The sequence below is a fragment of the Phoenix dactylifera genome, chromosome 11 (assembly GCF_009389715.1).
Source record: "Phoenix dactylifera cultivar Barhee BC4 chromosome 11, palm_55x_up_171113_PBpolish2nd_filt_p, whole genome shotgun sequence".
NCBI classification, from domain to species: domain Eukaryota; kingdom Viridiplantae; phylum Streptophyta; class Magnoliopsida; order Arecales; family Arecaceae; genus Phoenix; species Phoenix dactylifera.
Genome location: NC_052402.1, coordinates 21,229,966 through 21,302,054, shown reverse-complemented (window position 1 = coordinate 21,302,054; position 72,089 = coordinate 21,229,966). Strand labels below are relative to the sequence as shown.

The window sequence follows — 72,089 nt, the reverse complement described above, 5'->3', positions numbered from 1 at the left end:
GCTACCAGCCTATTGATTTAAATTAAGTTGCTACCAATTGCTATTCACCGTCGTGTCCTTTCATTTCCAGGACATTTTTATTTCATTAAACCTACACACAGGTTTTTTATCTTATATACCCAACTTTTATAATATTTATATACTATCACTTAGATTATATGTTAACTATAGTATAATCTTGCATCATACAACTAAATGACATACATATTTAGTATATATATGTCAACGGAATCCCTCAAAATGTCCCCTCTATTCCATGCTATATTGTGTAACTCAAGTAATATTTTAGCAAGGGAGAAGTTTCGCAACCATCTAGTGATCTACAACTAGGCCTTAGACTCTCAATGCAGCCCTTTCTGGCAAATCAGTGCCCTTCTAAGGTCACTGCACCAAAACGAGAAAATTTGTGCCAACCGATTTAGTCGAAATGACTATTTATCATAGTCCCATATCCACTAATAAAAAGGATGGCCGGACTAGTCCATCCTCTAAGAACTTAAGCTTTTAGACAGCAAATGATATAGGGTTAGGCCCAGTTTGTTTAATTCCAATGATTCATCGCTGGAGTACTGATTTTTTTTTTTTAAAAAAAAAGGAAAGAAAAGAAAGGAGTAACCCAGGCTTTCCTATTTTGCCAGAAGAAAGAAACAAAGTGCCCGACTATTTACGATGTTCCCCAATCCGCCCATGATCTTAGATTAACTAAAGTCAACCCAAGGAAAAAAATAAATAAAAATTAGGATCTTGTGGGACCATTCTAAAATGATTGCTTGTGGAATAAAAAATTATTTGCCATTCTTCCCCGGGAAAGAGGAGTCCCTCTCCCCCGGGAAAGAGGAGTCCTTCTACCTTCTGCCAGAGATTCTATAAGAGAACAAATTTCTTTGGCAGCATGCATGTCGGCAACGCACCATTGATATAGGAGAGAGAGGTCGGCATGGCACAGCGGAAAGGTGAGTGGAGTTGATTCAGCTTTCTCTGAACCTGAATTAAGGCATCTCCCCGTGGTCCGATGCCTCTTGATCAGGCTAAATGAGCTCTCATGTTCTCAGTTCTTATAAGTTCCTTGCAACCATATATTCCAAGAATCAATACTGCACAATATATCAAGTATCCTCGTTCATTTTATCATTTCATATCCCTGCACCATTAAATTCATATTAAGATATGTATTGCTGCTATATATATCAGAAAAATCCAATCTTCGAGGAGAATCTGCTAAAGAAACCCCTAGCAAGCGTGAAGCAAGCCAGTCGCATGTTCCTGAAGTGGAACCTGCAGCACATAAAGTGCCCAAATTAGATGCAGAATCCATCCACAAAGGTGGAAGCTCGACTGCGACAGGGGAGCTTCATCTTGTCGACGAATCAGATGGAACTCGATGGACAATTCAAGACAAGACGGTAATCGATCTGCTTAAAAGGTACAAGTCTGCCCCTGATCAGAAGACGAAGGATGAAATAGCAAAACTTCTTGAGGTGAGCAAGAAAGAGAAATCAGTTTGGTTGGCTACACAGTCCATAAGACATTTCACATACCTTCTTTTAGATGTACTTCCTTTAAAATCGTTTTCATTTATCTCATTTGTGTGTCTCACCTGCAGTCATATGTTGCTTCGCTGACTGAAAACAGTGGAACATCCCAAGAATCCAAAAACAGTTCAAACAGGTGTTCAAGCCATCAGCCTCGCATGGCAAAGGCCTCGGATTTGGGGAAGATTACTGGGAACCTCCAGAAGTTGAAACTCGGCGAAAATCCTCAGGTGAGAAGCAAAGGAAAATTACTTTGATTTGTTACAAGTCTTATCAGGGATTTTTCGTTCCTTTGAAAACAAATCATATTTTTTTAAAAAAAAATATTTATTGTTTTTTTTTTAAAATTTTTAAAGGTTTTTATGTCAAGCACCAAGATTCAGGCCAGCCAATCGGATAAGCAATTCCAAGACTCAAAGAAAGGTGGCACAAAAGGTGATTTAGATGGGAATCGCATGGACGTGGACAAGAAGTCAAGGCATCAGCCATCCATTCAAGGTTCTGGGCGTTTGCCACGAGACAATAAATGATTGAATGAATAAATCTTTTGATAACCTTAAGACTTTATGGCCAGATACGATCAAGGCTCTACATGAATAAATCTCAGCTGTTTATCTAACTAATGATGGCATGTTTCATGGAACTGGTAGTGCTAGTTGTTCCTCGGGGAGCAGGAGATGATCCTGTGCTTCTTTGTTGGTGATAACCTCTGTGACTGTTTGCCTCTCCAAAGAGGTTCTATGTAGATTATTCTTCGTTTTTCTAATGATTCGGGTGGTTCTATGATTCTATCGATCCCTTGTAATAATCAACAATACTATGTCTAACTTTAAACTATAAGATTTGGGTGTTGTTTTTTTTTTCTTTCGAAAATTAAAAAGTTTTGGCTTGAGATCGGCAAACCAGCTGCTAACTGGTTGCAGAAGCACTGAAATGAACTTTTCTCTTCTGTGGAAGCTGTAAATTAGAACTATTAATGGTGCTGACAGCCGGGTGGGCCGTCACTAGCGCAGACTAGGAAATGCTGAGCCTCTGAATTGTCTAAGTTGGAAGAATTCAGGTTACCAGAGATGCAAAAATAGAGATAAATGCTCAATTGGAATTATGAGGAAAGATCATGATCCATGTGAATTTGTCATCGCTATCTTCTACTATCATATGGATGTGAATTTGTCATCGCTATATTCTACTATCATATGGAAGAATAGAAAGAAATGGAAGAGTTAGTATTGAATCTAGAAAAGGGTAGATGAGGTAGGGGAAGTGCTTTTGTGATGTTCACTGCAACATGTGTTGGAATTGCAAATAGTTTAATGAAAATTGCAACTTCACCTGGATTACAACATTAACAAAGAAAGCCAGTCACATAAGATCCACTTTCAAAGTTCCACAATAACAAGGGTTAGAGAAGTGTTATGGATATACATTGCAAGCCAAACTAAGTCGAAGATTTAAGGAGACAAATCATTGACAGTACATGAAGCAAAAGCCTTCGCAAGATTCACCGAGGGATCAGGCTTATTATAATGATTCCAGTAATAAGGAGCAACGTGATTGTCACGACCACATATTTGGCAAAGGGGCTTGCTAGAATCAGAAGGTTGTGATGCCCGAGTTTGATTGTAGTGCTGATAACCCCCTTGATTACGACCACCACGCCTACCACCACGGTGACCGCGACCACCACGATTATTTGAAGAACCACGATTGCCGTGATTGCCGGAGTTGTGGTTTGGATTTTATTGGCCACGTTGAGCAGCAAAGGCTGAAACAGAACCAACGGGAGGTTCAAGAGATTTAACAAAAATATCGTAACTTTCTGCTTTAGGAACAACATCACGAAAAGTAGGAATTGCAGCCTGAGAAAGCATAGTAGTTGAAAAAGTGGAGAACTCAGGGTCGAGACCTCTAAGGAACCAATGTACCTTACCAGTATCATCTACAGCACGACCCATTGCAGCGAGCTGATCACATAAGGACTTGAATGCACGAGCGTAGTCGCCAACACTCCTGGAACCCTTTTTCATAAGCTGAAGATCATCTTTGAGGCGAATCTCACGAGTTTTGGATTTGTGAGAGAATGAGTGTTCAAGTGCTACCAATGCCTCATGACTTGTAGTGAGACCAAGAACTTCAGACATAGCTTCTTCAGAAAGAGATGAGTAGAGGAGACTAAGGACAACTTAATCGGTTTGCTTCCATTCAACATACCTTGAGTTGGAAACTTGAACAGTGTTTTCAATCACATCCATGGGTGGTTCGGAAAGAGAACCATTGATGTACCCATGTAAGTTTTGACTGGTGAGAAGAGGAACAATTGACTTCGCCACAGAAGATAGTTTGGGGAGGTTAACTTGACAGATAGCATATGGACCATGGTATTGAAGGTGAGAAGATGAGAACAGTAGGTGGAGCTATTTTCGGAATCCATGGATCATGAACAGAGCTTAATCCTTTAGATGCTCTGATACCATAAGAAGGGTTAGAGAAGCTAGTTTAGGTAGTGAAGATATTTGGTATTCCAATGCTCTTTGTATTTATAAAGCTAATCTGTTACAGAGTGGGTATTGTACAGTTGTCCATAACAAACATAGATAAGATTTGTTGTTCATAACAAACATAGATAGGATCAATTCAAATACTTAACAAATGATTCGTCTCCTTAAATCTTGAACTTAGTTTGGCTTGCAATGTATATCCATAACACACAAGAATTTCAATAATCAAGATTCATGAATGAATTCATAAAGAACATTATATGAACATGGCCAGCCGATACTTTAAGGCATCTCCCCCATCAAAGAGAACAGAATCTATTCCTTGAAGCGATTTCAAAACTAGGATGTTATGTGGTGCTGGAGGGCAAGTAAGTTCATTACCTTAAAGGCCACAATAAAACAACTGACACATGCTTTACAAATGATATTGGTCTAATCAAATCATGCCACCCCTGCTGCCTTTCTTAATCCCTTCTCCTCCATCAGCCCTCTAATTCTTTCAGCATCTCCTACAGGTTGAGTTTAGGATACATTTTAGTCAATGTAACATAGCAGCTAGTATTATTTGGATCCAACTGAATTAATTGTTTTGCTGCAGTTTCAGCGACCTCGACATTATTTGTGTTGCTGAACACCAGCTTAACAATGCTAACCAGATAGTCACATCTGGATACATTGGCATCATGTTCACAAATCCTGAGCTTTCTTCATGCTCCCCTGACGCCTAGCTAACCTGTGATACAAGTGTAGTCTGTTAGATTGGGAGCACAACGAGCTTCTCTTCCTTCTAGTGAAACCACTTCCAATATCCACCAAGCCACAACGACTACTAGCAGAAAAGAAGAGAGAGAAACCAACCCAACTAGGCATTACCCAGGCTTCTGCATGCATGCATGCAAAGTGTGGTAAGTTGGATGCTGCAATGGTAGTCTTCAACAGCACCAAAGGGAAGAATAACAATATCATGGAAGAACATAATCTTTGGATGAATAGAAAATGGACATCCATGAAGCACTTCGATTGTTCTGAAAAGGACATGACAGCTTCTTGTATTGAACCTGATGAAATTACTGTCAGGAATGTAATAGGTACATGCTCACAAGTCCCGACATCTGATGTTTATACTAAGACAGCATTGCTATATCATCAAGAAAAGATTAGGTGCTTCAACTTCCATTGGAACTTCACTCCTTAAAGCATATGCAGCACTCAAGGAGGTTGACATGGCGAGGGCATTGTCTAATCAACTCCATCATAAAGATTACATATCATGAAGTGCGATGATCTCGGTGTATGGTCATGCAAGCCATTCTGATCTTGCATTGGCGATGTTCAAACAGATGCAAATAGCAAAGGAGGAAGCTAAACAAATGACATTCGTTAGCTTGCTCTTTGACGGAAGCATTGGAGCTAGGAAGAAGAATACATGTACATGTTACGAGACTGGGTGTGTTCCTAATATGTCTGTAACATGAGCTGTGATTGATTTCTACTGCAAGATCAGAAAGCATAAGGGCATATCTTGTTTGACAAGCTCTAAAGGAGAGACCTTGTGTAGCTGGAGTTCCATGATAAATGGTTATGAGATAAATGGATGTGGAGAAGAGACAAGTCAAGCTTTCTATGAGATGTTAGAGGATGATGCCTAATGAGGTCATTTTCGCCTTTGCTCTTTCTGCCTGCCGTCATTGTGGCCAAGTGGATGAAACGTGCAAGTGGTTTCACTCTACAGAAGAGAAGTTTGGTATTGGCACTACTCTGGCACACTAGCATCAAAGATTTGCTAGGCTGCCAAGGGAGAGTGGAAGAAGATATGGAATTTGTGAACATGATGCTTGTGGAACCCAATGCAACAATCTAGGATGGTTCATTAAGCTGGTATAGGCACTACATGGAAAATATAAATTTCCAACTGTGATCTGCCGACGCTAGATAGAAGCATCGGTAATTTGGCTACCGCGCTAAAATTTGCCGACGCTTTTGACTATCGTCAGTATATTACGACGCTTAAAAGCATCGGAAGTGGAAGAAAGGGCTCTCCTGACGCTTTTTGTTCAACATCATCGGAAGCCAATAATTAGACGACTCGTATATGCGTCGTGGATGATTTACCGACACTTTTTTATAAGCATCATCGGGAGCAAATAATAAGACGACGCAAATAAGCATGGTCGGAAGCCAATATCTAGACGACGCATCGTTGGGTTTCATAAATTTTCCCAAATCGCTTATAAGCGTCGGTAAAGACCTTAAAAAGCATCGCTAATGCCCCTTTTTCTTGCTGCTTGTTGTCAGATCAGGGGCAAAAAAATAAATAAATAAAATGATGATTCTTCCCTTCTCCCTAGGAGAGGGGTAGTCCTCTCTTTCCCTCTCCCTAGGGGGAGGGAACGGTGAAGGGAGAGCAAAGGCCGCAGGGCAGACTCGATGCAATCTCATTATATAAAGGAAGCCATCATGCAATCACCTTTCACACGCACAAGTGTTAAAGATAGCCCGATTAGATGAGTTCTTAGGCAGAAGCTCAGCTTGAGGGAGGTCAGCATGGCTCAGAGGAAAGGTGAGTGGAGTTCATTCCGAAATTTTTGATCCACATTGGAGAGTCCTCATTGTGGTCATATGTATTTTTATCAGGCCATTTGATCTCTTCTTGACTATGAGCATTTGTTAAAGTTCCTTTTAACGTTACCTGTTCATTAGTTGGGCAGTCCGCTAGGCTTGCTAAAGCCCGGAATCCTTAGGACAAGGCTCTAGACTCTATGGGCTGAGCCATGCCCGGAAAACAAACCTGTTTAATAAATAGACCACCCTCGGACATGAGGATTACCCTCGGACATGGGTAATCCTTAGCCTAGCTAACCTGTGATACAAGTGTAGTCTGTTAGATTGGGAGCACAACAAGCTTCTCTTCCTTCTAGTGAAACCACTTCCAATATCCACCAAGCCACAACGACTACTAGCAGAAAAGAAGAGAGAGAAACCAACCCCACTAGGCATTACCCATGCTCCGGCATGCATGCAAAGTGTGGTAAGTTGGATGCTGCAATGGTAGTCTTCAACAGCACCAAAGGGCAGAATAACAATATCATGGAAGAACATAATCTTTGGATGAATAGAAAATGGACATCCATGAAGCACTTCGATTGTTCTGAAAAGGACATGACAGCTTCTTGTATTGAACCTGATGAAATTACTGTCAGGAATGTAGTAGGTGCATGCTCACAAGTCCCGACATCTGATGTTTATACTAAGACAGCATTCCTATATCATCAGGAATGGATTAGGTGCTTCAACTTCCATTGGAACTTCACTCCTTGGAGCATATGCAGCACTCAAGGAGGTTGAAATGGCGAGGGCCACTATAGCAAAAACAATATTTTCTGACGCTTTTTTGGGCTTTTACTGATGTTAAAAAGCGTCTCTAAAATTCTTCTCGACGCACCCTCAAGTGTGGCAACTTTGTCGGCTATGCGAGCATGGAAATGGATTTTTGCGACGCGCAATTTTGCGTCGGCATTAGATGACGCTTTAAAGTGTCACGTATTAGCGACGCTTAAAAGCATCGCGTAGGCAAAGATGTGGATGGTTGGCGGCGAGCTCGGCGATGGCCCAGGCTGCGGCCCAGGCCACGGCCGCGGCCTGGGTGATGGGGGAGCAGCCCATATACACCGATATCACGGTCTACAGGGAGGAGTGTAGACCGCGATATCGCGGTCTACGAAGGGTGGTAGGCCGTCTTCTGCTGAGGGAGGCGGGGTAGTTGGCGGCGAGCTCGGCAACGAGCTAGGCAGCGGCGGTCTGGGCGCGCATGGCGCCCTGTCTTTGAAGAGCGCGGAGCAGACGCTGAAGTCAGCGACATAGGAGCTAGTCTCATATCTTTTGCTCCTGAGTGGCTTCCTTTCTTTCTCCTTTTATTCCGATCGATCCGCCGATGTGGGGCTAACTCGATGGCCGTCTATCCGCGACCTCTTTCTTGACATCTCTCTCCTTCTCCCGCCGGAATCCGACGGTGCAGAAAAGTGGGAGGAGGGAATTTGGCTTCCGACAAAGCTTATAAGCGTCGTAGGAAACCAAATTCACCAAAGGTCCCCTCCACATACCCTCTCTCGAATTACGAAAACACCCCCATCTCTAGGTTTTCTTCTTCTTCCCAGAATCTCATCTCCGTCTATGCCGTCGATGCCTGCCCGCGCCGTCGAGGAGTTGGAGGAGCTGCTCCTCGCCCCGACCGCCGAACGCCTCTCGATGTTCCCAATTCGGTACCTCCAGGTGTGGGAGATGTACAAGAAGGCCGTCGCCTCCTTCTGGACCGCCGAGGAGGTCGACCTCTCCACCGACCTCCCTGCCGACCTCCCCCTCTGGCTCCACACCCTCACTCCCGACGAGCGCCACTTCACCTCTCCCGTCTTTGCCTTCTTCGCCGCCTTCGACAGCATCATCCTCGAGAATCTCGCCTCCCGCTTGATGCCCTCGAGAAGCTCGGAAACGGTTCCAACGATGCTTATAAGCGTCATCAACCTTTTGGGTGAACTTCCGATGCTTATAAGAGTCGTCAACTGAAGGAAAAATTTCCCGAGTTGTCCGATAAAATCGAACGCCAGGCATGAAAAATCAGTTTTAATTTTTTTTATTTTATTTATAACAATTATAAATATTAAATTTAACTTTTGTGTAAAATTACCTCAAGGCCGTAGCGGAAGTTGGTCGAGGTAATTTGAATCTGGATCTGGATCTAGATCCCTGAAGGTAGCTCTACGAGGCCTGGATCTACAAACCCTCTACTTCGCACGCACGTCAAACTTCGCAAGAAGGTTGGATGATGTTTTTACTCGTGCAAAACAATCTTTTGCAAAAGGACCTTTGGAAGAAAAGAAATCCAGAAAAAGGACGTTCCCTTTTCTCTTTCTTTCTTTCTTCTCTTTCTTTCTTTCTTCAGTTTCTTTTCTCCCGTTTCTTCACAGCACGCACAAGCCACAGATGCCCGTCTCTTGATCCCGATCACAGAGGGAATGGAAGGGAGGAGAGGACACCGGATCTGGGCCGAACTCCAAACCACCAGAGAGAAAGGACTCCTTCCTTTCTCTTCTTCTTCTTCTCCACACAATCAAATCTCCTTCTCTGTCTGACGTTTTCTTCCCAAGAAAATTTTTCTCTCTCTCTCTCAATTCGAGAGGAAACGGTGGCCTACAAATAGGCCAACGCTGAGAGGAGTTAAGAGGCATAATGGTCTAGCGTTATTGAATTCATTCATTATCAAATATGAATGAATTTGATAACGGTTGTTTCAAAAACAACCATGGAATAAACCAGCGATTAATGCCTATTATTGCCGGATTTCAAAAATCAAACTGGACTGAAATGTTGGCGGTTCAAAACCGCACATTCCGGTCCAGTCGGCCGTCTGGCCGGAGGCCGGTTGGCCGCACAATCGCCGGTCGGAAAGCTTGGGGACGCGTGAAACAGAGAAGCTCTGTTTCATGCGTCCCAGGTGAGTCGCGGCTCACAAAACAAATGCTAAGGGTCCATGTGAAGGGAGTGGTCCACGGGTCCATGGCATTTATTCACGGTCAGCAACCACACAAAATGGGAAAAGTCAACTTGATACAAATGGGTTAGCCCATTTGATCATAAGTTAGTCTATTTGGTTCTAAACCAAATTTGCAGCCCATTTGAATGAATTTTTGACCCGAAAAAATTCCACATGAGTCTGACTCATAGGAGATTCAATTGGGTCTAGTTTCGGCTCGATCCAAGTCCGACTTAGATCAGAACAAATACGAAATTAAATTCCAATTAAATCATGATCGAGCCCAATTACACTAATTTAGACCCAATCAAATCCAATCTCAACAATTGAGTCCCGATCAAGTTCAATTATATTAATTAAAACTTGATTGACCCGAAATACAGACTTAATTAGTTGTTCATCCATGAAATTTAGCATGTACCTCATGTTCAGTGCTAGCTGAACATAGACAGAGCCAAATTCCAAATGACCCATAATTTAATTCTTAATTAAATTGGGTCAAGACCTTCCTACTCAGCTTGACTAATGTGCGTGACTCCGATAGGTTCGAACACTAAGCCGGTAGTACATGGACTACTCCATGCACTAATCGAGGTGACCATCTAGCAATGATACCCGACGTCCGGATAGGTCAAATATGCAAAGCAACATTCAAGAACCTAGACGTATGGTTGTTGCATAATTCATCCCTATGACCTTCGATGCTCAAGATGACCTCAGAGTGGACTGTCGAACTCTGAATCCGGTCATCCATAGTATATTTCAATTAATCAAATCAAGTGACCATCACTTGGTTTACCCTGGCCAAGGTTTTACTGAATTGAAATACAGCAAGACATCAACTCCTCTAATCTGGAGCGGTCAATCCCATCTTGACTCGTACACAGACTTCGCGAGTACTTGACTGCACCCAGCATCCTTCCGATCCCTGAATTAGAAATTCAGGTCATCCAGTGCCTAAGTACAGTGAGTTGCTTGCAAGTCACTGTGACAGTCTCAGGTCTAAGGGGTACTTATGCCCATACGTTTTACGAGCTAACTCCCGACAGTGGAGTGCTACGCAGGTGAGTCACTATTCAGTGACGATGTACTCCTACATCTCACCTGTATGCCATACAGTGTCTCCACACTCCTTGGTTTAAAAGGACAACCAACTAAATGGCACACAACGACCTATACTTGACATAGCTATCGTCCAATTGACAGCTTGTCATTTGGTCGCGAACTGGTTTAAGGACTAAATGATAAAACCTCTTTTATCCACTAAATTAGTCCTAAGGACTTCATCACAATACACAGGAGTTCAATTTGAAGATGCAACACTTGTGATGAATAGAAAATTACCAGAATAAATTTTTATTCATTTTAATAAAATATATATACATAATCCAATTTCTTACAATTAAAAATTGGCTTTGGGACACAATTTCCAACAACTCCCACTTGGACTAAAGCCAATTTGTACAGTATCTTATACCCATCTTCGATTTGTGATAATCGAACTCCTTTACAGAAAGGGCTTTAGTGAATGGGTCAGCTAGGTTCTCCTTTCCATCGATCTTCTGAAGATTGACGTCACCTCATTCCACGATCTCTCGTACAAGGTGGTAGCGACGCAGAATGTGCTTGGTCCTGTGGTGAGACTTTGGCTCCTTTGCTTGTGCAATGGCTCCAGTATTGTCACAATACAAAAGAACTGGACCGTTGATTGAGGGAGCAACACCAAGTTGATTTACAAATTTCTTGATCCAAACAGCTTCCTTTGCCGCATCTGATGCAGCAACATACTCTGCTTCGCATACGGAATCGGCTACTGAATGCTGCTTGGAACTTTTCCAGCAGACTGCTCCTCCATTCAGGGTAAACACAAATCCTGACATACTCTTACTGTCATCATGGTCTGACTGAAAACTAGAGTCTGTAAACCCCACAAGTTTTAAGTCAGATTCTCCATAGATTAACCATTGGTCCTTAGTATTTCTTAAATACTTAAGGATGGTTTTCACCACCTTCCAATGGTTCTCACCCGGATCAGACTGATACCTACTCGCTACTGCTAGTGAGTAAGCAACATCCGGTCTTGTACATGTCATGGCGTACATAATAGAACCTACTGCAGAAGCATATGGGATTCTACTCATACGCTCTCTCTCTTCGGAAGTTGTCGGACAATCTTTCTTAGAGAGAGAAATTCCTTGGCCTATCGGAAGATAGCCCTTCTTGGAATTCTCCATGTTGAACCGCTTCAACATAGTGTCGATGTACGTGGATTGGGACAATCCAAGCAACCTCTTAGATCTATCTCTATAGATTTTCATCCCTAGGATGTAGGATGCTTCTCCCAGATCCTTCATGGAGAACTGTGATGACAGCCAAAGTTTCACATTTTGTAATGCAGGAATGTCATTCCCAATTAAGAGAATGTCATCCACATACAACACAAGAAATGTGATCACTGAACCGTTAACCCACTTGTAGACACAAGGTTCTTCTTCGTTCTTAACGAAGCCATATGTTTTGATAGTTTTATCGAAACGTATGTTCCAACTTCGAGAAGCTTGCTTAAGTCCATAAATGGACTTTTGTAGCTTGCATACTTTGGACTCGTCTATGGATGTGAAACCCTCAGGTTGTATCATATACACCTCTTCTTCCAGCTCTCCATTTAGAAAAGCTGTTTTCACATCCATTTGCCAGATTTCATAATCCATATATGCTGCTATAGCTAGCATGATCCGAATAGATTTTAGCATTGCCACAGGGGAAAAAGTCTCGTCATAATCGATACCATAACGTTGACGATACCCCTTGGCAACCAGACGGGCTTTATAGGTTTCAACCTTTCCGTCTGCGCCTCTCTTTCTTTTAAAGATCCATTTGCACCCTATGGGTTTTATCCCTTCGGGTGGATCAACTAGTGTCCATACACTATTGATTTCCATGGATTCCATTTCGGATCTCATGGCGTTAAGCCACAACTCAGAGTCGGACCTCTGCATAGCATCCATATAGGTGATCGGATCCTCATTGTTCTCATCGAGCTCAATGTGATCTGCGTCTTGGACCAAGAAACCATAGTATCTATCCACTTGACGCAGTACTCTACCTGATCGCCTTAATGGTGCTTCTACATTGGGCTCCGGGTTTGATCTAATTGAATCCGGTTCTGTGGGTTCAGTAGATTGTGTTAAATCTTTTACCTGTTGAACTTCACTAAGTTCAACCTTAGAGGCAACAATTCCTTCACTAAGGAATTCCCTTTCCAAAAAGGTTGCCTTAAGTCCTACGAACACCTTTTGTTCATTAGGAAGGTAGAAGTAATAACCCCTAGTTTCCTTGGGGTACCCTACAAAATAACACTTATCGGACCTAGGACCAAGTTTGTCAGTTTGAGAACGTTTAACATAAGCCGGACATCCCCAAACCCTAAGGTATCAAAGTGTCGGCTTACGCCCAGTCCATATCTCATATGGAGTCTTCTCAACAGACTTACTTGGAACCTTATTTAGTATTATACACGCAGACTCTAAAGCATAACCCCAAAAAGATACAGGCAGACTAGTAAACCCCATCATGGATCGAACCATGTCTAACAGAGTTCGATTCCTCCTTTCGGATACACCATTGTGCTGAGGTGTTCCTGGAGGGGTCCATTGTGAGAGAATCCCATTCTCCTCTAGATAAGTCAAGAAATCACCGGAAAGGTATTCTCCTCCTCGGTCTGACCGAAGGATCTTAATACTCTTTCCAGTCTGTTTTTCTACTTCATTATGAAATCGTTTGAACATTTCAAATGATTCCGACTTATGCTTCATCAGATAGACATACCCATACCTGGATAGGTCATCTGTGAAGGTTATGAAGTAGGCATAACCACCTTTGGCACTTACGTTCATAGGTCCACATACATCAGTATGTATGAGGCCAAGAACATCGCTAGCTCGTTCACCCTTTCCAGAAAAAGGTGACTTGGTCATCTTACCCAGAAGACAGGATTCATAAGTTGGCAATGATTCACAATCATTGATTTCTAAAATGCCCTGTTGGGCTAACCTGTTTATCCTGTTTTTATTTATGTGACCTAACCGGCAATGCCACAAATAGGCTTCATTGACATTATCTAACTTAGGGCGTTTATTAGAGGTGTACATTACATTCACAGGCAGTGATAGAGTATAAATGCCATATTTCAATTGTCCACGAAAAATTTTAATACCATTCAAAATGATATCACAAAAATGACTACTCTAGATTCAAAAACAAGCTGAATGACTCCTAAAGCTAGGACTGGAACTGATCTTCCATCTCCAACGTTCAGGAATCTCTCGTCATTCTTGAATCTTCTACTAACTTGAAGTCCCTGCAACAAATTGCAAATATTAATTGGACTTCCGGTATCCAATACCCAAGTGGTAGAATCATAAATTGAAAAATTACAAGGTGTTATCATATAATTACCTTGTGCAGCAACTGTTTGCTGCTTTTTCTTCTTAGGCCTGTTTGGATCAAGGGACGCTATGTAAGCCGGACAGTTCCGCTTCCAATGACCCATCTTCTTACAGAAGAAGCACTCTGCCTTGCTCTTATCGGCTTTACGCTTCTTAGTCTGGCTGGGCTTAGAGACCCCAGCACGAGCTTTTTGCACCTTCTTCTTCTTTCCTTTCTTAAAGGAAGAAAGTCCTGCAGAAGTCCCACCTACCACATTCACCGTTTCCTTTTTGAGTTGGTGATCCTTCTCATAGGTCTGCAGTAAACCTAGCAAACCATGATAGGATACTTCAGGTTTAGTCATTCTATAATGACTAAGGAAGGTCAGGTAGGACTTGGGAAGTGAGTTCAAAATGGCGTCCTTGCCTAATTGCTCGTGCAAAGGAAAGCCAAGTTTACTTAGGCGATCGATTTGTTCGACCATATACAATACATGATCGGTGACCGATGCCCCTTCCCTCATGCGGGCATTGAATATAGCGCAGGAGGTCTTATGTCGTTCAACATCATCAGGTGTGCCGAAAGACTCCTTCAACATTTGAAGGATTTCCACTGGCTGCGCTTCCTCGAATTTACGACTAAACTCATCATTCATCGAGGCCCCTCATGATGCAACGCACTGTAGTGCGATCGTTGAGCCACTTCTGATAAGCGTCTCTGATTGCACGTGGTGCATTGGCTGCAGGTTCCTCAGGTGCAGGATCCGATATCACATACAGGATCCGCTCATGCTCTAATACTATTTTCATCTTTCGATACCAGCTATCGAAGTTAGGTCCATTAAACTTATCATTGTCTAATAGTGTTCGGAGGGACAATGAGTTAGCCATATCTGAAAAATAAAGAAAAAATCCAACTAATCAGTATATGATTTATTTAATCCTAAAGACTTGGACTTTAGTCTAAAGTTTTCTCCCACTATTTTAATCGAATTAATAGCCTCTACCTTTAATTCGAGGAATTACTTTAATTCCCTAGTGGGTACTAGAATCCGCATAGACTGCATACGGGCCCGAGGAAGGCTCGGCCAACCCATGTGCATCTAAGGGTAGGTACATTACCAATTATTTCTCTAAACAATTTCTAGCAATCAATTTTGCCCCAAGTGGTAATCAGTAGGCGGAGGCCTCCACTGAAAATCCTGGTTAGGTCCAACCATTAATGAACTAACTCGATGATACTACCTAATGTATGATCAGGCCCGAGGAAGGCTCGGCCAACCTAATCACAATTAGATAGCTCAAAAAGCTATCATATAATGAAGGATAATTCCAGTATTTAGAGGAACACCAGACGGAAGCGTCCTGCATGTTCAACTGTAATATTGGACCTATTATCATTCACCTTAATGGGAGGCTATGATCTAGTTATCTATATAACTTTATCATTTTAAGGACCTAATAATTTAGAGGATTTTAAATGATATGTAACACTGACCGATAATTCTAAATCCTCCCACTGACTTCACCAAATCATATAGAGGACTAGCTCTTATTGGTCTATTAGACACCTAAATCAGTCACACTGATTTTTCTTAATGGCATGGGTGAGTGCCAAGTATCAAGGTACCTTAATCAAAACTTGATCGACCAAATTGACCAGGTAAGAGAGATCATGGGAGGGTTACGCCATTAACCTCTTTCCTAGACACCAACTATGTTGGCCAGGTAAGAGGTAGCCCCAATTAAAAACCATGATCAAATGCCGACTTACCTTAGACACCAATTGGTTTATCAAGTTGATTTAGGTTATCCTTGGGAACTCGGGCTCGACCACTAAGCCACAATCAGATCCAATTGAAATGTTTGGATATGATAAACTACAACTATTGAGTTTGATCATTTTATAAACCTTGATTTAGTCTAGTTCAACTATTGATTAGATTAAATCATGTTTCTTAAGTTAGTCCATTTCAATTTGATTTCATGATTAGGTCTAACCTAGTCAACTAATCTGATTGTGCTAACCCATCCCCAAATCCCATGTTCAAATTTAAATTTTAATTCGAATTTCAAATTTTGAATTTTAAATCTTTATTTGAAATTCAAATTTTAAATTTTAAATTCAACATTTAATTCTTTATTAAATGCATTATGATCATGGATTTAAGGTGTCAATTTATTCCAAATATAAACAATTTATATTTAAATTTTGTGGTCATAATAAATTTAAAACTGAAATTTCATAAACATCAATTATGCATAATTTCACAAAAATAAACTATTTATTTTATAATACAAATTAATCTCAATTTTGTGCTAGGACAACCTTTTCACTATAAGGGGTTAACCTTATAGCAGGACAACCTTATAATTCAGCACAAGATTGATATTTTATCAATAAATCTAGATCTAATCTAAATTTAAAAATTAAATCATGCATAATTCTAGATATTATAGGCCAATTCCATCGGCCAACCTGGCTCTGATACCAGTTGAAGGAAAAATTTTCCGAGTTGTCCGATAAAATCGAACGCCAGGCATGAAAAATCAGTTTTAATTTTTTTTATTTTATTTATAACAATTATAAATATTAAATTTAACTTTTGTGTAAAATTACCTCAAGGCCGTAGCGGAAGTTGGTCGAGGTAATTTGAATCTGGATCTGGATCTAGATCCCTGAAGGTAGCTCTGCGAGGGCCTGGATCTACAAGCCCTCTACTTCGCACGCACGTCAAACTTCGCAAGAAGGTTGGATGATGTTTTTACTCGTGCAAAACAATCTTTTGCAAAAGGACCCTTGGAAGAAAAGAAATCCAGAAAAAGGACGTTCCCTTTTCTCTTTCTTTCTTTCTTCTCTTTCTTTCTTTCTTCAGTTTCTTTTCTCCCGTTTCTTCACAGCACGCACAAGCCACAGATGCCCGTCTCTTGATCCCGATCACAGAGGGAATGGAAGGGAGGAGAGGACACCGGATCTGGGCCGAACTCCAAACCACCAGAGAGAAAGGACTCCTTCCTTTCTCTTCTTCTTCTTCTCCACACAATCAAATCTCCTTCTCTGTCTGACGTTTTCTTCCCAAGAAAATTTTTTTCTCTCTCTCTCAATTCGAGAGGAAACGGTGGCCTACAAATAGGCCAACGCTGAGAGGAGTTAAGAGGCGTAATGGTCCAGCGTTATTGAATTCATTCATTATCAAATATGAATGAATTTGATAACGGTTGTTTCAAAAACAACCATGGAATAAACCAGCGATTAATGCCTATTATTGCCGGATTTCAAAAATCAAACAGGACTGGAATGTTGGCGGTTCAAAACCGCACATTCCGGTCCAGTCGGCCGTCTGGCCGGAGGCCGGTTGGCCGCACAATCGCCGGTCGGAAAGCTTGCGGACGCGTGAAACAGAGAAGCTCTGTTTCATGCGTCCCAGGTGAGTCGCGGCTCACAAAACAAATGCTAAGGGTCCATGTGAAGGGAGTGGTCCACGGGTCCATGGCATTTATTCACGGTCAGCAACCACACAAAATGGGAAAAGTCAACTTGATACAAATGGGTTAGCCCATTTGATCATAAGTTAGTCTATTTGGTTCTAAACCAAATTTGCAGCCCATTTGAATGAATTTTTGACCCGAAAAAATTCCACATGAGTCTGACTCATAGGAGATTCAATTGGGTCTAGTTTCGGCTCGATCCAAGTCCGACTTAGATCAGAACAAATACGAAATTAAATCCCAATTAAATCATGATCGAGCCCAATTACACTAATTTAGACCCAATCAAATCCAATCTCAACAATTGAGTCCTGATCAAGTTCAATTATATTAATTAAAACTTGATTGACCCGAAATACAGACTTAATTAGTTGTTCATCCATGAAATTTAGCATGTACCTCATGTTCAGTGCTAGCTGAACATAGACAGAGCCAAATTCCAAATGACCCATAATTTAATTCTTAATTAAATTGGGTCAAGACCTTCCTACTCAGCTTGACTAATGTGCGTGACTCCGATAGGTTCGAACACTAAGCCGGTAGTACATGGACTACTCCATGCACTAATCGAGGTGACCATCTAGCAATGATACCCGACGTCCGGATAGGTCAAATATACAAAGCAACATTCAAGAACCTAGACGTATGGTTGTTGCATAATTCATCCCTATGACCTTCGATGCTCAAGATGACCTCAGAGTGGACTGTCGAACTCTGGATCCGGTCATCCATAGTATATTTCAATTAATCAAATCAAGTGACCATCACTTGGTTTACCCTGGCCAAGGTTTTACTGAATTGAAATACAGCAAGACATCAATTCCTCTAATCTGGAGCGGTCAATCCCATCTTGACTCGTACACAGACTTCGCGAGTACTTGACTGCACCCAGCATCCTTCCGATCCCTGAATTAGAAATTCAGGTCATCCAGTGCCTAAGTACAGTGAGTTGCTTGCAAGTCACCGTGACAGTCTCAGGTCTAAGGGGTACTTATGCCCATACGTTTTACGAGCTAACTCCCGATAGTGGAGTGCTACGCAGGTGAGTCACTATTCAGTGACGATGTACTCCTACATCTCACCTGTATGCCATACAGTGTCTCCACACTCCTTGGTTTAAAAGGACAACCAACTAAATGGCACACAACAACCTATACTTGACATAGCTATCGTCCAATTGACAGCTTGTCATTTGGTCGCGAACTGGTTTAAGGACTAAATGATAAAACCTCTTTTATCCACTAAATTAGTCCTAAGGACTTCATCACAATACACAGGAGTTCAATTTGAAGATGCAACACTTGTGATGAATAGAAAATTACCAGAATAAATTTTTATTCATTTTAATAAAATATATATACATAATCCAATTTCTTACAATTAAAAATTGGCTTTGGGACACAATTCCCAACATCAACTTCCGACGCTACAAACAACCGTCGGTAGTTTTTTGCGATCTAGCATTTTTTGCCGACGCTTTTTCCTAGCGTCGGCAAATAAAAGTCGGAAATTTAATATTTTTACGTTGTGGGCATTGTCTAATCAACTCCATCATAAAGATTACATATCATGAAGTGCGATGATCTCCGCGTATGGTCATGCAAGCCATTCTGATCTTGCATTGGCGATGTTCAAACAGATGCAAACATCAAAGGAGGAAGCTAAAAAATGACATTCGTTGGCTTGCTCTTTGACGGAAGCATTGGAGCTAGGAAGAAGAATACATGTACATGTTACAAGACTAGGTGTGTTCCTAATATGTCTGTAACATGAGCTGTGATTGATTTCTACTGCAAGATCAGAAAGCATAAGGGTAGATCTTGTTTGACAAGCTCGAAAGGAGAGACCTTGTGTAGCTGCAGTTCCATGATAAATGGTTATGAGATAAATGGATGTGGAGAAGAGATAAGTCAAGCTTTCTATGAGATCTTAGAGGATGATGCCTAATGAGGTCATTTTTGCCTATGCTCTTTCTGCCTGCCGTCATTGTGGCCAAGTGGATGAAACCTGCAAGTGGTTTCACTCTACAGAAGAGAAGTTTGGTATTGGCACTATTCTGGCACACTAGCATCAAAGATTTGCTAGGCTGCCAAGGGAGAGTGGAAGAAGATATGGAATTTGTGAACATGATGCTTGGGGAACCCAATGCAACAATCTAGGATGGTTCATTAAGCAGGTATAGGCACTACATAGAAAATAGAATTTCCGACTGTGATCTGCCGACGCTAGATAGAAGCATCGGTAATTTGGCTACCAAGCTAAAATTTGCCGACGCTTTTTACTATCGTCGGTGGATTACGACGCTTAAAAGCATCGGAAGTGGAGAAAAATGCTCTCTTGACGTTTTTTGTTCAACATCATCGGAAGCCAATAATTAAACGACTCGTATATGCGTCATGCAAGCATCGTCGAGAGCAAATAATAAGATGATGCAAATAAGCATCGTCAGAGGCTAATAACTAGATGACGCTTATAAGCATCGTCGGGTTTCATAAATTTTCCCAAATCGATTGACCGACCCACTCCATGAGCCCCCTTTTAGCCTCCTTTCCTCTCTAATCCATAGCGCCCAAATTGATCGACGTCGAGCTCCGCCTCTGCCTCTCCATGCTGAGCTCCTTCTCCTACTCCCCCTCTCCACCGGCATCCTTCTTCTTCACCAATTTTCTCATCCTTCTCCTCCTCCTCACTGCCCGTACTTGTGAGAAGCCGTGCGGGCGTATGTTTAGTTCTACATCGGTTAGTCGCTGGGTAGATCTTGGGTACTCATATAGAATCAAAAAATCTAAATAATACCATGCGGCTAGCCATTTTGGGTAAGGTCCTAGATTTTTACAAATGGTATTAGAGCAGACCCGGCCCATAATCTATGTGGAATAGGAGACACTGCAGCACGGATCCATTAAGGCTGACTACGGGCTTATCGTGGTACTTGTGATTAGATTTGAATGAATTTGAATCCTTAGCCTGACGAAGACATCAGGGCTTAAACGGGAGGAGTATGTGAGAACCTGTAAGGACGTGTGTTTAGTCCTACATCAATTATTTGCTGGGTAGATCTTGGGTACTTACACAGGATCAAAGAACCCAGATAATACCATTCTGTTAGCTATTTTGGGTGAGGTCTTAGGTTTTTACATTAGCCACCACCAATCCGTGGTGTTCTTTGAAGCTCTCGCCGACCGCCCTCCTCCGGCCGACTGCCTTCCATTGCAGATCTCAGCCGACCTACCTCCACACCGGTGATTTTCGATTTCTAGAATATTTCCCTTTTGAGTTGTTGCTTGATGCCATAATATTCTATTTTTCTAAAATTAGTGAAAATCAAATAAGAAAGCGGTTTTCAAATAAATACATAAAAGAAATTGGCTTTTATTAATTTGAAATATTGTTTTCATCTTTGGCAAAGACTTGTTTTCATTTTTGATATTTTATCATTTTTCTTAAGACAAACATGAGATTGTTTTCTTACAAAAAAAGAGGAAAAGAAAAAGAAAATGTGCTTACATACTTGCCCTAATTTGTGAGTTGTGAATTAACATGATGTTTTTCCAAAAGTTTTCTAGTAATTCGCTTTATTTTCTATTTGCCTTCCAACATGTATTTAAATTGTAGCAAGTAATTTGAGAAAATATAAAGAAAGCACTAAATGGCTGAAGAGGTATACTTGCTCAAAGTGCTTTCAACAAAAACTAAATAATCAACTGATCAAGGAAAACAATAATTCCAATCAAAATGAAAACGATCTCCTTAAGAAAATGAAACCCAATTAAAAACTACAAATGCAGCTCTTTGCACCAAAAAATAGCTGAACTACATGCAACATCATCTGCCAAAATCAATTTTACAGCACCTTTCTCACTCAAAAAGTTTTTTTTTTGAGGAAAAGGAGAGGGAATGGGATTATAATATTGCCACCAATTTGTTAAAAAGAAACACTAATCACGGAGAAAGATGCAAAGATTTGAAATGGGTATTTCATGAAAAGTCCATATTGTCATTTCCATGTAACCAATCCTCCTATATAGAGAACACCTTTAGTTTGGATCTAGTAACACAAAAAAGAATTTCTAGGAGAAGATGATATAAGGATTTTACTTAGAGATACTCTTGGACATAGTACTAAAAATTTAACAGATTTCAGTAGAAGACAAGAAGCAGCTGCAATAGATGATGAGCACACATTTTTTGATTCTATGCATGTTGAGGAACCAATATATTCATCTAATGATGAGACAGCTCGGTATCATAATTTGGTAAAAGATTATGACCAATAACTATATCCGGATTGTAAGAATTTTTCAAAAAAAATTTTTCTTGTGCATTATTCTATTTGAAATATTTGAGTTGTTGGTCTAGCAAGTCTTTTACTATGTTGCTTGAATTATTAAAGGATGCAGATCCAGAGTGTGTTACATTGCCATCATCTTCTTATGAAGCTAAAAAACTAGTAAAAGAATTGGATCTTGGATATGAAAAGATACATAGTTGTTTAAATAACTGTATTTTATACCATCATGAAAATGTTAACCAAGAGTTGTGCCAAAATTATGGATCTTCATATGAAAAAAATAAAAAGAAGATAAGCATGATTTGTTAAATGAAGTGATGCTACATGACTAAAAAAAATCAGCCAAAGTTTTGCGGTATTTTTCTCTCATACCTAGATTAAAAAGAATGTATGCATCATCGACGATAGCTTTGCCAATGAGATGGCATGACGAAGGTCATACAAAGGATGGAATGTTAAGGCACACAGTGGATAGTTTAGCATGAAAAACATTTGATGATAGGCATCATGATTTTGTTTCTGATGTTCACAGTATTAGGTTGGGTTTAGCTACTGATGGGTTCAATTCATTCCGAACAATGGGTTATACATATAGCACTTAGTCGGTTGTTTTGAATTCTTATAATTTGCCACCTTGGATGTGTATGAAATAGTCTTCACTTATTATTTTTTTGGTTATTCCACATGACAAGGGTCCAGTTAGTGATATTGATATTTTTCTGCAGTCTTTAATAGAGGAATTGAATTAGTTATGGAAGGGTATCAATGCATTTGATGCTTTCGCTAGCCAAACATTCAAATTGCGGGCAACTCTAATTTGGACTATTAATAATTTTCTGCATATGCTAATTTATCTGGTTGGAGCACTGGGAGGCGTATTGCATGTCCTTCTTGTGGAAATTTTTATTGGTTAAAATATGGAGGAAAGTTCTATTATATGGGCCATCGTCTATGGTTAGAAGCAAACCATCCATTTTGTTTTCAAAATGATCTATTCGATGGTACTAACGAGTTGTGATCTGTCTATATTCCACCAACTAGATCTGAAGTTCTTAGACAAATGCATGACATCAATTATAGTTATGGTAAGGTCTCCAAATGTTTGAAGAAAAAGGAAAGAGAGGATGTTGGAAGCTCAATGAAAGAAGGGTTAATCAAGTAGATCACTACTATGAATATTGATGCAAGAGTTTTTGGGGATGCTGACAACTTCTTCGAGAATGATGACAACGTATGTTGCCTAGATAGACAACCCAAGAGGAGGGGTGAATTGGGTTTTTAAAATAATTATTACAATTAAAATGTTTGTGAATAACTAATTAATACTTTTTGCAAGTTGATTAATTAGATACTATGTGCTGTGAATGAAATGAAAGTAAGAGACGACAAGGCAATTACAAACACAATGATTTTATAGTGGTTCGGAGCTAACCCTTGCTCCTACGTCCACTCCCCAAGCCTCACTTGAGAATTCACTATAACCCCTCGGATTACAGCCGGTTGTTTTACAAGCTCACAACCCAACTTGTTGTTTTACGAGGTCACAACGAACTCGGTCGGTTTTCCCAGGCTCACCGACTAGAACCGTCCGATTGTTTTTCCGGAATCACAATCAAACCCTTACACCGTTGGTTTCAACCTAGGCTCACCAACAAACCTTTACACCCTTGATTCAATTCCCTGATTGAATCAAGTAAGGAACAAACAGTTTGAACAAGGACAGACAGAAAAATAGAGCTTCTAAAAAGCAGATATACAGCGATATAAATAAGAGAAAAGTTAAGAGCCCTCAAACAAGTTTATGATGATGTAGAGGAGGGTTTCTTGAACTCTGGGTCTCCTCTTGAATGTCTTGAGGACTTGAAGGCTGAAGGAGACTTCTTTAATGCTGGAAGAGTTTTTTGAATGGAGTTAATGGCCCTCTTCCTTCTTTTCCGTTGAACCCCTTTGGCAGATGAAGATTTTGTGTTTTCTTTGAATGGAATGTCGCTTCTCTGCCTTGCTACAGTTCTCTGTGACTATTTAAGCCATTCCCCACGGAAACTAGCCGTTAGACACAATCTACTAACCGTTCTGCATATTCTGCACATCCTGACAATGTTTCCGTTGGGATCGGAGTCGACTCGCGCGATCTGGAGTCGACTCGGCTCCAGCAGGAGTCGACTCATGCTTTTCTGGAGTCGGCTCGGCAACTGTTCCGGATTTGAATTAAAGTGCTCTTCTCGACTGGGAGTCGACTCGACTTAACCCGGAGTCGACTCCCCAAAGTCTGGAGCTGACCTGGCACATTTGGAGTCGACTCATTCCAAGGAATCCGTAGATGCATTTTTCAAGTTTGCTCACTCGAGTCGACTCGTGAAGTCTGGGAGTCGACTCGGCACTCAGAGTTCGAACTTCCGAGCTTCTGTCTTTTGGCCCGTGCTGTCTTGGAGTCGACTCGGACTGTTTTGGAGTCGACTCGGCTCTCAGTATCCGAAAAGCAGTCTTCTGTCTTTTTGGGGTAGCGCTGCCTTGGAGTCGACTCGAACTGTCTTGGAGCCGACTCGCCTCTCAGAGACAAAAATACTGTCTTCTATCTTTTTGGGGTCGCACTGTCTCGGAGTCGACTCGGCCTTTGCGGGAGTCGACTCGGCTCTCAGTGTCCGAAAGTTGCTCTCTGACTTTTTCCTTGTATTACACTGAGAGTCGACTCTCGCTTCCTTTGGAGTCGACCTGCCAACCATCGGAGTCGACTCGCGTTCCTCAGGAGTCGACTTGGCTCTCAGGGTCCAAAATACCTTCTCTGTCTTTCTGTCTGTAACTCCCTGGAGTCGACTCATTCTACCCTGGAGTCGACTCGGCTAGCATCGGAGTCGACTCGCGCTCTTCAAGAGTCGACTCGCTGACAGGTTTTGAGTTGGATCTTTCTGTTCGTCTGTCTGGTCTCAGTCGGAGTCGACTCGTAATGTACAGGAGTCGACTCGAGCCTGTGCCAGTGCTTCTGATACGCTTGAAGTCGACTCGTAATATCCTGGAGTCGACTCGAGTCTCAGACTTTGGTTCATATTGATTTCTTAACTTATCCAAAATGTCTTGAACCAAATCTAGAGACACTTAACCATAAATTTACAAGAATTTCACTGAAACACTAGATTGAATTTATTAGTAAACATAAGATATACTCAAATGCTTTGAGCTCATCAAAATCAAATAGGGTTATAATCAATCACTCCACAATCTCCCCCTTTTTGATGATGACAAAACATTGAGTATATGTAAAGTGAATTGCTCAACAAACAAGGAGATTTATAGTAAAATTTCAAAATGAATTCAAGTGTCTGGTTATTTAATTTATCCAAACATGAAGGGTGTGAAACAATAAATTTTGAAGTTAAAGCTCCCCCTTTCATTTGGAATTATACAAGCCTTCATGTCATGCAATCAATTGTTTGGCTTATATATATTTAATGATTTTGCTTTCTTAAAAATTCAGATTCTCCCCCTCAACACATGCATTCAACTTTGTTTTGATTCTCAGAATTTTCTTTTAGTGCATTGAAGCTTTTGAACTTAAATTTTTGGTTTTTAGAGGAAAAATCTGTCAATTTGTTCTTGAGTATGATTCAACTAATCTCCAAATATCCCTTGAATGGATTCTGGAGATTACTCCATTAGGAGCTCCAACAGAGAGATAATGAGCCTCGAGGTATCGAATCCACTAAGAACAAATTATTGTGTGTTTTAAAAGTTTTTCTTTTTATTGATTTTCATTGATTCCCTTTACATGTCTATTCAATATATTTCTCCCCCTTTTTGTCATCATAGCAAAAAGGAAGAAAGCACATCACACAAGCCCTAATATGGCTGTAAGGGCCTCAGTCCTATCGGCCGGATGAGTAGGAGATACCCCTACTTGGGGAAGATGGAGGATTTGAGCAATGAAATCCTCCGAAATAAATAACAGGACACCCGCTACGGTTCCCTGTATCCCACCATTCCCCCTGGACACGGTACCATAGAACTCCCTAACTAGCCCTGGGTATGTGGGGAGATCTAGGGAACAAAAGAACTCGAGTCCCTGGGCCCTCAACCTATCTCCTATAGTGAAGCCCTCCTGGGAGAGATAGTCGAAGTTGACGTATCTCCCGGTGGAGACCGCCTTCCCGGCGCACGGTCGCGAGGGAACCGGCCTCGGCGGGGAACGAACCGGAGGTTGTGGCCTCACGGGATCGTTCCGAGCCTTGGACCGTCGCTCGGTGCCGCTCGCGGGTTGGGGCCTCTTCCGGCTTGGGACAACCGACTTACGGGGCATGGTTGACCTAGGGATGGGGTAAAACCCTAATGGACGGAAGAAGGTCGACGGAAAAAAACCTAACCGAGGTCAGAGACGATGTCGGAGATGGCTCTAGGGTTTTGTGAACAGTGGAGGCGATGAATAGAAGTGTTGATTAAACGCTTGGATTAGGGTTAAAAACTCGGATCCCGACTGCGAGTCGACTCCAGTAAGTCGCGAGTCGACTCGAACTCGAGTCGACTCCAAAATATGCGCGAGTCGACTCCCCCTATGCTGCCATCGACCTCGAGTCGACTTCCGTCTATGTGCGAGTCGACTCCCCCTTATGAGCCAACTCTGAAACTTACTCGAGTCGACTCGAACTCTGGCACGCACCTAAAAATCATGCTATTTTCGTACCAACCAAAGGACAGTCACTAAGTTATGATCTGATTTGATGATTATAGATGAGAAACTCCATATTTAACACAAGCTAATCATCAAAATCAATGAACTAGAAGAGAATATCACTAGGATGGATCAATCACTCCTAATCCTCTCCTAAGCACACTAAATCTCTCTTCACTCAAGGGTTTTGTGAAGATATCAGCTAATTGATCATCAGTGCAAACAAATTGAAGTGTCACATCACCATTCAGTACATGATCTCTTATGAAGTGATGTCTTATCTCAATATGTTTAGTTCTTGAATGCTGAATTGGATTTTTAGTTAGATTAATGGCACTTGTATTATCATAATTAATGGAAATTTTGTCTTGTTTAATGCCATAGTCTTCAAGTTGTTGTTTAATCCACACGATTTGAGCACAACAACTCCCGGCAGCAACATATTCAGCTTCAGCAGTAGATAATGCAACCGAGTTTTGTTTCTTGCTAAACCATGAGATTAAATTTTCTCCTAGGAATTGACATGACCCGCTGGTGCTTTTTCTATCAAGTTTACAACCAGCAAAGTCTGAATCTGTGTATCCTATTAATTTCAGGCTAGATTCTTTAGAATACCATAAACCTATACTTTTTGTTCCTATTAGGTATTTAAAGATTCTCTTTACTGCAATTAGATGAGATTCCTTAGGATTAGACTGATATCTAGCACACATGCATACACTAAACATGATATCAGGTCTACTTGCAGTGAGATACAATAAAGATCCTATCATACCTCTATACATCTTTTAATCTACAGATTTACCTGATTCATCTTGGTCTAGTTTGCATGATGAGCTCATGGGTGTGCTGATTGACTTGTTTTCCTCCATATCAAACTTCTTAAGCATCTCCTTGATGTATTTAGCTTGATTGATGAAGATCCCTTCTGCAGATTATTTGATTTGAAGCCCGAGGAAATAGTTCAGCTCTCCCATCATGCTCATTTCAAACTCACTCTGCATCAAGTCAGCAAATTCTTCGCAGAGGCGATTGTTAGTAGCACCGAAAATAATATCATCAACATAAATCTGCACTACTAACATATCTTTGTTTTTCTTCTTTAAAAACAATGTTGTATCTACATTTTCCCTAGAGAACTCATGATCTAGTAGAAATTTGCTAAGTCTTTCATACCATGCTCTAGGTGCTTGTTTGAAACCATAAAGTGCTTTGTTCAATTTGTACACATGATCAGGATATTGATGATTTTCAAAACCAGGAGGTTGTTCTACATACACCTTCTCATTAATATACCCATTTAAAAATGCACTTTTTACATCCATTTGAAATAATTTGAAATTCTTAGAGCATGCAAATGCTAGTAATAATCTAATTGCCTCAAGTCTAGCTACAGGAGCAAAGGTTTCATCAAAATCTATACCTTCTTCTTGATTATAGCCCTTTGCTACTAGTCTAGCCTCATTCCTAATTACCATTCCATTTTCATCAAGTTTATTTTTATATATCCATTTGGTACCTATAATTGAATATTCAGAGGGTCGTTCAACTAGGTTCCATACCTTGTTTCTAGTAAATTGGTTTAATTCTTCTTGCATTGCATTTATCCAATTTACATCTTTTTCAGCTTCTTCTATGTATTTGGGTTCAAAATGTGAGACAAAAGCTAGATGATTATTTAAGTTCCTAAGAGATGCTCTAGTCCTAACAGGATGCCCATGAGATGGATCATCTAAAATTAATTCCTTAGGATGCCCATGAGTATACCTCCAAGCCTTAGTCAGCCCATGATCCACAACAGCCTCTTGGCTTGATGATGCATTACCAATTAATTTTTGTTCATCATCTTGTAATGTCATCTCATCAATCTTTTCTTCAAGAATTTCAGCATCATCATCAAGATCAACTCTCTTGCTAGAAGAGATATCACTAGAATCATCAAACACAACATGTATAGATTCTTCTATAACTAGGGTTCTTTTATTAAAAACTCTATAGGCTTTACTAGTTGTAGAATACCCCAAAAATATACCCTCATCAGATTTAGAGTCAAATTTACCTAGATTATCTTTTCCATTATTATGAACAAAATACCTACATCCAAAGACATGAAAATAGTTTACTTTTGGTTTTCTGTTTTTCCAAAGTTCATAAGGTGTTTTCTTTATAATGGGTCTCAATAAAGCTCTATTTAATATATGACATGAGGTATTAATGGCTTCTCCCCAAAAGTACTTAGGGAGGTTACTTTCACATAACATGGTTGTAGCCATTTCCTCTAGGGTTCTATTTTTTCTTTCTACAACTCCATTTTGTTGTGGCGTCCTAGGTGCAGAAAAATTATGAGTTATTCCCTTTTTACTACAAAACTCATCAAATAAATGATTCTCAAATTCGGTTCCATGGTCACTTCTAATAGCTATGACTGAAGTATCTCTAGCATTTGTTACTTCCTTATGAAATTTCTTAAAAACTGAAAAAGCTTGATCTTTATGAGCTAAGAACATGACCCAAGTATATCTAGAAAAGTCATCTACAATAACTAGACCATATTTATTTCCTCCTAGACTTGTGGTTCTAGTTGGTCCGAATAGATCCATGTGTAGTAGTTCTAGAGGTCTAGAGGTAGAGACACAATTTATGGATTTAAAGGAGTTCCTTGATTGTTTGCCATATTGACAAGCTTCACATATTTTATTCTTTTCAAACTTTAGTTTTGGCAAACCTATCACGGAATCTCTTTTAACTAGTTTGGATATTGTGTCCATACTGGCATGTCCTAACTTACGGTGCCATAACCAACTAGCATCATTATCCTTAGTTTCATTAACAACTAAACATGGGTTATGTTTGGCAAGATCCTCAAGGTCTACTACATACACATTCCCACGTCTTATTTCTTTAAAAACTAAACTATTGTCATTTGAGTTGGTTATGATGCATAAGGATGGTTGGAATAAAACATCAAAACCTCTATCACACAATTGACTAATGCTAAGTAGATTATGTTTAAGACCATCAACATATCGAACATTATCAACAAAGGTTGAAGGGGTAATTTGTACTTTACCTATACCAATGATGTGACCTTGGTTATTGTCTCCAAATGTCACAGCACCTCCCTTCTTAGGTTCAAGGGTGAAGAATTGGTCCTTGTCACCCGTCATGTGTCTTGAGCAGCCACTATCCAAGTACCAACAGTTTTTGTCGACCTTGGCTGTAAGACACTCCTACACAAGGAAATCATACAATTTTAGGTACCCAAGTTTTCTTGGGTCCTTCATGGTTAGTAATGTTGGTTCCTTTTGGAACCCAAACCCTTTTAATTTTTTCTTTAGCTTTTCCTTTTCTATGATCACATACATTCGCTTTATGTCCTATTGTTCCACAGCAAAAATAGGTTATTTTCTTAGTTTTGCTTTTCCCTGCTTTTACAAAGAAATTACTAAGGAGTTTTTGCTTATTTTTAGGTTTATACCCTAAACCAGCTCTATTGAACACAGCTCGTTGACTATTAAGTATCATATCCAATTTTTCAGAACTATATGTAAACTTTTCTACAAACGGTTTGTACTTTTCAAGTTCTAGTGTCAACTTTTGTTTTTCTGTTTTTAGTGCATTTAAGTCTTTTGTGAGATTTTCTCTAATAGTTTGTTTATCCTTTTTAAGTTCAGAAATTTTCTTGGTTAGTTTTTCATTATCTTTAATTAAGGTATTAGTTTTTTGAATTAACATTTGTTTGCTTGTTTTAAGTTCTAAATTTTCTTTAATGATAAAATCCTTATCCTTAACTAATTTATCGCATTTGTGGAGGTGAGATTGATTGGTTAGTTTTAGCTCTTTATTCTTAAGATTTATTGTCTTATATTCATCCATTAATTCATTAAACGCATCATACAATTCATCAAAGGTAAAATCTAAATGCGTTTCAGATGTTACCTCATTTTCGTTTGCCATAAAATATAGGTTGGCCTTTTCTTCTTGTTCCTCATCCGATGATGATGATGATGAATCGGAGTCCGATAGGGTGGAGACGAGGACTTTCTTTTTCTTGTGCTTGCTGGCCTTCTTGAGCAAAGGACAGTCCGCTCTGAAGTGTCCCGGCTTCTTACATTCGTAGCATCCGATTCCCTCATTTTTTCTTTCCTTACCTTTATCCTTGTAATAGGAACTTGAGGGACCTCTCCTTTGATGAAAGGACTTCTTTCGGTTGATGAATTTTCTGAACTTACGTACGAGAAGAGCCTCATCATCATCTCCCTCATGATCTTCTTCTTCACTGCTGCTACTGCAAGATAAATCCTTGTTAGAAGAAGTAGATTTGAGAGCTATTACCTTTTTCTTATGAGAGGATTCTTCTTCGCTGTGTTGTTTCATTGTGAGCTCGTGCGTCATTAGGGATCCAAGAAGCTCCTCAAGTGGAAGCTTGTCAAGTCCTTAGCTTCTTGGATTGCCGTCACCTTGGCTTCCTATAACCTTGGTAGACAATGAAGAATCTTCCTGACAAGCTCACTGTTAGAGTAATTTTTGCCAAGGCTTTTTAGGCCATTGACAATGTCAGTAAATCTGGTGAACATGCAAGTGATTGTTTCATTAGAATCCATTTTAAATAATTCATACTTATGAACTAATATATTTATTTTGGATTCTTTTACTTGATTTGTGCCCTCGTGGGTCACTTCAAGTCTATCCCAAATCTCTTTTGCAGAATTGCAAGTAGAGACTCTATTGAATTCATTTCTATCTAAAGAACAATAAAGTACATTCATGGCTTTGGCATTTAGTTGTGCCTTCCTTATGTCATTGTCATCCCAATCCTTTTCAAGCTTGGGTACAGTGACACCTTCTACATAAATGGATGGGATGTATGGTCCATTTAGTATGGTGGTCCACATCTCATAGTCTTGGGCTTGGATAAATATTCTCATCCTAGCCTTCCAATATGAGTAGTCGGATCCATTAAAAAATGGAGGTTTATGGGTGGACTGACCCTCAATGTGAGAAGATCCAAATGGGGTTGTCATTTTGATCTTTTACTCTCTGGGTAATAGAGTTCCTGCTCTGATACCACTTGTTGCCCAGATAGACAACCCAAGAGGGGGGGTGAATTGGGTTTTTAAAATAATTATTACAATTAAAATGTTTGTGAATAACTAATTAATACTTTTTGCAAGTTGATTAATTAGATGCTATGTGCTGTGAATGAAATGAAAGTAAGAGACGACAAGGCAATCACAAACACAATGATTTTATAGTGGTTCGGAGCTAACCCTTGCTCCTACGTCCACTCCCCAAGCCTCACTTGAGAATTCACTATAACCCCTCGGATTACAGCCGGTTGTTTTAGAAGCTCACAACCCAACTTGTTGTTTTACGAGGTCACAACGAACTCGGTCGGTTTTCCCAGGCTCACCGACTAGAACCGCCCGATTGTTTTCTCGGGATCACAATCAAACCCTTACACCGTTGGTTTCAACCTAGGCTCACCAACAAATCTTTACACCCATGATTCAATCCCCTGATTGAATCAAGTAAGGAACAAACAGTTTGAGCAAGGACAGACAGAAAAATAGAGCTTCTAAAAAGCAGATATACAGCGATATAAATAAGAGAAAAGTTAAGAGCCCTCAAACAAGTTTATGATGATGTAGAGGAGGGCTTCTTGAACTCTGGGTCTCCTTTTGAATGTCTTGAGGACTTGAAGGCTGAAGGAGACTTCTTTAATGCTGGAAGAGTTGGTTGAATGGAGTTAATGGCCCTCTTCCTTCTTTTCTGTTGAACCCCTTTGGCAGATGAAGATTTTGTGTTTTCTTTGAATGGAATGTCGCTTCTCTGCCTTGCTACAGTTCTCTGTGGCTATTTAAGCCATTCCCCACGGAAACTAGCCGTTAGACACAATCTACTAGCCGTTCTGCACATTCTGCACATCCTGACAATGTTTCCGTTAGGATCGGAGTCGACTCGCGCGATCTGGAGTCGACTCGGCTCCAGCAGGAGTCGACTCATGCTTTTCTGGAGTCAGCTCGGCAACTATTCCGGATTTGAATTAAAGTGCTCTTCTCGACTGGGAGTCGACTCGACTTAACCCGGAGTCGACTTCCCAAAGTCTGGAGCTGACCTGGCACATTTGGAGTCGACTCATTCCAAGGAATCCGTAGATGCATTTTTCAAGTTTGCTCACTCGAGTCGACTCGTGAAGTCTAGGAGTCGACTCGGCACTCAGAGTCCGAACTCCCGAGCTTCTGTCTTTTGGCCCGTGCTGTCTTGGAGTCGACTCGGACTGTTTTGGAGTCGACTCGGCTCTCAGTATCCGAAAAGCAGTCTTCTGTCTTTTTGGGGTAGCGCTGCCTTGGAGTCGACTCGAACTGTCTTGGAGTCGACTCGCCTCTCAGAGACAAAAATACTGTCTTCTGTCTTTTTGGGGTCGTGCTGTCTCGGAGTCGACTCGGCCTTTGCGGGAGTCGACTCGGCTCTTAGTGTCCGAAAGTTGCTCTCTGACTTTTTCCTTGTATTACACTGAGAGTCGACTCTCGCTTCCTTTGGAGTCGACCTGCCAACCATCGGAGTCGACTCGCGTTCCTCAGGAGTCGACTCGGCTCTCAGGGTCCAAAATACCTTCTCTGTCTTTCTGTCTGTAACTCCCTGAAGTCGACTCATACTATCCTGGAGTCGACTCGGCTAGCATCGGAGTCGACTCGCGCTCTTCAAAAGTCGACTCGCTGACAGGTCTTGAGTTGGATCTTTCTGTTCGTCTGTCTGTTCTCAGTCGGAGTCGACTCGTAATGTACAGGAGTCGACTCGAGCCTATGCCAGTGCTTCTGATACGCTTGGAGTCGACTCGTAATATCCCGGAGTCGACTCGAGTCTCAGACTTTGGTTCATATTGATTTCTTAACTTATCCAAAATGTCTTGAACCAAATCTAGAGACACTTAACCATAAATTTACAAGAATTTTACTGAAACACTAGATTGAATTCATTAGTAAACATAAGATATACTCAAATGCTTTGAGCTCATCAAAATCAAATAGGGTTATAATCAATCACTCCACAACGTATATGGACATAGAAATGATGATGGCACAATGCTAGCATCTACACATAAAAAATTCTAAAAAAAAGGAGTATTTACTTAAATTTATCTTATTAGAAGTATAATCTTCTTCAACATAATCTTGATGTGATGCATATAGAGAAGAATGACTGTGATAACTTGATTGGAACATTGTTAGATCTTGATGGAAAGACCAAAGATAACTTGAAAATGCGTCTTGATTTGAAAGACATGGGCATAAGATAAGAGCTTCATCCAAAATAGCTTGACAATAATAAAATATATATATCTCATGCATGTTACACAATGTCTACTCAAGAGAAACATCTTTTACTAACAGTTTTAAAAATATGAATGTTTCCGATGGGTATGCATCGAATATTTTACGATGCATAAATCTCGATGAGTGGAAACATTCAAATCTTAAAAGTCATGATGGTCATATTTTGATGCAAGATATCTTTCCACTAGCTTTAAGATCATCATTGTTGAAACAAGTTCTTGCAATTATTTTTCAATTGTCATCATTTTTTAAGACATTATGTTCCAAAGTTTTTGACCCTCGAGATCTTGATCAATTAGAGTCTAATGTTGCACTTACACTTTGCCATATGGAAAAGATTTTTTCTCCTAAATCTTTTACCATTATGGTTCATCTACTCTCTTACATAGCTTTAGAAGCTAAACTTGGTAGACCGGTTTACTACCGATGGATGTATCTTATTGAGAGGTCAGTTTACTAAACTCTAAAGTCAATATTTAGAAATCTTTAGCTTCAACAATATTATACTGATGTTGATATTTCAAAAAAAAGTTATTTTTGAAGGTTTTTTGTGCGCGTAAAGGATTATCTATGCAATCGAGCCCATCTTGAGGGCTTGATTGCTGAAGGATATATTGCTGAGGAGTGTTTGACATTTTCTTCAAGATATTTTAAAGGTGTAGAGACTACTTTCAATTGACCTACAAAAAAATTGGGAAATTGTAGAGAATGTAGAAGTTTACGTGTTCTCATCTGATAATAATATTCTGAGGAAGATTGAAAGTATTGTTCTTAACCAAAAACCATTGTTACAAACACATCGTTATGTCTTACATCATAAGGATATAATATCTAAGTATCATAGGTTAGTATGGTTATATGATAATTTAATTTAATGTCATATCATATATAATATTCTTAACGAAAAAATTTCTGATTATGCAAAGAATTTTTAGTTGCTCAGCGATGAGTCAACCATAGCATTCGTCCTAACCCAAAGATTAAGCAACGATGGTTGGTTGAATTATTTCCTGAATAACTTTTCAAACAGGTTAGACATTTGATACATTAGGTTTTTTAAAATTTTGGTGAACATTAACATCGAATAATTAATCATTTGTACTATCATGCTTTATAGGTACCGATGATGGAGAAAAATTGTTCCGATGAATTAATAGTCATTGCTTAAGGTCTAAAAAATATTGTCAATAGATTTGATGTGTTCATCATAAATAGTTTTAAATTTCATACTAAAGAGCATGCAAAATTTAGAAAATAGTGGAGTAATAGTTGAGGCAAACAAAAAAACTTATTATGGTGCTCTTATAGATATTTATGAGTTGGATTATTATAAAAAGTTTAAGATAGTATTATTTCGATGTGATTGGCTGGATATAAACTCACCTAGGGATTTGAGGTGAGACACCAATGGGTTCATACTTATAATTTTTCAAGGTTGATACATACCAGTGTGTTATTGAAAGATGACGTATTTATTGTTTTCTTCTCAAGCTCGACAAATATTTTTTGTGCTAGACTCAAATAATAAAGATTGGTTTGTTATCACTAAGACTAAACCTAGGAACTTGTATGATTTGGAAAAAGGTTGGAGCAAGAGGATGTTGAGACTTATACTCAGTGTATGCCTTATAATGTTGTGCCGACTAATAAACTAAACACTACAACGAATTTGGTTAGGAGGGATGTTGAACAGAGAATAATAATACTTGATTCTTAATGGTAAGAAATATTTGCGATGTATACATTGTATGGATTATTGTTTTCTCTTATCATGTTTAGTTAATAAATATTATTTCTTATTAGCAATTTATTTAATATTAATTTTTATTTAACGGATATTGATTTTTATTTATGCATACTAGGTAACATCACATACTGAGAGAAATTATTTAGAGATGTGAAGTGTCAGTTGTCTCGGACTGAATCATCTTCTAATCAGTCCCTGCAGTCCCAATAGACCCACGAGCCCCAGCATTATGAGCTCCAATCTCAGTACGAGCCCTAGTCTCAATACGAGCCCCAGTCTCAGTATGAGCCTCTTGCTGATTATCCAAGCGAAGAGGTTATTATGGATGACTTGCAGATTTAGGATAATTTAATTAAAATATCATATTTTAATTTTTATTACAATCTAAACATTTTCATACATTTGACTTTAATTTTTTAATGCATACTTTATTACATTTTCATAGATGGACAGGTTAGAGTGAGGATAAGACAGGGACTTACTCGAGCAAGGGATGTGTGGTAGCTTCATTAAGGTGAGAAGATCGTCATACGATGCAACGATCTAGGGCAGCCCATCAAGAGGGTTGGAAGCATTTTATCAAATTTTTTAGGATTAGTTGTGCAGAGAAGGTCAGTTGTGTCCGCTCAACTATGCCAAGTGGAATGGTATGCTTCCTCCGTATAAGGTTGAGCTTATACGAGTTGTACAGGTAAAGAAAAAGGATGGGATATAGGCGGGAGGATGAGCGTAGCATGAAGAGAGATTAAGAGTCCTAATGAAATTAGAACTCCTCAATGTGAGGGTGTGAGAAAGGAATGGAATTATTGGGTGACGAATAGGTGAATGTTGACGTGAAGGAAGGATTGGTATGAGAAGGGAAGATAACTAAGATTGGATGAAAGAGTCCCACTTCCACTCAAACTCTAAGGGCTTGGCATGAAGAAGGAGGAGTCTCACCTTCACCAACTTCTACCAAAAGGGCTTGGTGTTGCACTAAGGAAAGGAGAAGAAAAGCATCTCGCTCTCAAAGAATCACTCAAACATTTTTTTCTAAAACTCATTCATAACTTTATTCATCATACCCCCTTTATATAGAAGAGGAGGTTGGAAAATTAGAAAGCATCACAACCAGAATTTTAGGAGAAATCAGACTCCTACTTGAACAAGGACTCTTTTAAAATCAAATCGAATCTTTTGATGAAGTCAACTAACAAATTACTAAGACTCTCAATCAGTTAGGACTCTTCAAGGACACAAAGACTAAGACTCCAAATCAGCTAGGACTCTTCAAACGACTCATGGACTCAATGTGCTTGACGATTGGACTCATGGACTTAATTTTTCTTGGCGTATGAACCCAAGGACTCAATGTAAATTTGGACACGCCCAAGAAAAGACCCAAACTCCTAAAAGGAAAAATACTCTTGATGACTCCTAAACAAGGTAAAACATGACTCAATAAGGAATGCTGGATGGCGCCCATGAATGATGCGCAATTATATTGCGTATTGCCTTTGGGAAGAGTCCTTCGATGGATGCACTTGTCCATGTGTGTGGGTTGCTGATGTGGCCTGCACGCATGAGATTGGGCTTATCCACACGCTCCATGTTGGTTTCGCGCATGCTCCTGGTTAGGCTCATGCGCGCTGCATCATATGTCCCTTGCACTGATAAAGATTAATACCAAATTATCACGTTCTTGTGCTCCTTGTTGTCGGATCAGGGGCAAATAAATAAATAAATAAAATGTTGATTCTTCCCCTCTCCCTGGGAGAGGGATAGTCCTCTCTTTCCCTCTCCCCAAGGGGAGGGAACGGTGAAGGGAGAGCAAAGGCCGCTGGGCAGACTCGATGCGATCTCATTATATAAAGGAAGCCATCATGCAATCACCTTCCACACGCACAAGTGTTAAAGAAAGCCCGTTCTTAGGCAGAAGCTCAGCTTGAGGGAGGTCAGCATGGCTCAGAGGAAAGGTGAGTGGAGTTCATTCAGGAATTTTTGATCCACATTGGAGAGTCCTCAATGTGGTCATATGTATTTTTATTAGGCCATTTGATCTCTTCTCGAGTATGAGCATTTGTTAAAGTTCCTTTTAACGTTACCTGTTCATTAGTTGGGCAGTCCGCTAGGCTTGCTAAAGCCCGGAATCCTTAGGACAAGGCTCTAGACTCTATGGGCAGAGCCATGCCCGGAAAACTAACCTGTTTAATAAATAGACCATACTCGGACATGAGGATTAAAGCCAGCTTAGCCTGAATATTTTTTATTTTTCTTGTATTGTTTGTTTCTATTTGTTATATTTATTTACTTATTTGACAATTGTTGCTGATATATGAACTTAATGGAACAATACACATGTTTAGATTGTCAGCAATATTTAATCATTCATACTTTAGCCAAAAAACTGGAGTTCCAACTTAAAGCCCGAAGATCAAGGATTTGGCTAGGACTTGGAAGATAGGCCTGAAGGTCGAGCTAGACCGAGCCTGAATCGATATAAATTATGTTGATATGTGGGCAAAGCCAAGCCCATCCCGATCCATAAACACATCCACATATAACATAAGAACCCATGATGCACAACATATGACGAATCCTCCAGCATTTTCCATTTTATATTACTACATCATTGAATTCATAATAAGATATGTATTTCTAAAATGTACTATTGTGAGATATGGGGCTGAAGTCGGCAGCCCCAGCCGACTTCAGCCTCGTTCCTATTTTGGGAGGACCGGAACAGAGGATCGCGATTCTCCAGCTCCTCCGGGAATGATCAGGGCGAAGGCGTCGTGGGTATCCCGCGGCACCCCCCTCCAGTCAATCCGCGGCCAATCCGTGGCCGCGGATTTCACTCAACCGCCCCGATTTTCGCGGCGGAGAGCCATGACAAGAGGGTGATAAAAACCCCCTTCCTCTTCCTCCTAAGACCACCTCTGAGCCCTCCTCCCTCTCCTCCTCTTCCCTCATTCCTTCCTTCTCCTTCTTTGTCTGGTGACCGGCGTGCTCTCCCGGCCGAGCGCCGTCTGAATCCCCTTCGTGGCCTTCCCCTGTTCTGTGATCCATCCCTCGATTTCGAGTGCCGCTGCCGCCGCTAGACCGTCGGATCGAGCCTCCCTCGGTCGAGATCCGCCACCTCCGTCGACTGCCAGTAAGCCCTTTTCCCTTTCTGCTCTTCGATCTAGCCAGAACATGCTTGATTTCCTCCCTTTGTTTTGGCCCCAAACCAAGACCATGCTCGATTGTTCTTGACCCCAGCCACCGCAATGGCCGCTGGCCGCCACTGCGGCTGGCTGGCCGTCGAACGGGCAACCCCCCCCCCCCCCCCGCGCCGGTCCCTTCTTCCTCCTTCCCCTTCCCCTGTCCGTGGGGGTTTGGGGAAGATGAGGGCCCTTACGGGCTGAACGGGGCCAACCATGGGCCCGGTTCGAACCCGAAACCCGAAAAAGAGAGAGAGAGAGAACCCGAAACCTGAAACTCGAACCCATTTGGCCAATAATTGAAATTTTGCAGTTAAGCCCTAGACAGTGTATTATTTCACAAAAAAACCTTCTGCAATTTATGTTTGACTCCTATAGGAAAGATTTATTACCTAAAGATCCTCAAATATATTTATTTAGTCCCTTCACTCAAGTTTTATTATAGAACAGTACCCTATAATTAAGTATTAGTCCCTGCAATGAATTTTATTGCATAAATGATCCTTTTAGAGGCTAACTTTGGGGGCCCTATTGGGCCATTTCTATGCGGGCCCATTGGGCCGTGTTTGATGTGGGCCCTATCGGGCCATGCCCATTATGGGCAAACTATGGGCCCTGTTGGGCCGCATCCAATAGTATTATTTTTGGTTTTGCTTAGCTCTGAAATTAACATAGAGATTAATTAAATTTAAACAGGTGAACCTGATATGCTTATCTGAAGTAGGAGTTAAGCGAGAAGAGGTAAGTAACTTAATGCTTTAAAGTGTATTTTTCTAAATTATTTGGTAACGTAATTATTAATGGATTAAATTTTGAAATATGTTTTGTATTTGGTAAAATGGGTCTGGCATGTTAAATTTTATTTGAAAATTATGTTTTATGCTCTGAAATCCATAAACTATGACTGGGCAATTTATGAAATATGTTTATATATATATATATATATATATGCATTCTCAGCATGGCTATGATCTATTCTGTTCTGTTCTGGCCCCGCCAATGGGGATTATACGTTGGACCTGTCGACTTATAATCTGCGAGGAACCAGTTTCGACACCACGCCACCGGTGATTAGAATAGTGGTTTCTGGACACCGGCTGCCATTGGTGAGTAAATATAGTGGATTTGGCACTTTTGTGCAACACTGGCTGCCATCGGTGGATAAATATAGTGGATTTGGCATTTTTGTGCAACACGGGCTGCTATCGGTAGATAAAAATAGTGGATTTGGCACCTTGTGCAACTTATGCCACTAGGTTATGTGGCCGTAGCCTATTATGTTAAGATTATAATATCAGAGTTTTTGTAAAAATGATACTAAGTTTTTGAAAGAAAAAAATGATGTTATTTGTGATTTATTCCCAATCATTATTTTGTATTTTGATCTGATATGCTTTGACCCCACTGTGGGGTAATTTGTTACTTACTGAGCTAGTGTAGCTCATTATTCTGTTTTCTATTTTTTAGATCCTGAAACTTGATCGTACAGGATTGGGGGAGTGTGTTAGATTTTTCTATGATTCCTTCAGTTATTGGCATTTTAGTTAGATTAGCTTGGATATTTGAATTATGTTGGCATATGCTATTTTGAAATTTTGTAAAATTGCTTTGGACCAACTTAAATAATTATGTCATCTTTAAACATATGTGATTGCTTTGATATAATCTGCTACCTTGCACGCCTGTGCGGTCCGCCGTGTGAGCGTGCGGCGTCTGCCGCGCCTCGAGCTCGGGGCGTGACAACTATCAAGTATCCTCAAGCATTTTCCATTTCATGTTGCTACATCATTAAATTCATATTAAGATATGTATTTCTACAATGTACTAGAAAAATCCAATCTAATCCAATCTTCAAGGAGATGCTCCTAGTTCCGGCGACAAAATTCTTCAAGGATCTGCTGAAGAAACCCCAAACAACAAAAGAGCTTCATATCGTCGATCTGTCGGATGGAACTAAATGGATAATCGATGACAAGATTGTAGTCGATCTACTCAAAAAGTACAAGTCTGCACCTGATCACAAGACGAAAGATGAAATTATAAAACTTCTTCAGGTCAGCCAAAAGAGAAATTACATTGGACACAAGCTATAAAATATTTCCCATCCTCCTTTATTTTATCCTGTTTTATGTTTATCTAACATTTATTTATTTCCTTGTCTCACTTGCAGTCAAGGGTTGCTTCGTCGAGCACCAAAGTCGAGGCCGGCCAATCCCATGAGATTTGCCAAGTATCAAAGGACAGAGCAGGAGGTGGTTTGGATGGAAATCGTTTGGACTCCGGCAAGCCCACTCATGGAGGTTTGCCTGCCAAAAATCAAAAATATCAAGAGAGCAAGATAACCAAGGACCTTCAAAATTTGAAACTCGACACTGATAACAAGGCTGGCAAGGAAAAAGAAGTGGATATATGGATACAAAAAGAAATAAATGATTCGATAAATAATGTTTTTAGGACCTCAAAGATTTGTGGCTTGCAGTGATTGTGTAGCATGATAACACCACAACTTTTGAGAATCTTGTGGCATGTAGAAGCTTGATGTTATCACATATAATAAGGCAATGTGGTCTTTATCTTTGAAGTTTGGAATAACCGTTTATGGTAGGTTTGTGAAAATTAAATTATATGCTTTGGTTATAGGGTGGAAATGGCCTGACTTTGCATGCTTTGAAGATCTTAGATTGCTGATAGAGGATAGCAGAACGAATTAAGTGTTAGTTTGGAATTATCAAGGAAGTTTTAAGAGCAAAAAATTTTGGAAAATCCAAACAAACTATGTGGAATATAGGCTCACTTGCAATATATGGAATGCCAATTACAACAAGAAAAACAAAATCAAGCTTAGAGCAAAATTGATATAGACGAGAAAACTAAAACAAATAATATAAAATTCTATTTTAGTGGGCAAATGAGGAAATATTAGTATTATCAGTAAGATATGGAGCTTGTTAGTTAAGGAGGGAGAAAACATAAAAAAAAGGAGCCTTTTGGCTCTTCGTTTTTTATAAAAAAATATTAGTTAACGTTTTCAATGCTCATTAGAGTAAGATATCTTTTTTAATCTCTAATTTTTATGTCAGCTGATTTTTTTTCCTAGATAAATAGTTGCTGAGCAATTTTTCCTAATATTCTTAATATAATTACAAATGGCCAATAATTTTAGCTAGGTGGATTAGGAAGCATCTTAATTGCAATGCGTGTAGCCATTTTTTATTTACACGGAGTATAGATGCGTGTGCCTGCTCCCCAAATATTAGTATCTCTCCCAAAGAGAAATAAACCCTGCAGTAAAGAATACCTGGTGGAACATTTTGAAGTAATATTTATTAAGAAAACATAGAACCCTCACGGAGTCCAAAATAATCCTCAAATCTTTTCCTGCTGTGCATTATACGTTCAAATAAAATTAGATGGGAGAAACAATATGCTTCTATTTATTAAATTCCCTCTCTTGACTAAGATGACCTTATGAATTTGTTATATTCAAATTGCCTTCAAGCCGAATCTTGTAGCAAAAATCTTCAACGCCACATGCTTTATATTAAAATTCTTGAAGGCAATTGGTGGAAGTACATAGATTTCCAATCCGCGAAAAGGAGGAGTTATGATTGGCACGTGCTCTCATATTTTTCTGGCAATAAATACAGACACCTGGCTACTTCAGTATGGGAGGCAAATACATGATGTGTGTACCAAGGCCATTTGCCCAATCTGAATCTGGACATCACTGAACATTGAAATTCTTGCAGTTTTAACTCATTATTAAAAATGTCAAGAAAAGGGGTTCCCCACTACGTTTGTTTGAACATGAAATCCTGCTCTTGGAAAATCGCAATTTTGCCCCAAATTTCTTTTCTTGTCATTACTTTCTTATGCAAATGTTACTTTTCTTGTAAGCGATCAATATGCCCATCGTAAGTCCATCGTAAGTCCATTAAACAACTTTCAGGTCGATTACTTTAACTAGCCCATCGTAAGTCCATTAAACAACTTGTATATTTAAAACAACTAGGCTACATATGATTCCGTGTCTGTAGAAGATTAGAAGCTCTCCAATCCTTGCAGACAACTATACCCTTATTGCTACCCTCGAATCAAAATTAAGGAAAAGCTGGTGGCGAAATGTGTTCGAGCGGCGAAAACTAACCTACCTTCCTTTTTGGCCGGATTGAATAGTTGGACTTCTTACTTGCCAGTGTAGATTTCTGATTTTCTCAGATAGGTCTTTTTCTCCAACCTGTCTAAATGCGGTGGAAGTACCATTTGGTGTCTTCTAGTAATTTCGGCATGAAAAGAACTGATATACAGTGGAAGTATCAATTGGCTTTTTGCTGATTAGTCAATGTCTCCAGGTGAAGGGCTTCATAAGGTACCTTAAAGTGTAAGGTTATGATTCATGGAAGACTCTTGCTGGTTATGATTCACTTAAATTGTAAGGGCATTTCCACTCTCTATTAAATAAATCTTAATGCAGATTCAAGGTTACGCCCAACCTTATGCCTTATGGTAGTATCTTATAGCTTACCAGGATCTATTCTATAATTTCTTATAGCATAACATAAAGCGTAAGGTAATTCCCTAAGAATTTTTCCTATTACTTCTTAATGTAAGTACAAGTGGCCAATAATTTTAGTTGGGTGGATCGTGAGGCATCTTAATTACATTAGTCTCTCACACATACAAAAATAAATTCCTATCTGTAAAGTATACCTGGTAGAAAATTTTAAAATAATATTCAATAAAAAAGATATAGTGTAAGGCCTGGCCCATTGCTCAAATAGGTCCAACAAAAAAAGTAAGGGGGAGCCTCCATTGCCTATAAGCCAAGCTTCTACCCTCTTGAGGCGTCAGTGGTTCGTCATTGCCGGAAAGAAGAAAAAAAAAAGATTCGCTCTTGCTCAACCATCATTTTTCCTCACCGTGTCACTCTTCTCAGGGCCTTGTCGGAGTTGTGCCACCACATCCCTACCTCTCCTAACCTCATCATTCATTCAGCCATCGTTGCCAGCCGAGATCTCATCGCGAGATCATCGAACTTGGAAACAGTAGCAAATCCCCTATTTTTGAGATCTACCCCTTCTTACTTTGATATTTTTTATGATGGCTAGTCGGACCTCTGACCAAGCCTTCATGGGACTCTCCTTGACCCGCATGGTGGAGCTTCGATCATCGGAAAGTGATTTGAGTTGAGCGAGGCTCCGGTTCATGTTTTAGGCTGACCACTGTATTATTTTTCTATTCTCTTTCTTCTACCTTGTTGTCATTACCGCCGTTTCTGCCGCCATCGCAGCCTCGTCGGAGGCTGGGCCTCTAGCAGGTGCTAGTTGCCCCTGATGCCGGCTCTCCTCCACCCTAGTTCGAGATACCAAACCTCCCCTATTTTATTTTCTTCTTCCTTTCCTATTTAGACTTCATTCACTGCTGACCAACACAATCGTTGATGTCGATGTGGTTGTCACAAGTGGCCAGACATCAGGCCAATGATGATGTAGCCGACCACCAGTGTCGCCTCCAACTAGATCAGCCTCTAGCCTTCCTATTTTGAGAAAGAAGGAAAGAGTTTCCACTTTCCTTTCTCTCTTCTATCTCTTCCTTTCTCTCTTTTCTTCCTCTCTCTTTTGTTTGCTTCTAAGTGGATCCAGTAGAGAATCCTTCTCCCTCTTTTGTTCCTCCCCATGTTCTTTGCTCAACCCCGTAGACGGTCTTAGAGCACCATTGTTGCAATTGCCCTGAGTAGCTATGCAGCATGCATGTCAGCCCCCACCAAAGCACTTGCCAAGCACAGTTTAATTTCATCATCATTAATATTTCTTGAGCTATCTATACTGTAGTCTGACTCTAGGTTTATAATTGGACTAGTTAGATTACCTAGATTAGATCAACTGGAGTCGTCTGATGTCACTACCTAACTGGCCATGTCTTTCCTCCACTCCGACCTTTGTCGGCTATCTAAAAATATGACATGTTACATTTGCTTTGATCGGAGACCAATTTCTTGATCAAATGAATTGGGATATATTATGCTGACCGAATTTGACTACTTGCCACCGCCACCCAGCCGCCCTCATTTTTCTTCCTATGTATATCTACTTTTATGTTTAGCCTTGGTTATGTATGGGGGTGTAGTCATCCAAACAAGAAGAAGAACAAAAGAATTTTATACTCTAGTTCTTCAATTAAGGTAGAACCCTAATTTCTTATTTATTTATTTAATCTCGAATTAGGTAGGAAAGAAAAATTAGATTTAAGAGTAATTTAGATATTAGAGCTCCGAAATAGGAAACTAACAATGATTGATTTATTTCTCATACTAATGTTTGGTCAAGGATAAGTTGAATTTACACTGATTGATTGGTTTGTATTGCTGGGTTTATATCGTGAGATTTGCATCAATAGATTTAGTTTTGCATGAGATATGTTTTATTTGATTTCAGATATGAACATATTTATGTGTTAATATATATGGATATCAGCTATTAAAGTTTTAACTATATAAATTATAATTCATATTATCTTGAAATTATAAGGAATACATTATTTAATTAGAGTTGATTTGACAAGAATAATATAAATAATCAGATGGATAAGAAGCCGTTTGGACTAACTTCGTCATGTGGATAGCCTCCACGGGGTTACACGTGGGACGACCTCCATGAGCTTATGCATGAGATAGCCTCCATGGGTTTATGCGTGGAACAGTCTCCATAAGTTTATACGTAGAGTAGCCTCCATGAGCTTATGCATAAAAACTTTGTTTATCAGTCATAGACTCAGACATGATCTTGGTTAGTCCAAAGCTGGAAAGTAAATTGTTATAGAACCTAGAATTGAGATAATAAGAAATGGATGATAAGATATATGAAACCAATGCTAAATAAAATATTTTGGTTGTTGGTATTTGTGATATATATATCCCTTTTGATAAGCCAAATATTTGATGTATGTTTATGCAGATATTTCTCAGTTTAATTGAGTGATACTGAATGTTTGAAAAGAGATATCACAATTTATGTTTTCATTTTGATATCGTTTATTACTATTCTCAAATTATATTATTATATTGTACAGATGTACAGAGATTCTTACTAGGCTGTAAAGCTCCCACCAACTATTTTCTTTTCTTTTTAGAGTTGCAGAATGCTTAGTACTTGGCTATGGTTAAGATTATGGGTGAAATGATAAATAGGTAGAGCATCGTTGATACCGGTTAGATGATTGAATTTTGAAATTATATAAGTTTGTTACTTGTTATGAATCGAGATCATTATTATTTACTAATATTAAGGTTGTAATGAATCTTCAAGCTTTACATATTCTGAAGAGCCTTGCTCTAAGGAGTATGTAGTTGTGTCATGTGGTTGACCTAGGTGATAGGTTCAGGGCATGATAGAAGTGGTGTCAGAGCATAGATTTAATATCACTAGGAACTTTGACAAAAGTTGTATCAGAGCTTAAGGTTATGATCACTAGGGATATATGACAAAAATAGTAGAATAGATTCAGAGCCTAGGTTTAAGATCGCTAGGTATTGTGATAAAATTTATGCATGGGGTTTGGCAAATGATGAGTACTAAAGGGCTAGATGATTTATGTTTCTAACAATAATTGGGTTGACCTAAGATGAGTGCAAGACGTTTTGGCTATGGATTATGGTGTTACATTAGTAGGTTGATTATGCCATATGTACTTATTCAATTGTTATTTAAGTGATTTGCAATCCCAAACTTGATGCAGGTGCAAGCCATGATAATGTTCTAGTTCTATTATTAATTGTTTGGTCGCAAATTTTGGATTTATTAGCAAGAAGTTGTTAGGGCATAACCTCTAATGAAACTATATGTAGATCACGTATTCTAGTTTATAGCCTAAGAAAGCATTTCATAGTATTAAAGTAGAATTTGTACGTGGATCTTTCATAGTACTAAAGTGAACTAAAGATTTTCAAAAAGGAGTGTTCTTCGTGGTTGAATCTATATATGGATTATATATGTAATTGGTATTTTCGGATACTGCAAATAGATATATTTATATTAATGGATTTAATTTTATTTTATTTTTAAGGCTATAGAGCATTCATATTGGTGGAAAAATACTAGCAATTTGAATTTTTATGTTTGGATTGGGCTACTAGATCTTTCTCATAATTATTAGAGACAACTGAATGTGTTAAAGCAAACTCAAATCTAGGTTTATAATTCAATCAGGAATTTCTCATTGTTGATGAAGCCACTAGTAAAATATAATAATGAGTAGAGACTTTGATTATGAGATGCTTACATAAGTTATCACATATATCATTGCTGATAGATACTAGGAATCTTTGTGAGAAAAGATTTGGAGGTTAATAGAGTAGATTCTACTCATAGCGATATTAGCTTGGGATCTTCTAACTCATTGGAGTTTGCAGTTAATTCGATTGAAAGAAAAGTCAATTTGGAATTGTCTAGTTAGTTAACTTAGAAATTCAGTAAATTTAAATCAGAGTGCACAATGGAGCTATGATGGTTTGAGTTATTTTGAAACTAGTTAGAAATATTAATTCTTAGATCGGAAAGGTATTATGATGAAAGACTTGAGTTGGTTTTCTAGTGAAAAAGGTTTTATTGATAAAGAGAAGGAGAATGTTGTTGATGCTTTGGCTACTAAAGGTAGTAATGTATTTGCACTAGTGGTTTCTCCTACTAATAACAACTCTAGAGAGAATTTTGGGCATCTCAATTTAGCATTAACAAATTGATGAATTCGCGGTTGGGCTCAAACATAGAATGGTTTGGTATAGATCTCCTTCTCATAGCTTTGATATTGTTACTCCTTTTGCTTGAAGAGCTTGAGGTTTTTCTAGGATAAAAGTTTAGTCGTTGAATCATAGGGAAGTTAAGAGAAGGAAGAAGGCTGCAGAAAGCCTTCTATTTTTTTTAACAGTGGATTGGGCGGATTATGATTTCTATGTGGAATTAATTTAGAACAATTAATGTTGTGGGCAAAAAATTATAGTATTTTAATCCAAGGTTGGGATATTATAAGTGTTCTTTTGAAAGAAATCAAGAGAAATTCTCTATGCATTGTGAATGGGATGATCAAGTTTGAAGACACTATAAGTCTTTGCATATATAGATGACAGATTGATTGATTAATGATGGATGGATACATATACATGCACATACATATGTATATACATATATATACATACATACATATATATACACACACATATACATATGCGTATACTCTATATATGTATTCACATAAACATATATAAATACATACATACATACACATATATACAAACATATATATGTATATATGCGTGTGTAACATACATATACATATATATATATATATACATATATATATATATATACATATACATATATATATATATATATATACACATATACATATATATATATATATATACATATACATATATATATATATATATATATATACACCCCTCTACCATTCACATCTTTTAACACATCAAGAGCTCGTCTCACATTACATAAATATTTTTAATCTTTATAGTTATATAAAATTTTTAAATAATTATATTTTTAATTTTTTCTAGTCAGATTTTTTTTTCTTACGACCGGATCCATTAAACCAGTCTAGAGTAAAGGCCACAACTCCAAAGTCATAGTCTTGCTTCTTAGACCACTCATCTCAGAGATCCTACGACAATATAAAAATTTATCCATCTCTAAAAATCGAAAAGCCAAAGCCGCTCATATCCTTCGTTGTTAGACTCCCGGTCGGAATTCTGTTTTAAGTTCAATGTCATAACTCGTTAAACAACTCCGAAGTAGGCTAGCTCTTCGGACCGTTCATCACGGAGATCCCACGAGAATATAAAACAATCCAGAACCAAAGTAAAATTCACACGTCTCTCGTCCTCATCTAGAATGGCAACTACAATTTCGATATTGTCGGGATGCCCTTCACCAAGGCACACGTCTCTCGTCCTCATCTAGAATGGCAACTACAATTTCGATATTGTCGGGATGCCCTTCATTAAGCCCTGCATGGTAGTAAGACTTTTCATTGGAGGAATGTGAAAGTTCCGGGAAACTAGCAGAAAAATAATGCCCAGCCTATAGCTGACTGCTTCTGAAACCGAGGAAACTTAATTGTATGCGTGCGATCAAGTCAATGGAGGCCTCATTGGAGCTCTGGGTTCTGGATTCAACCCCCACAAGCGACCCCCAAGACCACGTGCTTCGCATTAAATGTCTCTACGTACGCATAGAAATTTTTTATGTCATATTATATGCAGAAATTCAGGCCTGGGTCTGCGCCTGGGCTGGCTTTGGGCTGCCTGCAACCTTGAATGTACCTCTACTAATTCCCGTCTCCTCGTAAGAGACCTAGGCAGAAGGGCCTTTGCCTCTTCCGCCCGAAGGTCCTTCGTCAGCTGGCAATGGGGGACATCAATTCTATCACCGAGTTACTCCTGCTTTACGAGATTCTTCGCCATCAGCTGTCCACTGTCCGGCTAGTAGATGTCGACAAAATCCGTGAGACGAACCTCTACAGGGAAAACAGAGACGAAACAGACGGTAATTATCAGTACTCTAGTTTGATCTAGCTTGCCCTAAACCCTATGTGGTAGTAGTGGTTCTTGCTCGGCTTCTACTATAATTAGCGGTTCATGTGGTGGTGATGGTACTGATTCTTGTACCACTGCTACTATATATTATTAGAACAGATGTGTTTTTTTGTGCTTTTTATTTTTATTAGAGTAAAAAAGCAAATTTATACCATACCTTATCAACATGAGAGGTTGTCGGAAAACTTCTTAGTGAGGATGATAAACGATATAGTTAAACAAGAGATTACCAACTATCTCATAGTAATTTCTCGAAAAAAACACACACAATATCTACTTTTGCCCACAAATGGGAAAAAAGAAAGATCACTCCCTATATTTATTTGAGTATGTGGTGCTTCACAACATATACAACCAGGTGCCGGTCCGTTCTTCGGACTGCAAGATTTTCCTTTTAAATACAGACGATTCTTATATGCAGGTTCTCAGGAAGAATGTTTCGATCCTATCGGACAGGCTCCTGTCAACAGTGCAGAGGGATACTGGTGCTACACACGTCTTTTTTATGATAGAAAAGGAAAGCCGATACGGAAAGTGCCGGTGGGCAAAGGCAGCTGGAATCTGCGCCTCACAGAGTCCATGGAGAGTGGAGATGGAAAAAAGTGGTGCAAGCGAAAATTAAAGTATGACAAGAATGAAGTTGACACACTCAAGTTCAAAATGACACAATATTCGCTTGGAGGAAAAGATGATAAGGTGAGAATTAAGAAAAACTTAGAGAAAAGTTTAGCTCTCGACCCTTTTTTTTGCTTTTTCTGGTAAAGATCATTAAGTTTGGCTTGAAAGTAATTGCCATTGATGGTCTCTCTTGCCATCGCTATTGCAGCCCAGCTACGCTATCTGTCAGATTTCTAGAAGCACTGATACGGCAGCTGCATTTCAGGGCGCCGCAGGGGACTCTCGTCCTCCAGGTATAGGTCAGAGGGATCTTTTCCAAAACGACGTTGTACCACCAGGTATAGGGAGAAAAAAAAAGATTGGTCAAGATTTTTAATTTGATAAGTAAAATATCCCATGCATGCGCTTAAGAGAGAAACTTTAATATTACCTAGAAATAACAATCACTTGAGCAAGATATATTCCACTCGAGAATAAATCAAAATGCTTGCATTCTATGTGCCTTACTTTTTTTCAATTCATGCATCTGAATTTTCTTTTCTAGTTCGTTATTGCTATAAGCAAGCTAATTTATTTCATTAATTGCGCGGCATACTATGGAACACATGCATATTTCATGCATACAAAAAGTTCTCGTAATGTGAGCATTTTCTGTGACTTGTGAATATTAGTGGAATACATGGACGTTTAGGGGATGACTTGTTTTTTAATAAGCGTGGTTCGATGATGAGTTGCCAAGCCCGCATCTCATACACCCGGTGAACTTTGAGCTTGCACTAAAAGGCACACCCAAAATTTTTTCATTAATCAATTATGTTTTAAGTTTTCGGAGGATCCCTAGTTTCATGATATGTCGCTCCTTTGATTAGTATGTTCCTAATTATTGAGATGCTTGGATGTTTGAAATATTTTTAGTTGCCATTTTTTAAAACTTGAAAGAGAGTTGAACTCTTTCGATTATGAGTTCGAACCTATATAATAGTATTAGGAACAGGTTTTATTCTTTGTAGAAATTGATCCAGAATATAGATATTAAAATAAATTAAGAATATATATATATATATATATATATATATATATATATATATATATATATATATATATATATATATATCTTTGAGTTAGTAGGATGTTTAATGAGAAATTTGTATATAGCGTTTCATATTTTTAATACATAAAGAAATTAAGAATAATATTTAAAAGTATAAATTAGTTAAAATTAATTTTATTCGATAGTGTTTATATCTCTTTCTTTGCACTTGCTGAGTCAGACATTTGGTTATGCATTCAAATCCTTTTCTCGTATTTGAATCCATGCAATATTGGATCTCGCTTTATTCTAGGCGAAAATAGGAAATTAGATAAAAAAAGGCCACAAAATTTCTGAGATCTCAACCGGTAACATAAGAATCAGGATTTTGGAATTTTGGTTAATATGATGAACCATGATTAGTTTCTATCCCAAGACACTGGATTTGGATGACTAATATATAAAACACTAATTTAGAATTGCAAACAGATATATTAGATAATAGAGGATCTTTTGCACATAAACCCCCTTCAATATCTTATATTATATGTATACCCTCACAAATTTTCTATTTACGTGAATATCGCAATATCATTGTGTGTATACCCTTATATATATATATTGGCTAACATAATATAAGCTGAGATATTAACTTTATTGTGTTAGTTTGCCTAATTTCAATACAAATTGATATCTTAACTAAGATGTCAGACAAGATAAAAATCTTGGGCATAGGTTAGTTTTTGACTCACAGAATAGTTAACGTTAGCTAATAGAAGTTTTTGACTCATAGGATAGCTAACGTCAGCTACAGATGTCCGTGAAGAGTCACCTAGCCTATTGAAGATGGAAAATACTTAGAGGCATCCATCATGTTCACATGAAAAGCACATCTAGCTCACAAATATATTTTGACAATTTAATAATCAACCAACCTCTCATATGGCAACATATCCAATAAGTTGAACCAATCCTATGATGCCATGTGACAAAAGAACTGCTTGTGTGCAAATAACAAAAGCCATGTAGCATTACTCATTAATAATCTAGGAGAAAGATGGGCTCTTTGCTAGGGTCCCTAGACCGGATAGAGAGAGAAAGAGACTAGAGAGAGAAAAGAGGTTCCAGATGTTGGACGAATCATGGATGGCAAAATCAAACCACTGGCGGCCGTGGAGGATTAAAGAAATAGGGCCAAAATGTGGTTCGAAATAGGGCATGAATAGGATAAAGTTGTGTTATATTATTGGAAATTAGAAGGAAGTAATGTTGCAAATGGGTTGGGTCGGACCGAGCCATGAGTGAACCTAACCCAACTCGGTTCTTTGTTTAGATTTTAATGTTGGACCCAGACCCAACCCAATAGAAGATCGGATCAGGTCGGGTCGGGTCGGTTCGGGTCCATGACTACAATTTTTGACTTAACAGATTATTCAAGGCAGGTCAGGTCCATGTATAATCTGATCCTAAGCCAAAATTTTGGGTCCAGTTCGGGTACAGGTTGGGTCATGCTATAATTCGTAATAAAGAAACATAATTTACTATTTTAAAATTGAACTTTTTATCTATTTTTTTACCAAGCTTAGCCTATTCTTTTTTGCTGAAAGAACTTAGCTTATCACAGACAATTTAGAGAAGCTAATAAAGAGAATTGCTATCTTATTATTATTAGAAGGTTTCTACCCTACCTCATGGGCAAAGGGCAAGTGACAGATAAAATTGTCAATCTTGCAGGCTGCAGGAACAAGCACATAAACAAATAAAAAGGAAAAAGTTAGAAACAAAACAACAACGCAAAAGTGAGATTTGCTAAAAAGACACCAAACAACAGCGGAATATTTTATGCAAAACAAAAATCTCACTGGCTATTTACAAAGATTTCTTGAACTGTGATAAATCCATATGTGCTCATAACATCACATACTAACAATAAAATGGGAATACCTAATTGGTCATGCACTGGACCCGCATGAGCTATTCCTGTGCTACTAATATTATACACCGGCTCACAGCAAAGGAACCATGCATTTTTCTAGGCATGGCTTTTTCCTTGATCTTGTGTATCAGATAGCAACCAAACCAGGTCTCTATCAGTCGTCCCACCATAAAACCTCAACAAACCAAGTTCGGGTCGGGTTGGGTTAGGTCATAGAATTGAAAATCTAAAATTTCTTCAAAAATCAAACAGATCGGGTAGGATTAGGTCGGGTCCAAATTTAATAAATCTAGACCCAACCCAAAAAATAAAACGGGTCCAACAATAGAACCCGACCCGGCCCCATGGGTCCTTTAACACGGGTTGGGTCACGGGTCAACTAAACCCATTTGCAGCCTTAGAGGAAAGGATGTCCCGAGGCAGCAGTAAATAGAGGTCAGAGAACTGACGATAAATGGCAGATAGTGTTACTTCAAATGACAGCTGACTTGCGGCTGGAGGTGAAGAAGAAAAACAAAATAGGGCGAAATCACTTTTTTTATGGAGATCATATATATATATAGAGAGAGAGAGATAAAGTGCGAGAAAAAAAGATAAGAAGAGGACAAGAAAGAAAAAGAAGAAGAAGAAGAAGAAGAGAGAGAGAGAGAGAGAGAGATAAAGTGCGAGAAAAAAAGGATAAGAAGAGGACAAGAAAGAAAAAGAAGAAGGACCATATCAAGGTGGCCAAGGTGGTGACAAACCGCTAGAGGACCGGAGACAGGAGGCCACCGAGACGGCAATCGACGACAAGATGGCCGGTGATGGAAAAATAAAAAGATATGGCAAATACAGGGGTTTCAACCCTATTCATGATTGTTGGTGAATGGGCTTCGGTGATGGCCATGAGCCATTGCAGGGGAACGGTCAAGATCTTTCATGACAAGCACCAATTGGCCAAGGTGGTGGAAAGAAAAAGAAATAGAATGGGTTTTTAGATCCAAAAATAGGGGATAAAATAGGGCCCCTTTTTCTTGGCTTTTTTGGCATGATCCTAGCAGATGGTGGATGTTTTAGGCAAGATTAGAAAGAGGAAAGAAGTTAGGAGACTTACCTAGGCTTCTAGTGAGGGTTCGGCTACATTGTCCAATAAGCACAGTGACCCTAGGCATTGGCAATCGAGAGGAGAAGAAGGAAGAAAGACGACTATAATGGTGGTCGTATCGATGTTGGATGTGCCAAGAGGTATGCCGGGCTCTTAAGTAGGTGTGGTGGCTAGGGTTCCTAGTTACTGAGTGCCTGTGGGGGGAGTCTGACTCCCACCAAGATCAAAGGAGGAAGAGTACTCCCTTCGGGAGTCCTATTTACATGGAGCTTTTGCTAGCTTGATCTATCTAGTTTGTGCATCTCAAAGCTCGGTCGGTAAATAGACTAAGCCTAGTTCAAGCATTAGGCCAAGCCAAAAAGAGGTTGAGCCTCCCATTCTCCCTTCTAAAAAAAAATTCATCCTCAAAATTTGTCTGGCTAGAATTTTGAACTTCAAGGAAACTTACCTATCTCATCATCAAGCTCTCAGATAGTCTCTCTCTCAAAGTGATTGCTCTTCAAAACTTGACATAAAAAATGAGGTGTCATGTCAAAACTTGATCCTTTTCATCCATAGAATGTATCAGATTCTCTTGATCTCTTCCAAAATAACACTAGCATTTTGACCCTGGATCAAAATACCATAATGCTTGCCAATGACGTCAAATGATCCACACAAAATCATAGTGGACTTAAATCTATTATCAACAAAAGCAAATAATATTTGATCATCATATGCCCTTCATGAATTATAACATTCTCTCTCTGCTTAACCTCCTCCACAATTTTACTTCTAAACTCTTTATCATTCGATAATCTTAAACTCAAGCAAACATATGAAGTAAAGTTTCAATGTAGAAGGAAGGAGGTCTATGTGAAATATTCTAGGTCTAAGCTCAACAAATGAACCAACAATCTACCAATCCCAGACTTAAGATGCCCAAGATTTCTTAGAATTGCACAAAGTAGGCAAACCCATCAATGAGAGAGATTTAGCTACCTCCATATTAGCCTAAGAAGCAATGGCATCCCTTTATCTTACTAATAAAAGCATCCATAACTATGAAAGCCAAATCAAGTCTTCCATCACATACCTTCCAAATCAGAGTTAATAATTTTGATCAACTAGAATTTCCAGAAGAAGATGCCATTCATTTGATTCTAAACTCACCAAAATTTCTGACTTCTCTCAGTAATTCCTGACTAAAATGCGATTTTGCACTGAATACTGAAAAGACAAAAAATTTCTATATTTTCAATAGAACCCTAGCAAAGCTTTGGATCTCCTTGTACCTAATTTACATCGAGAGTATATCATAATGAACCCTCAAGCCAGTTGTCGTATTCAAAACCATTATATTAGCCAATTATCATGTTCTAAATACAATTTGAACTAAGTTAATCTTGACTCCCTTAGAAATTCAATTAGGTAGATCAACATTTCTTTTAAGAAGATTAACTTCATTAATTATACAATGAATTAAAATATCCATTTCAACACCCTATGAGCACAATCAACTCAGTTATTTCCCTCAGAGCTTTTTTTTTTCTTTCTTTCTTTTCACCATGATCTTTGGCATCCATTGGCAAACCCGCCTGATGGCTTCTCACCCTATGACAATTCATATATGCATCTCAAAACCAATTTCTTTACTCAACATTAGACTTCACCAGCTCTATCAAAAGACTCTTGGTTGATTCATAAACGAGCAGGATGGTTAGGAAGGGGCGATTAGCAGAGAAAGAAATCACTAAGAGATAGATTCTACTAGCAACTCCATCCTCAGAGTAATAATGAATAAAATTTTGCAAGATTCTGATTTGGATAGGGTTGTTGCTTTTCGAGTTGAAGTTGCTAATGCCCTATCTTTCTTCTCTATTGCCCTTAGATATTGCATTTTGGCTTGGGCTTCGCCTTACGCCTTTAGATAGGGTGACGATCGAATTTCTTCTACCATGCAACAAGACTACATATGCAAATTGACAACTCACCTTAGTTTGCTCTCTTCATCATCAAAGCACCCTACCCCAAGATGTTGGCTACTGTGTACTAAGAATATCGAAGGCTTGCACTTGTTCCATCCAGCCAAGCCCGAAGTCGCACTATTCTTATTCAATCCGTAAACTGGGCCCACTAGATGGGTGTTTAACCAGTCGACCGATCGAAAAGAAATTAAACTTTAGCCTTAAATATTAAGACCCTAACAATCATTGACAAATATAAGAAAGATCATGCAATTTGGTCAAAAATAGTAATTTAGATTATTAGAAATTCACTAAGATACACACTCTATAGCTTTACAATAAAATCAACTCCATTAATTAATAATAAAATAAAGATTTTGTAATATCTTAAATATATTTTCTTGTAAATGCTAGATTATTCATATATGATCGATATACATGTTCAAATCCTGAAGGATATAAAACTTAGATACTATGAAAGCATTTCTAGGCTCTACTATTACTAAATTGGTCACAATTTGTTAAAATCTCTGGTGATCTTAAATCGAGCCATTGATACCATTTTTCTACCGCCTCTCGAACCAAGAGCGCAACAAATGCCGCATACTTGCAAGGAAAGCTATATAAGCATGCAAGGCTATTGATTACATCATAATAAATTTAGAGCAACAATAAAATTATTTTCAATCTTCAAAAATTAATTTAATAAAGATCGAATTAAATCATTCTCATAAATAAACATTCCAAAGTAACAAGAGTCATAAAGTTCCAATAAATATTATCATTCAAACAAAATAGAAATCTTAAAAACTAATCTAAACCAAACTAAAAAGTTCATGAATAACATGAATATCCTCCGTTTAAGCCCTAGCATCCTCATCAGGCTAAGAGTCCAAATCCTCTCAAATCTAATTACAAACACCATAATTCAATCATAAATATCATGATCAGCCTGTAGTCAACCCAAATAGGCCCGTACTGCAGTATTCCCTAGTCCACATTGGCCATAAGCTGAGTCTACTTTGATACCATTTGTAACAAACTAGGACCTCATCCAAAAAGGGTAGCCGAAAAGTATTATTTGAGTTCCTTAGCTCTCTATAAGTATCAAAGATCTACCTAGTGCATAGCTGAGGTGGGACTAAACATACCCCTACATAAGCCCATATAACAGTATTCCCTAGTCCACATTGACCATAGGCAGAGTCTGATCTGATACTATTTGTAACAAACTAGGACCTTATTCAAAAAGGCTAGCCGAAAAATATTATTTGAGCTCCTTAGCTCACTATAAGTATTTAATATCTACTTACTGCATAGCTGATGTGAGGCTAAACATATGCCCATATAGATCCTCACATATATCATTCAATAAACTAGAGACCACGAAAGCATAATTCTCACATTTATTTGAGTTTCTATTTGTTTTGAATCTTCATAACTCATACTTTTGACTCAAGTTTTGTGTCAATTCACATTTATATAATTGGTAGTACATGTATGAGAGGCACATTCGACTTTATTCAGATTGGCTTTTATCCCTGCCAACTAAACGAGTCTGATTGATCTTAAATGTGAGCTCCAACTTGGAAAGACAACAGGTTTTATGGGTCAAGAGAGCTCAAGATCTCTTTTTACAAAGGAGGGCCCGACTAGGGTCTTGAATGAAGATGTAATATTAGGTTGCATGAGCATGCATTGTGAGCACAACCAATTGTGGTTAGGCGACGCTACAGGCATGCATAGGCCATGATAGAGTTAATCCCACTCGCATAAGTGGTAGCTGTTAGGATCTGTCACATACTGCTGAAAATTTAAAAAATTTCAGATCTGCAGCAGAAGGGCATGTGCGTATCCCGTTCATCACATGAACGTATTTTAAAACCGTTTGTAGATAGATTATGATTAAATTCTTATAAATTATTTTAAAATTATTAAGAAGATCAGATCTTCACTTTGTGCGGATAGATGGTCTCCGCAAATCTGATTTACGTGGATTTGTTGAAGGTTTGATGGAAGCCGCACATGCGTCCGGCCTCTACGGGTATCCACACGAGGTAAAGAGCCGATCGAAGCTTTTGGATCTCCCCAGGGTGCTAGCTCCCTTACAGAGATGGCTATTGATGGCTGATATCCTCCCTATCAATCAACTCTTGAATGCCTTTAGAGGAGGAAGAAGAAGGAAGGTTCAATGGAAGAAGATTAAAAGCCCTTCGCAGCCTTTTTATTTTTTTCGCGTTGGAACCATAGAAGGAGATGAAAGAGGCCATGCCAAGGCTTCTTTTCTTCCCTTCTCTCTTGCAGCTGAAAGGAGGAAGAGGAGAAGAATGGTTGCTGCCAAAATGATGAGGAAAAACTATGAAGAGGAGGGGTCACACACCTCCTCTTTTAATCCCTTAAGAGATAAGGATGAGTTCCTATTTTTTAGGAACTCATCTTTATCTCTTAATTTGCTAGCTAGGAGGGGCGTGTGCCCCTCCTTTTTTCTCCATACACGGCAGCAAGGGAGGGGCGTACGCCCCTCCCTCCTATCCCTTCTTCACGCACACCTCCACTTGATCTAATCAAGTGGAGGGTTGGGGCTTAATTCTAGGTGGTTTAGTCCTTTTCCAAAAAGGACTAGGTGCACCCTCTTTTTTTAATTTCCTCCAAATCCTAATCCAATTAGAATTTAATTGAACCACAACCCAATTGAACTCTTCAATCCTAATTTAATTAGAAGTCATTTAATTAATTAGATTAAAATTAATCAGGACTTAAGAAATCCTAATCTAATTAGGACTACTTAAATTTTAGTTCTAATCCAACTAGGACTTTAAAAATCCTACTTCAAGTAGGACTCTAATTTAATTTGAAATCCTAATTCAATTAGGACTCCAAGGATCCTACTCTAAGTATGACTCGTGATCAAGTCCAATTAATTAAATTAAATTGCAATCCGATTGCAATTATTCCTTCTTCAATGCACTAACTCTTAGCGGGTTAACCAATTATCAATCAAATTGATTATTTATGATTCCTAATTACAATTCAACCATCGAATCGGGCAATACCTCTAATGTGTGTAACCCCAAAGATTCTATTCTGACTGGTAGTGAGATATATTACAATCTCTATCACAATATTATTGAAAACTCTTTTCAATGGGTTGAAACAATTTCAACTCAACTCACCAAGGATCATCGACTATCAAGATGATCCCTGTGAGTCTCGCTATCCACCAGTGACACCTAGTAGTATGTAGTGGCTACCCAGCATAATAGAATGATGAACTTCTAGATGCAGTTATCATATGATACAGTCCTTCTATCATGGATCCCTACAGAATGGAGGTCATGGATAACTTGTCAAACCCCGTCGTCTGTCATATGTCAAGATTTATTCGACTTGAGTTCAAGAGTGGAAAACTCTTTCTCCACTGTATATACTGCCCTGGCTAAGGTCTTAGAACTCTGTCTTATAAATCACATAGGATCACTCCTCATCTATCAAGGTTGATAGATTCCATGTAAGTGCATACCCTACTCCTACAGTGAACCTACTGCAGTCAATCTACACTACAAGGACCCATATGACTAGAGACCATGTATATGTATAGTCAAACTACAATAACCTCACTGTGAGTAGCTGAAGTACCGCAGGTCAAAGGACTAGTCACACAACTGCAACATCAAGTAAGTCACTGACGAGTGGATAGACATTCAAGTGACTTCTTATTTTGGTCACACTCAATATCCTTGTTCTCTAACAAGCACCTGCACTATCATTTCAGTGTCCCTACACTATGGACTCGAGTCTCGTCCATCCATAAGAAAAGTGATCTGTGCACTGATCGGATCGATCACCGTCCTCGTGATGATCCATTGATCAGAAGCATTTAAAAATTAATCACCAATGATACATGGCTCAAATTCTCAACTCTTGAGAATATATATCATCATCTTATTAATTTTTTGGACGATTCATAGACACATAAATAATATGAATAAAAAAGATGCCTATTTATTATTCAATAATAATAAAGTCAAGTACAAAACTATGTCCTAGAATTAATAATGTGTCAACCAGATTGGCTTCTAGGACATATATCTAACAGCAGCATGCATGAATCATAGCTGGCAAGAGGCATGGAGGAGCTTAGGAAGCAAGAGGTGAAGAATTAAGAGAAAGAGATAACAAACAAGTCCACAATGGCTTCTCTCTAAAGCATCTCTCTATCAATTTCTCTTATACAATTTCTCTATAGACATGTTGATAATTAGTAAGATAGCTTATTTTATAGTATGGGCAATAGTCGCATAACACCTTATATATAGGCTGAATCTAGATCCTAGAGCAAGTCTTCAATATGTCTATGGGCTATTGGAGTTGCAAGTAATAAGCCTAAAGCTGATCAAATGAAAGGTTTATATTTTGAGGGCCAAAACATATATATGATTTGTGTAATGGTGATATTAACTAGAAACCATATTTTGATGATTTCCTTTGCAAGATAATCTAAGGGAAAACAATGCATCCAATGATGGAATTACATCTTCAAACTATTTTCTTATTGATGACCACCTAGGTCTTCCTATGAAGTCAAACTATGGCAAAGGTAAATAATGAATAAGTCTAGCCATCTAAAACCTCTAAGCAAATAGCAATGTTACTGTTGCCAAGCTATTGTTTGAGAACAAGCCACCTTTTGAAAACTAAAGTCATTCATGATAGTCCAAAATAATAATTTACTAGATGTAGCAATATGAAGAATTTGATTACACATTTCAAAAACATCTTGAATCGTCATGATCAAAAATTAGATAAGAAGGTATTGATGTTCCAGTGGAGGATTGCTTTGTTAAAAGTTGCTACTGAAGTAATAGTTAATTATGATTTTAACATTTTGCAGCCAGTTCTAATCAAATAGGACTTTGACTACTTTTGATTTGCAACTTTACTCCTCTCCATCAAAAAGCTTGTTAATAAAGTTGAACGTAGTAGAATTAGAAAATTTCTTTCATTTTTTTAATTCTAATTGAGTCATACAACAATTAAGAATGAACTAATCTACTCTTCTTCTTTGGATGTAAATTAAGTTAATAATGTAGGCACTAAATCAAAGAGGCCACCTAGGGCTTCGAAGGGAATAGGTAACTAAGAAAACTATGAGTAAGTGCATCAGGCTATGGGCAAGCATCTATGTTGAGATTTTAAGGATAAGTATGTACACCCTCAAATCCCTTGCCAAGGAGGTAAGTTTATTTTATATTTCATAACCTATCTCTATGTGGTTCTAAAGATTGGCTAAGAAAATGGTCCAAAATTTTAAAAATAGAAAAAAAGGATTATGAGAAAAGAGAGAAAGAAGATGAGACAGCAGCGCTATTCTTGCTCTTGACCACTTGCTCGACCTTCTCCTCTTAGATTGTGTTTCCACTTAACACTCAACAAAGTGGGAGGGGGTGAGAGAGAGAACAGAGGAGAGAAGAGTGAAAGGGAAGAGAACACTTGTTCAAATGTGAAGGGAAGAGAAAAGTACTCTAGATAGAAGAGAAAAAAAAAGTATAGAAGGAGAATTCCTCTCTCTTCAAAACTTTCCATTTTTAGAGAGATTACAAAGTGAGGCTTGAAGAGAAATAATTTCTCTCCATTTCTCTTCTTTTTACTCTCTAGACATACTATCCAAATGAGGGAGTTTAACTTTTTCTTCTCTTCTATCCTTATAAATTTCCAAGCAACCAAGAGAAAATGTGTTTCTGTAACCAAACTAGAGATTCCAAATTTCTTTCCTTTTTGCCCCCTCTTCTTCCAATCCCTCAATCTAAAAGAGTGTAAGTGAGAAACCCATCTAGATGGAATAAGACTAGTGTTCAAAGGTATGATGGAGGTAGAAGAGAAAAATGAAAGTCTAGGGTTTTGGAGTGTACGTCGGCAGGATCGATCATTCTCTTCCTTCTTCTCATCAAAGTACGAGTGTCAATCGAGTCAAATCAGACATGATATAGGTTGGGTCGAATACGAGATAGATAAGAAATCCACCAATCTGAACCTAATCCATTATTAAACAACTCTAAAATTCAGATCCAAACTTGACTATTTTATTAAACAAATAATCTAACCTAATCTACAATGAGTTTGAAACAAGTTAAATAGGTTAAATGGTTAAGCATTACCACCCCCATATCAAAGAAGATTGTACTATAGGTGGAGCAAGAGTACACTGAGGATTACAATGAGATGCTCTAAAGTTACCTCCTTTCTAAAGACTGAGAGTGGGTGATAGGATGGTGAAATTTGATTAGTGAAGAGAGGGGTGCCATGGATTGCCAAATTGGAGGGCTAAGATGGAAAAGGATTCTGATTTCTGTGTTTTCACTCAAATAGAAGGCTAGTATTAATGAATATGGTGAGTTATTTAAGGATGAGAGGAAGTCATGGAGAAAGAATTCTTAACAGCAAATTGGATATTTAGGTATGATTTAGGAGGAAAATGGCAACCTTTTCATCTTTTCTAGATCTAAGGATAGGGATCCATTTAATTGGAAATTAAGGGGTAATCTAAGGGTAGGATGATCAATTAAGCTGCAATAGGGTATGGTGAGGATGCTAAATACAAAGCATATATGTATAGAATACCATTGTATGTCATGAATCTTGACTTGAGTAATGTTTTACATAGTTATTAGCGAGATCTCCAGAATTATCTATTAGAACAGAGACTTTTTGATCGTAAAGGATTGTAGATCTTCTATGGACTTGCTAGGCAACTTTGGATTGGTCTTGACAGTGTTTAAAAGTGAAGTTCTACCACATCCAGGACTAGTTTGAGAGGCAAAACTTATAGAGAGAATAATGTTCACATACACTATTTAGTTTTGGTATTTTTCTTTTGAAATTGGATAGTTTTTTCAAGATCTACAGTATGACAATCTACCAATAGGTCCATTAGGCTCTAGACCTTAATTCGAGGCCAGTTAGGGCTTAGAAGCATCTACTTAAACTTTCTTTCTATTTACAGTAAATGTTGACCAGGGCTTATTTCATGATCTACGAAGAATAGATTGAACAACAAAAGACAAAGTTGATTAGAAGTTGAGACCTAGTTTCTTGGTGATTTTGTAGTTTTCTATTATGAGAAAAATGCTACCTCTCATTTAGATTTGAACAAGAAGGCCTCAATGATATAAATAGAAGCTTTATTCCAAAGTTTTGGAAACTGATTTTGATGAAAGTAAATTGTGTAAAAACTCTACATTTTTAGGTTCCTGCAAAACTCATCTTGTTTATTGTTTATAAGGGTGCTATTGAGTCGAGCAAGGCCAAGTTTTAGTGAATTCAGCCCTAGATCTGTTGGCCTTATGGTCTAAATTTTGATCCATAATTTATTGGAGGATCAGGTTGGATTTGCATTCAGTAATTAAAATATAACAGTTCCTTGGGGGTGATTCAGTTCCCATTGGTATCAAAAAATGTATCTTGGACAATTAATTAAGCTAACACTATCCATGTTTTTTAAAGTTTAACAATGAAACATGCAACTAAATGCTATAGAAACTGAATTATGAAGAGTAAGCACTTGATAGTTAACCATTTATATTAATTGACTTTAAACTTGAAAAGAGGCAACTAATTTAAAGTCTAGACAAATATAAAAACATGTTCTAATATGCGATTATTTTTATTCTTTCCGCTCAACTAAGTTATATAACAAAATTTCATATGCCAAGAGTTTAGAAATTGAAGTGTAAATAAATCGGGTATAAGTATTTGTGACCATGTTCAGTTGGCTCTAAAAATGTCAAACCTAGACCAAACATGAAGACTTTAATAGGTCTAACTTTGAATCCATAGCCTATCCATTCATTGGTGGGTTGAGATGTCACGCCTCAAACCCGGAGCACGACAGACGCTGCATGTCTGTACGGAAGACCGTATAGGCATGCAAGGCAATGAATCATATCAAAGCAATATCAAATTTTAATTTTTTTTTGAAATTTAATTTGGTCAAATGGTTCTTACAAAAGTTTCAAAGTAGCATGTGCTAACATAAATCAGATAATCTAGCTAATCAAAGTAAAATGCCAATTACTGAAAAAAAATCTTCGAAATCTTATGCATTCTTCAGTCCAGTGCGATCATGCCTCTCGATCTGAAAAATGGAAAAATATGATAATGAGTTACACTAGCTCAGTAAGCAACTTAATAACCTAGAGTAGGGTCAAAACAAGTCAGATATTTAATTAAAACACCAAATAATGACTAAAAAACAAATCATAAATAAGCAGTTTTTTGAAATTTATTAAGCACTTTTATAAAAAAAAATGATATTAGGATCCCAACATAAATAGGCTATGGCAACATAACTAAAAAATATTAAGCATGTTTCGCACAAAGTGCCAAACACCACTATTATTAACCACCGGTGGTACGGTGTCAAAATATCACTATTCTAATCACCGGTAGTACGATATCCAAATATCACTATTCTTACAGATTACAAGTCGACAAGGCCAACAAATAATATCCATTGGCAGGGCCAGATTATAGCCATATTGAGAATATATATATGCAAAATAGATAACTTGCCCAGTTAAATTTTTCAGATTTTATAACACATACATAATTTAAAATGATTATTAACCTGCATGACCCGTTTTACTAAGTATAGAACAAAATATCAGAATTTAGTCAGCTAATTATTAATTTTACCAAAAATTTGGAAAATACACTTTAAAGCATTATGTTACTTACCTCTCTTTACTTTAAATCCTACTTCAGACAAACGGATCAGGTGCACCTGTTTAATATCATTAAAATATTATTAATACATAATTTCATAAGTCAAAATTAAACACTATAGACTCATGCCTCCAAATCAGGTTGGTCGGATGACAGTGCTCGACTGTTTAGATTAGTCTGAGCTAGGAGGATTCAATGGGCAGGTAAAGATAAAAAATGGTCAAATCTAGCTGGGGCTAAAGAAATGGCCGGTCAACTGCCTGGGTACTAAGGTCGTTCAGGATTTCCAAACTGGGTCAATTTAGATCTGAGATATAAGAAGAACAGAGCTTAGACTAGGGTCCTCGAGCAAGTCTAGAGAGAGAAAAAGGAGAGGAGAGAAAATCTTAGCGTGGGTCTGGATTTGGTCTGATCCTAGTCTTCGGCCCAGTCCGAGTGGTTTGGATCAACCATTAAAAAAAAGGTCTGGACCTAGTCAGAATGTGGGTTTGCTTAGAGAGAGAAAGAGATACATAATCTAAGGTTAGTTGAGCTTTTGGGCATGTTCCACTTAATCTCAGGCCTAATCCACTTAGTTAGGTCCAATTAGAGGCTTGGCCTATTCAGTCTGGTTTGACCAAAATACAAAACATAGATTTGGCCTGGGTTGACCTAGATCAATCAATGTATCTAGTCCACAAGTCAAGTAGAGAGAGACAAAGAGGATTTTTCTTTCCTTTTTTTTTTCTTTCTGACTCAAACTAAATGGACTCGGAACATAATGGATGACCCGGGCCCAAAAGGAATATAGCCATAATGGATGAGTAGGGCTCAAAATGAATACGGCAAACAATGGATGAATAGAGCCGAATAAGGTAAACAGGGCCCGAACTAGGCCCATAATGGCTCATCAGGATGAACTCGGCCCAAACTCGGCCCATATGGACGAACAGTGCCCAACAAGGTGAACAAGGCCCAAACTCGGCCCACAATGGCCCATTAGGGTGAACAGAGCCCGAACTCGGCCCACAATAGACATGACGCAACAGTTAACATGGCTCAAACTAGGCCCAAAATGGGCATGAATGAACAGGGTGAACAAGGCCTAATAGGGCCCAAAAGGTATATGACACACAATAGACATGGGCCAATAGGATGAACAACTTCCAAACTCGGCCTACCATGGACGCGGCCCAACATGGTGAACAGGGCCCAAAAGGACTGAACTGGGCCCTAATTTGGCCCACAATAGGCACGGCCCAATAGTGAACTTGGCCCAAATTTGGCCCACAATGGGCACGGCCCAACGGGTCCAAAATGATTGAATTGGGTCCAAGTTTGGCCTACAATAGGCACGGCCCAATAGAGCCCAAATCACTGAATTGGGCCCAAGTTTGGGCCACAATGCACACAACCCAACAAGGCCCAAAATGAATGAATTGGGCCCAACATGGACATGGTGCACAGTAGATGAATAGGGGTTCTTCATCATTTTTTCCCACTTGGCCTAAAATGGAGTGAAGTCGGCCCTCGACACAACATAAATTTTTCATCCCGTTGAACATGGAGGAAGAAGAAAAGAAACAAAGAAGAGGAGATAAAGGGGTAGCCATGGCCTGGCGGTGGCTTGGCCAGCAACTTGCGGAGGCATGGCTGACAGCAAGGTGGCGCAACTGGCGAGAAGGGGCCAACTACTTGGCTTGGAATATAGGAGCGGTCGGAATAAGCAGAGGAGAGGAAAGAAAGGGGGTTGCGCCCCTCTAGCTGCCTTAGAGGCAGCTTCCTCAGCCAATGAAGAAGAAGTCAAGGTGGGGGAACTCATCGACAGTCAGCGGTGGTGGTGGATCTCACGGCGGCGGCGGCGGTGGCGGCTCGAAATTGATCTCAGAATAGAGGAAAAATAGGGCCATAGGAAAAACTTTGGATGGAGCTCGGCTAGGGTGGCATGCCGGCCACCAGAGAAGGAGGAGAAGGAGGGAGGAGAGGGAGGAGAGGCTCGTCGGTGGTCCGATGAAGGGAAAAAGGAAGATTAATAGTAGTTTCCGAATGGGATTGTGGCTTGTTCACCGCCGCTATTTTCATGGTGGTTGAGTGAGATTGGCGGCCGTTCAAGGTCGTCGCGGAGCTTCCACGGAGCCACCGTAGGGCTGTCGCGGATCTCACCTTCATTACCCCAAGGAAGAAGAGCAGGAGATCGCAATCGCGATCTCCTATCTCAGTCTCTTCCTCGGCCATGGGCTGAAGCCGGTTGGGCCTGCTGGCTTCACCCCAATTGGCCCATTTTGGGCTAGATATCACATGAGATTAGGACCAACATGGATTGACATGGATTCAGGTCAAGTAGGCTTGTGAGTTAGAGTGATGATCCTCATTGTTTGTTTGGTTAGGTGATTGATTCAAATTGAGAGGATTGATGGAAGAAATTCCTTCTCTCTCTCTCTCTCTCTCTCTGACACAAGAGAGCTTTGTTAGATAGGAGTACATATCTACAATGCTTGGAAAAAGGAAACGAGATAATTAAGTTGGTATGGAGGCCTGTGGCGTAGATTCTAGAAGTATAAGGAGAGGGTGCCACGAGTCCTAGGTTGTTAGGATATGGGGAGGGTGTGCATGGCTGAATAGGATCACTGAACTTGATGTGGATCAATTTGGCTACTTCAAGTCAATTTGGACAAGTTTAGGAGCAAGATGATGAGAGTACAAAAGTGCGATCTACATACCACTTAAATTAGTCTTATTGTTAACAGATGATGATAATATCGCTGAGTTAAATTATATTTTTTGTTTCGCATAGTTTACTGTAAATTAGAGATAAAATGCACAGTTGATACAGGTTTGGTTCAGGAAGATGCATAGCCCAAGCTGTGCGCACCCAATCTCGCCATGGCCTAGTCGAACCCATCATTTATCAAGCTCACAATTATAGGCACCAGCCAAGCCTGACCATATTAGAGCGACACTTGGCGACCATCCACATGAAATACACAATGAAACATCCGAATCCCATCATCCTTCGCAGCCGTCTGCTCACCCCGCTCCTCACGCGTTCCAACTTCCGAAAATTGAGTCCCAGCGATCCTAGCGTTCGTGATTCACTCGTCCACGCTCCAGCTCCCGCGATCGCGATCCATCCCAGCATCCATGAAGCATCCCGGTCATCCGTGAAGCGTCCCAAGCCGTCCACGATCATCCCTATTCCATGCGCCTAATCCTCTCCGTGAATCAAGCATCCCGTGCCATCCTCTTCTTCCGTTCGCTCCCAGCTCTTCTCTGCGATCAAATCTTCAGCTTCCGGATCAAGCAAATCAGCCGCGTGCATCCCGAGCCTCACGGATCGATTTCCACCCACGGACAAATTTTCCTGTTCTGCGATCACCTCCCAGCCCCATTCCTCCGCCCTAATCTTCTCACGCGAAAGATTATGTCCGCTTGATAGGTCGGGAAAGCTATAAAAGAGAGATGGGGGATCGGGTCAGGAGAGGCTCATTTTGGGGGAAGAAACCGGAAAAGAAGAAAAGAAAACAGAGAAGGGAAGAAGGAAAGAAACAGGGGATGCCTTGTTTTTCCGGAAAGCAAAGAAAAAAAGAGGGAGAGGCTGCTGTTGTAATGGGAGGCTAATACCTTTGGTCAAGGGTGATGGGAGAACCCTTGATACTTTCTTGAAGTAAACTCTAAACTATTGTTCTATTCAATTTAGATCTTTCGATATATTTTGATTTTTTGCTTGCCTATGTTGTAGATAGTTCTTTACTGGTTTATATCTATTGATGCATGGATTACTTTATTATTTGATTTATCATAGACATAACCGGCACGAGGAATGCTTAGAAATTAAGTTTGTGTTTTCAAACAATATATTCCATGATTAGATCTATCCTACATTTGAACTTTTAAATCAGAAACCGTAAAGTTTATATCTTGAATGTACTATTGTCAAGGGAGATTCCGGATCCCTAACCATCTTTTTATTATCGAACTTAATCTATTAATTAGTTTCTCTAAACTTCTATAAACCATCTGAAATCACATATGAAATTAAACTGATAATTCATAGACCACTCCCTGAGGAATCGACCTCGGACTTTCGAGTTTTACTGCTTGTGCGATTCTCCTGCACTTGGGAGATTAGTTTCGCGAAAGCATTTTTGCGAACACGTCACAAGATTTGATGATATTTGGAGCTCAAAATAAACTGATGAAAGTAAAACTTTCCTTTTTTGAGAAAGATTTTTTCTTGGGATATCTTTCAATAAGGAAGAAATTAAGTGATATAGGAATCGAGATCTAACTCCAAAAGGAGGCTTTGTATATTAGTTTTCTATCAATTAAAAAATGTAAAATAGATAAGCAAACCTACTTTCAAATTTCTATATTTTACTATTAGTTTTATAAGAGGGTCGAATTCAAAAGATTGAAGAAATTGCTTCCTTCTTTTTCCAATCAATTAGTATAATCAGTAGAACTAAATGAAAGTTAGTTTGTAAATTTGAGATCTTATGAAAAAAGAAAAATGCTATGGGCTAAAGAGAACTTGACATGTGCATGAGTCAAGGAGAAGAGCATCTAGGAATCCATGTGAAAAGGGGAGTCTCATTAAGAATTACTGAAAGATGCTAACAAAAAAAAGAGAATATCATATGATGTAATAAGTGATATGATTTTAAGTTGCACTTAAAATGGGGTATGCACATGGATTAGAAGGATTTGAAGAGGGGAGCCTATGGTTAAAATTTGGTGCAAAAGGATGTAGGATAGGAAGATTGGCATTATAAATATACTAGTAAAAATAATATTGATGTAGGTACAGATCTATGAACAATTTAGGACAAATTTAAAATTTACATGCCTGGCTACAAATTGATGTTATATTACTTTTAATTTTTATATTTTCTTACACGTTATCTTATCATACAAATGTGGAAGAAATAGACCTCTCTGCCCCAACCTGAATCATGTAAAGCCTTGTGCTATTTTATACCACCGGATGTAGCTTAGTTTTGCATGAACGAGTTAGTTTCATGTGCTTCCTCTTTTTATTTGCTTTTACTTTTGTTAGTTGAACTCTCTAGCAAATGTGTTAATAACTCGGTCAGTAAACCAAAGGATACTAGGATGTTGGACAGGGGCTAGCTTATACTCCAGGACATCCCAACACGAATATATAAGTGCAAGTCATTTATTTCTAATCAAGAGGAGTTCCTCTAGTATTATTTGTTTTTCCCTTTATCTCTCAACAATAGATCCATGAAGGGGTGAGCTTCTACCTATTTGCATTCACGGTTTTGCATATATTTTTAATATGGGAGCTTAATTTTGTCAAACCTGTCTGACATAGGAAAAAACTACATGAAAAATAATAGATCCATCACCAAAAGCCCTAGCGTGAGGAGCAGATATACGAATCATACTAGGGCCATGATATACATATACATACATGCACACATACGTACATCTATATATATCTATATATGTGTGTGTGTGTGTAACCAACTGTGTTGTTTTAGCGTATTTCTGTGTTCCACTCAGATGGTATCTGAACTTTTATACAACTTAGCTTGCTGGCTTGTACTTTTTTAACTGTATCAATGGACTGGTAGGGGACTTTCAAAGCCCCCCATCTCCTTTGGATGATGTAAGAGAGATGAAGGCACATTTTCCATTCAATATTACTACATTAAAAATAAATAATGTTGCATCATTATTTTTTCTAAATATTGCATTTTCAATATATAATACTACTGTCTCAGATAATTCCACTCTTCAAGGAGACATTGCTGGTGAAAGCAATGACATTCTGCAGGGACCTCAGATAATTCCACCATATGCAGTTCATCCCTCTCAAAACTACGCTCCATCTATGATCCATCCACCATCCATCTATGAAAATTTGACTAAGAAAAGGAAATTTCTTGAAATCCGTGATCCATCTGATGGAACGAGCTGGCCGATTGAAGATGACAGGATGATTGGATTCTTAAAAATGTTCAAGTCTGCCCCAGGTCAAAGCACGCATGAAATTCGTCAGGTGCGCAAAAAAAATTCATATCTTGTCAGTTTCTGTTGGAAAGATTTGCAAACTATCATCTTCCCATCATGCATGGATTCTAAGCAGCTATGACATGGAACTTACTTTTTATTATTTACTTGTACTATCTGACTCTTGTTCTTTCGCCGTCGCACTTGCAGCCAAATTCTGCATCACCTTACATAGGCACTGAAGACAATCAATGTACTTTTCCAAATGAGACTGCCATGCACCAAGACCGGTATTTAAGCCATCAGTCTTTCATGCCAAATCAAGAAAGTTTACTTGCCGACAATCCGTATCAGCAAACACTTCTTCCTACGACTACGACCATCTTTCGCTCTGAAGGCGAAGCAAACCACGGGGATGGGCATTTCACCTCATACCGGCCACTTGATGAAAATCAACAGGTAAGCAAGAAAAAGAAGGAATAGGTTAGAAAGTGAAAGGTCACTAACACTAAATTCTATATTTTGCCAGTTTCTGTTGAAATGTGTTGCAGACTATCATCTTCCCATGATGCATGAATTCTAAGATGCTATGACATGGAATTTACTTTTTTATTATTTATTTAGATGTACTATCTAACACTCCTTTCGGTTGTCACTCGCAGCCGCATGTTGAATCACTTAACATGGGCATTATGCACAATCAAATTACTATGCAGGCATACCAACGGAATATTGCGTATCCCATCGATCCCTTCTACACACCTGGTGAAAGTTCAACTGGCCACAGTCAGATATTCAGTGCTGATAATGTTCCTACCTCTGTTGCAAACAGTAATCTATTTCAAGGTACTGATGATCCGGTTAAAGAACTAGAGCAACGGCAGGGGTTTTTGCCGGACTGAGGATGTAGCGTGCCTCTAATATTTTCTGATTAAGACCTCTTTATATGTTATGCTGTAGACGATGGACCAATGCTGTGCTCAGAACTCCTCTAGGTCAGAGCGTTTTGGTTGTTGGTGTTTCAGTGTTTACTTGGGATAATTTGTCTTCTACTTTTTTTTGTGAACAGGTTGATTGTCTTATGATCTCTGTCCATTGATTAGTGCTATCTGCTTGCACCTTAGGAGTGTGATTTTCTAACTACAAATTACTTTTTATTTGTAAACATTGTTTTCAAAATTTAGTTTTTCATTATTTCAAATAACCTTCCTGTGTCAGCCTTCTCTCCTTTTAGGGTGAAATTATTAGGTGGACCAAGTCCACCATAGACCTAGCTAAGGTAAAATCATCCTATGCGGACTCATTTCATCCTAGGATGAAATTATTAGGTGGACTCATTTTATCCTAAGTCTACCATAGACATGGTCCACCTAATAATTTATTTTTTTTAAAGTGTTCCTGCAAGACATCTCTTGTCTGTGATGGGTTTCCAAGAGACATATCTATTAGGATTGTGGTTACACTTTAACAGATACATATGTAATTCACTTTGAAAACACATTC

At 38.9% G+C, this 72,089-nt stretch overlaps 3 protein-coding genes across 6 annotated transcripts; all 3 read left to right on the top strand.

Moving 5' to 3' along the window:
* The first annotated feature begins 808 nt into the window (after positions 1-808).
* Positions 809-2,395, top strand: LOC103698385. 2 transcript variants are annotated; one of them, XM_008780383.4, is made up of 4 exons: positions 809-953; positions 1,192-1,478; positions 1,604-1,762; positions 1,889-2,395. In XM_008780383.4, the coding sequence occupies exons 1-4, from the start codon at positions 938-940 to the stop codon at positions 2,060-2,062; spliced, it is 636 nt and encodes a 211-aa protein (XP_008778605.2). In that variant the 5' UTR covers positions 809-937; the 3' UTR covers positions 2,063-2,395. The 2 variants fall into 2 exon arrangements, 1 of the variants encoding a protein (XP_008778605.2); XR_005514070.1 differs by lacking the exon at positions 809-953 and adding an exon at positions 964-1,110.
* A 34,806-nt stretch (positions 2,396-37,201) lies between these two features.
* On the top strand, positions 37,202-41,311 carry LOC103714351. Of its 2 annotated transcripts, XM_039131880.1 has the most exons (4): positions 37,237-37,463; positions 39,387-39,431; positions 40,519-40,744; positions 40,861-41,311. In XM_039131880.1, the coding sequence occupies exons 3-4, from the start codon at positions 40,550-40,552 to the stop codon at positions 41,170-41,172; spliced, it is 507 nt and encodes a 168-aa protein (XP_038987808.1). In that variant the 5' UTR covers positions 37,237-37,463; positions 39,387-39,431; positions 40,519-40,549; the 3' UTR covers positions 41,173-41,311. The 2 variants fall into 2 exon arrangements, with proteins under 2 accessions (XP_038987809.1, XP_038987808.1); XM_039131881.1 differs by lacking the exon at positions 39,387-39,431 and having other exon boundaries at positions 37,202-37,463.
* Positions 41,312-49,000: 7,689 nt separating this feature from the next.
* LOC120112438 lies at positions 49,001-71,694 on the top strand. Of its 2 annotated transcripts, none has more exons than XM_039131878.1 (6): positions 49,001-49,246; positions 49,718-49,992; positions 50,123-50,252; positions 70,358-70,635; positions 70,797-71,045; positions 71,249-71,694. In XM_039131878.1, exons 1-6 carry the CDS (start codon positions 49,108-49,110, stop codon positions 71,486-71,488), a joined length of 1,311 nt encoding a protein of 436 aa, XP_038987806.1. In that variant the 5' UTR covers positions 49,001-49,107; the 3' UTR covers positions 71,489-71,694. The 2 variants fall into 2 exon arrangements, with proteins under 2 accessions (XP_038987806.1, XP_038987807.1); XM_039131879.1 differs by having other exon boundaries at positions 49,002-49,246; positions 71,303-71,694.
* Positions 71,695-72,089: the final 395 nt, after the last annotated feature.

Coding starts and splice junctions, on each gene's coding strand:
- LOC103698385 (XM_008780383.4), top strand. Junction 1,479..1,603: donor AAATAGCAAAACTTCTTGAG/GTGAGCAAGAAA, acceptor TCTCACCTGCAG/TCATATGTTGCTTCGCTGAC. Junction 1,763..1,888: donor AACTCGGCGAAAATCCTCAG/GTGAGAAGCAAA, acceptor AAATTTTTAAAG/GTTTTTATGTCAAGCACCAA.
- LOC120112438 (XM_039131878.1), top strand. CDS start 49,108: ATGGGGGACATCAATTCTATCACCGAGTTACTCCTGCTTTACGAGATT. Junction 49,247..49,717: donor AAACAGAGACGAAACAGACG/GTAATTATCAGT, acceptor TCTTATATGCAG/GTTCTCAGGAAGAATGTTTC. Junction 50,253..70,357: donor AAACGACGTTGTACCACCAG/GTATAGGGAGAA, acceptor CTACTGTCTCAG/ATAATTCCACTCTTCAAGGA.
- LOC103714351 (XM_039131881.1), top strand. CDS start 40,550: ATGCTCCTAGTTCCGGCGACAAAATTCTTCAAGGATCTGCTGAAGAAA. Junction 40,745..40,860: donor AAATTATAAAACTTCTTCAG/GTCAGCCAAAAG, acceptor TCTCACTTGCAG/TCAAGGGTTGCTTCGTCGAG.